Source organism: Polyodon spathula, chromosome 22 (assembly GCF_017654505.1).
Source record: "Polyodon spathula isolate WHYD16114869_AA chromosome 22, ASM1765450v1, whole genome shotgun sequence".
In the NCBI taxonomy this organism is placed as follows: Eukaryota; Metazoa; Chordata; class Actinopteri; order Acipenseriformes; family Polyodontidae; genus Polyodon; species Polyodon spathula.
In genome coordinates, this window is record NC_054555.1 from 3,260,946 (window position 1) to 3,328,334 (window position 67,389).

At 37.4% G+C, this 67,389-nt stretch overlaps 1 protein-coding gene across 1 annotated transcript; it reads left to right on the forward strand.

Annotated features, from left to right (window-relative positions):
- Positions 1-47,267: 47,267 nt before the first annotated feature.
- On the forward strand, positions 47,268-52,703 carry LOC121297493 (solute carrier family 25 member 48-like). The gene is made up of 7 exons (XM_041223842.1): positions 47,268-47,669; positions 48,042-48,085; positions 49,054-49,125; positions 50,163-50,431; positions 51,206-51,324; positions 51,866-51,999; positions 52,321-52,703. The coding sequence occupies exons 1-7, from the start codon at positions 47,624-47,626 to the stop codon at positions 52,423-52,425; spliced, it is 789 nt and encodes a 262-aa protein (XP_041079776.1). The 5' UTR covers positions 47,268-47,623; the 3' UTR covers positions 52,426-52,703.
- The last annotated feature ends 14,686 nt before the right edge of the window (positions 52,704-67,389 follow it).

A 67,389-nucleotide genomic window follows, 5' to 3' on the forward strand; every position in this document is an offset into this window, starting at 1 on the left:
TGAACAGCTGACCGACACACTTTTCCACTGCATAGGAACAATTCATTTTAAGTGGCTGTAATTCCACAATAACACTCAAAATAAAGAGTTTCATAAAGAGATATATTTGACATTAATTAAACAGTGGGGGATCATGCTGACATATATTTACTAATCCCTATAGTACAGGTGTGCCAACCAACTTTCTTCCATCTTATTAGCTTTATTAACATGGTTTCTGGTCCCCCATTTACCGTTGCAGTAGGTCAAGTGATCTAAATTACAGGTTGGCCATTGGTGTTAAACTGTACAACACATGAAGTGCTTACTGTAGGTACCAGCAAACGTTCTGCATATTTCAAATCCAAACATGCATGACAAGCATAAGACGAAAAACATATGAAACTGGGGATTAGAAATACTATTAAGTAGGGCAATTGATTTGAAAACCTTAGCTAGTACTGAGTGCAGTCTGAATAAGGTGGAAAAAGGTCTGTAATAGAATGAGTTTATAAGCGTGAGGATGAATGAAGATAGAAGCAGAAGCATTTTGAGCAAGCATATGCTTTAACCCAGCGCAGACTGGACCTGATATTCCAAAGCATTTTTTTTTCCCTCTAATTGTTAATAATAATAATAACAATTATTATTATTATTATTATTATTATTATTATTATTATTATTATTATTATTATTATTATTATTATTATTATTATTTTAATGTAGCAAAATGTTCATTTAATTGCTCTACATCCCTCTGATTGGTTTTCTTTAAATTAGCATTTGTTTTTATTATTAGAAGTGCAAATATCAAGAAAAAAGAAAAAAAAAGAAAAGAAAATTGGGCTAAATCTGTTTGTGAAGTCACTGAATAGCTAGCTGTGTGTACAGTATTAAGATCCCAGTTGTTCTTCTCTTATGTAATCTGCATGCCAGATACCCTAAACTTGTAATCTTATCATTCTACAGTATCAGCAATGGTGGCAGTGGACAAACACCAATACATCACTGTGTTCATATGCAGAACAGTACTTCCACTACCGTCGCTAAAATATTTGTTTCTGAAAGCAAAGCATTTCAGTTTAATTCTGCAGTCCGGGAGAAGGAGTCATTCTGTATCTCTAAGCACGGGAGTGTCCCTGAGCATGTTCCACCCCCCGAAGTCAGCAGTGATGTATTGCTGCTCCCAGAATGGAACACTGCATTGTTTTAGTGAGTGGCCAGGGATAGCTGAGGTGCTGTGGATAGACCTGGGGAAACTAAGTCAGACCTGCCTCACTTCAGCCAGTCTGTAACTGTCACTTTGCCAGGGTGAATTTCCACAGGTTTTATTTTTTCTGGTGCTTTGCTGTTTTTCCATGGTTTTCCTATCTGTAGCTATTGCTTCGTCATGCTTTGACTGTTATTTATTGCATTTCAGCAAAGCTGCATGAAAGGTGGGATATGGAAACACATTTTAATTGCCAGTGGGATATTAAATAAAGCTGACTGAGGCATTTGGCTTGGAAGATTGTTGCATTTGTTTAAAAAAAAAAAAAAAGAGAAAGAAAGAAAAAGGTTGCTAAGTCTTTTTAATTTTGTTCTTAAAGATAAAACAATGAGACCTGAGTGACACAGAGCCTCGTCTCCCACCCCTTCGATCACGGTTACTTATCTTTGGTGAACACTCACAGCCATGGCTGATGAGAAAATAGGGTACACAAACAGGAACAGAGAGGAAAACTGAACAGCCACCAGAATTTCTGAAATGTACTTTTAGCTACTTTCTCAACAAAGGAGACAATACATTTGAATCGACTGGTTTTGAATGAATGCTGAGGCCAATAATAATATGTGTGTGTGTGTGTGTGTGTGTGTGTGTGTGTGTGTAACAGGGAGTGTTGTGTGATATACTGCAGTTAAGGATTGTATCTTTTGCTGGTGAGATGAGAATAGGTTAAAAGAACTATAACCACAAATTCAGGATTCAATCACTTGCTGTACAGTAAATTATGCACAATGTTACTTGGTGATAGCACTGAGACATCTCGTAAACCAATAAAGTGTGGGGGTTTCGCAAAATGGATTTATTGAAAGGTTTCTTGCGAACACATTTTCTGTGACATTAAGCCCTGACTTCTGATTCAGTGGATTCGGTGGATTATCCACGGGATAAAAACTGTTGAATCTTAATATCATCGAGGTATCACAAGCCTGGGCCGTTCTGCCTTATTTGTTTCACTGAAGGAAATAGTTATTAAATTGGTTATCAATTGGTTACCATGTTCAATTAAAAAATATCCAAACAACACCACCATATTATATATATATATATATATATATATATATATATATATATATATATATATATATATATATATATATATATATAGACAAAAAACACATTGCAGAATGGGAATTATTTACCAGGAGCTGATTAGAGCAGCAAAATGCTTCCATTCACAGTCAGCACTTTCAGCAAACAATAAACTGATAAAACTAAAGCAGGTTTATTTGCTCGTGTTCGACTGCATTGTATTGCATTAAATCCCCTCTCAGTAGCATTTTTTTAAATTGTTTCTCATGACCATATATAGTAATAAGTACATGATGATAGGTGAATAATTTATTACATACTTAAATATTTTTGGTACCCGAACGGTAAGTCACCTAATTCAAAAATCACAGTTTAAATCCATATATATATATATATATATATATATATATATATATATATATATATATATATATATATATATATATATATATATATATATATATATATATATATTATGTCTCAATCCTAAAATTCTAGGTGATGCAAAACATTTGGCCATAGCTGTACAATGTATTAAATTACAAATAACAAGAAGACTTGTGTCATGTTATGCAGTAATTACAATGTTTTGTATCGCCATTTCTATAAAATCTGTACAGCCTTTCATTATTATTAATGATCGTATTGTTCATAACACCCTATTATAACATATTTATAAATGTATTATTGGTTGTTTATGGTTGTTTATAACAGGTATGTTACTGATGAGTTGCTTGTGTGAAGAAAAAAAGAATAACTGTCGGTAACACAGGTAACACTTCATGTTTTCTTTGAGTATTTGTGCTCTTCATCTGTCACAATTGAGGTTAACTCAGTTTGAGCTAGAAAATAATAATAATAATAATAATAATAATAATAATAATAATAATAATAATAATAATAATAATAATAATAATAACAAATGTGTGCAAAAAGTGTGTTTTTGAAAGTTCAAACCATGTGAAATCGATGTTGCTGTTTCAGTGTCAGTGGACTGTGTGGTTTGCAGTTCTTTTAAATCAGCTGAGTGAATCCTAATGATGTGTCTGGGGAAGACATGCCAATTGAACTGCTTTTCATCATCACTGCATGTTCCATACTTATCTTCTATGGCACTCAATATAGTATAACCCAACTGCAAACAGCCTGGGATCTGGTCGTTAGCATTAATTTGCATAGGTTAATGTGGAATTCCCATGAAAGAGATTGCAAAGAGTAAATATTATTCTAATTAAGATAGCGATGCTGTATAAAATATTTCTTAATTTTTTTTAATGTTTGTGTTTCATTTTGCTGGGCCCGACAGGAGCAACAGAAAAAGAAAAAGGTTAATACGAGGTCAGCCACGTCAATATTTCCAGTTAAAGTCAGTACACATGAAAAGTGTGCAGGACAAACGAGAGAGCAATCAAGTGTTACATTCTGAAGTGCATTACATGCCAGTTAGAAACATGTAAAACAGATTGACCTTGGAAAATAAGCAACATTAAACCATTCTGCAGTGGGCCATTATTAACTAACTTTAACTTAGTAATCAGAATAATGTAAAACTTGTTTGAATAATTTAAACAATATACACAAAGATGTGCCTTTTTGATACTTATTAATACAATAGTTTGAACATGCTAGATTATGTGTAATTACATAGTAATAACTAGACACCTACCAATGGTTCCTGTTCTTACATGTAGCTGCTGATTGAATAAGTGTGTAATAACATGTACATAGCCTGTACTATAATACTACTCTATAATTGCATCAGATAACAAGCTATTGTTCACAGAAGCCATTGCCATGTGATTAAACGATAGTTACAGTACTGTGTAAGAGCAGGAACCATCTGTGATTACACATGTATTGCAATGTATTTACGTGCTTATGCATGACCTGGGCTAAAATAACATATTTTTCCATAAACATTTCTAAACACTTGTTGGATTTAAAAAAAAAAAAAATCATAAACACAGTACTGGGCTTTATTGATTTTTAAACCAAACTTTTTTTTTTTCTTTTTCAAATGAAATATGTCAAGGATTGTGAAAAAATGTTTATTATACTAGATTAACCATTTTATCACTAAACAACAAAAAGGAGTCTGTTAAGCAACATCTAATGAAAAGCTGAAAGAAAGCAAAAGAAGCATCCTGTTTCTGTGAGTGTCTTTCTCTAAATGCCATTATCAGCCTGCGACTGCCATCATATTTAGTGAAGCTGCAAGTTTATGAGTTCTCGCGCTGAGGATATTATCTTAATCCCATCCCTGAATGGTTAGCTGTCTCTATATTATCGTTACCATTTTGCCAGTGTAACTCAATGTATTGCAAAAGAACTTTCAAAGTTTATAATACATTATCTGGGCTCAGAAGTGAACATTTTCAGCTGTCAAATCTATAAATGCAAGCTGAGAAACATGATATGCCAAACTTTGATTCACTGGTAATGCAACTAATACTTGAAGGGCAAATGAGTTTCTTATCGTGAAAAAAAAAAGAACACTGTTGTTACAGCCCAATGAATTTAATGAATGTATGCATCTTCTAATAGAATGTACTGTGTGCTTTGAATACTGAATGTTTGGGTAAATAAAGTCAAAGCTACCAATGCACAACATCCGAACTAGATAACAACTGAAACATATTCACACTTATCTGTAGTCCACCCCACTCAGCACTGCTCCAGAAAAGAGACAAGCACAGAACATTTGAGAAGTTTTGAAAGCACAGCATGAAGTATGAGTTGTTTAATCTTCATTCGGTGCTCCTCTGATTCAATTCTGGATGTGCACAGGGTTAACCATGTAGCTGTGAGGGTTGCAGAAACGTTTCAAGTTGTTAACCCCAGGCTTTGGGAAGAGTTTAACAACCTCTGGCTGGGGTTTATCAGTTTGACTAGAAGCTGATTTGCTGTATAAATAAGGAAGATTGCACCTGCCAACATGTTTAATTTCACACATCGATTCAGATCATTGGAGAAATGAATCAGAGCTGTGTTTATAATGTATCTGAAAGTGTGCAAGACAATTCAACAGTTCAGCTGAATGAAGAAGAATAGCAACAGGTTTGGGGGGGGGGGTTATCTGACAGAGGGGCTGCTCCTGTGGAAGCTGCAGTTCCCCAACATATCTCAGCTATCAGGTTAAATCAAGACAATACCACCATTTGTCATGAATGTTTAAATACTGCTATTAATCAATCTTGGAATCTCTCAGTCCTTGGAAATGCAGCAAAGAAATGATTTCCCATGTTTTCTAACTCCCTCAGATGCTGTCTTACACCATTCCTTTAAAATCAGACTAGACTAACCATGATCAAAATAAGACTTTTGCAAAATAGGACTTCTTGCTCATGGTATCTGTATGCCATTGAAAGTCAAAGGTGATATTGAAAGCCTCATTGTAATGTTTCCCTTTTAAGCTTTTTTTTTTTATGAAACTGAAGACGGTCACTTTAGGAAGCAGGTGTCATATCCCGGATGTAAATTAAAAGCTCCAGTTAGCTGCAAAACTGTAGTTTTCAGGGTGCACACTCAGGCCAATTGTTCCTGTTGTTAAACCATGTAGCACCTGTTTCACTTCATTTATTCAGCTGCCTGCCTGAGCACTTCATTACACTGTGTTTGAGTTATAAACACAGTCAGCTCAACCCTGGGTTCCACTTAGCATTGTTTTTAAACCAGTATTAAAAATGTACAGCAAACACGCCATACAGAACACTAAATATACTGTATATTTACTAAAACAATGTCTTTGTTTTGGTCAAACGGGTGCTTTTTTCAGCAGTAATGCTTAGTCAAGTAATTGTAAGCTGAGTTTGGTAGAGGTACTGGAAATGACTCCTAAGAATGTTCCATGAATGAATTGTTAAATGCAAAAGGGTCTTCCCAGGTGAAGATGTCATGCAGGCAAGCAGGTTTCATACAAAAACCAAGGAATGTCTTAAAGCTTAGTTTCAGAATTTGGAAGAGATAAAATTGGCAAAGTTCCTCAGCCTTCAGGTAGGATTTTCCCATCTGATCAGGCATGCTTCATATCTTTTTCATCTATTGACTGAGATTGAAGCATCCCAGAGTTGTAAATACAGATTCCCTAAGTGCCTCAGACATCAATCACAGGTATTCTTGAACATGACAGTGATGTACGTTTTCATTATCCAAAATTACAGTCTTAGTAGTTCTCTCAGATAAAAGTTAGACTTTAATAGTGTTTCCAATACTTGCAATCCTGGGCTTCAGAATTGATACATCATATAGAGTAGACACATTCCTAAATAAGCCTTTGCACCCCTACGCTAGATCATAGGAATTAGGACCCCTCTTAAACCCACATGTGCTAGAGTAGTAAGGTTTGGATATGGTCTTTACTCCCTGAATGTGTAGAATGTTTATTATAAATTACCTTCATCGAGCCAAAGTGAGAATAAAGTCTGATAAAGAGGCTGCTGTAATTGCTGTAAAAAAATACCCTTTGATACCTTGGTTTATATCAGGGTCCATATGAATTATACCAGAGGTGGGGAACTGTAAACATTTTGAGAAGAATAGATTAGATTTTCACTTTTATAGTAGACTGCAGGAAATGCTCACTGAATTAGGAAAAAAGAAAACAACCCTAACAACACTGTTCAGTGTAACGATTTGATCATTTAAAAAATGATCCATTTTCTAATTAGCTTGAACCAGAAGAATTCTCTTCACCGTCAGCATGATTATAGTAAGTCTAAGCATTTCTAAGGGTTAGCCGATAAACAATCACAGCAAGAAAGGCCTCAAAAGGGTTTAAGATGGAAAATACATTTGACACGGTGTGGTCTAAAGTAATTATGAGCCTTCCTGGTGTCAAAGGTAATGAAATCAACTGTTTTTTATTATATTTTATTTTATTTGTATCCTGGAAAAAAGTTGTTCCCTGAGCTGTCGATGTGGAAATACTTGAGAAAGTTGTTGTTTATTTGTTTTTTGGTCACACTCTGAATTGGATACGATACAGGACTTAGAACACCTTCATAAAGCAGTTCATAACATTGTATGTGCAAATCCATCATAACGACTATGAAAACAGGTATAATATAATTATCATAACGTCATAACATCTTGATAGAAACCAAAAGTGCAATAACTGTGATAATTTTACTGTAACTATTGGCATCTATTGCATAACATATTCATTGCTGCATTATTGTAGTCCGTATAATGTATCACATTTTACTCCAGTGCTATGAATATTTATATATTTATACACACACACACACACACACACACACACACACACACACACACACACACACACACACACACACACACACACATATATATATATATATATATATATATATATATATATATATATATATATATATATATATATATATATGTTGCAGTTCAAAGTGATCATGATGATTATGCTCATAGTCTCAGGTGTGAATGTTTTTTTATCTTCAATATCCCCCTCTTCGTGTTCTTGGGTGCTCAATCTTTTAGGCATCCTAGAGGCAGTGGTATAGTCAAGCTGGAACGTGCCAGAACACTGTTCCGGTACTATTTTATGTAGGTAGGAGTGGTGTAGTCCAGCCGGAACCAGAATAATAGGCAAGCTAAGTCACATGACTCACATCTCCCGCACAGCTGTCTGATTCAGTCAATAGTGCTCTTAATGCAAAAAAAAGAGCATTAGGAATTTCTTCTGTTATAAACTACTTTTTAAGAAGGCTAAAAATGCTGACAAAGACAACAGCAACAGTGCATTGACTACGATGACAGTGGACACAAGCACAAACGAAGCGAGAGAAAGACACTTTGTGGAAATACTTGTGCAAATTAGATAAATGCATTACCTCTTATTTCTGTTACTAGCAGTTCAGAATGCAAATAGAATTTTATAATAATTCTTGTTTAAGAGTATTAGTATTTTAGTGGCGTTCTGGTAACTTCAGATTTAGGACTACACCGCTGCCTAAAGATAATCATATTGTTATTCTTCACACTGTTTAAGGCTTGTATATAGTAAACCAGTGTTTTCAGGTCAGCCCAGTCTGAGCTCTAAACACCTGTCAGGACTATGAGAATGAAGAGATGCGCAGTGACATGACAGTAAAACTGCAAGCCCAGGAATATCTGGATTTCTTTAGGGCCATGATAGCTCCGGGTGGTTGGGTTCAATAACACTAAATCAGGCGCTCTGCGCGCTTAATTGACATTCAGCTCACAGCTTTTTCATTTGCATTCACTTTCACAGTTAAAAGGTCTTTTTTATTTTACATAGGAGACAAATTCCATTTGATATTAACTGCACTCAGCGAGTGTGGAAATGAAAGGAGCATGGGGCATTAAACTGGGCTCCACTCGACTGAATTTACAGTGCACCATGCATTGAGTGTAAAACATGGACAGGGTGACCATCATCTTCAAACCCGGACGGGGTGAATCTGTTTACTGCTGTATTAGGTGTCTCAAGCTATCTTAGCAATTATGCCTGCAATAAAATCTTGTGAATTTACCTCCAACCGCCCCCTGACCTCCAAAAGGCTGTTTAGTGTTATTAGAACGGATGCTGACACTTTTGATTGTGTAATTAAACATCTTCTTGCTTTGCAACTACACAACTACACTTGTGTGTAATTACAATGTTATTAGAGCGCTGTTGTGGTGCAGCTAAGGACAATGTAAAGTGTTACCAAATTACAGAGAAGGGAAAGTCAGTTGAATCTCATCTAGAAAATGTTACTGTCCTATAGTTGGTAGGAAAGGATGGTGTAATTACAGCTCATGCTTGAAATGCAACTACACTACCAGCCCATTTCAAGCACAGGTTACAGTAACAGCTCAATGCCACACAGGGCTAACATCTAAATGTATTTGTATTGGATGCTTCTCTTAGTGTCCAGGTGTAGGTTTTCATTTATGATGAATACTGCAGTATTTGGAATACACATTGTTTCTTGCTTTGAAACAAAAGTTTTCTTTATTCATGGTGAAGAGGATTTATAACAACTAATTAATGTTCATTGAGTATTCCTTCTTCACACAGTACCCTAATCCCCCCCCCCTTCCCCCCTTGTTAGTGTAACAAGCCTAATGGCACAAAGGAGATTTGGCAACCAGCCAACGCTGCTGGGATTGTTATACTGGAAGTTATAAAAGTCAACAGGGTCATTTCCTTTTGTCTGCAAGAGGAAGATTTTTGCAAAAAGGCAAATCTTAAATACTGTTTTACTTTTGTTGGAACGTCATAGCACTTTATTACAAAATTTGACTTAAAATATTAATATTATGACTTTCCAATATATTGTTGACAAGACAAATACACATTGCCTTAACACTTTAGTTATCTCTGACTACACTGTAATTACAAGCATGGGAGTGTAGTTACAATGCAATAAAAATAACAAAATGAAAAATGTGGACAGTTGCTAGCCTTTTATGATAACACTGAATTTATGGATGTGATTGTGTATTTAGAAAGTATTTACTATTTGACAGTGTGTGTAATCACAGTGTAGTAACAGACACAACGAAAAGTGTTATGTTCCAGCAATTAGACGGGCATGCCCATATTATGTGCAGAATTATTCCACCAACTACATAAATAACAGTATTACCTTTATTTTCATATTTAAATGTATTAACTTTATAAAATAAGGCTTTCCTCAAAGAAAGACAAACCAGCGTCTACAGTGTCATCTGTTCCTGTGGTTTGGAATTATTAGAGAACACAAGAGGGCCAAGCTGAAACAACATGTCCTTGAGTTCACTGTTCCACTGACATCTCAATGAAACTGAGAAATAGCCCAATCTGCCTTCATGTGACCCTTTTGCTCTGAAAATGCAGAAAGTCATATGGGGTATTAAATATGCAACAGACCCTTAATAACCATCTGCTATCTGGTAGTTGATTGTGTTGGAAAGGTCAACAGACATGGTCAACTACCAAGGTAATTCCCAGAAATTAGGATTTTTATTACAATCAGAAGGTGGTGAACGTGGTTTTTTTTCTCATTTTAAACGTGTAAAAGGGTTGCAGGCATATTTATGTTTTACTTTCCTTGCGTTTTTTTATTTTTTTTTAAAGCAAGACATTTTTCTGCATGTCCTGCAGCCATCCACTGCTTTGTAGTGTCTCGAATTAGCACTTCCTGATTGGTGGGTGAACGTTTTGAGGATTCAAACAGAAATTGGAATGCCTAATTCTCCACTAGTATGTTGGCAAAAGCAACGAAAAAACACGTACTTTCATATGATAGGCAGTCATGTGCAAATGTAATACAACACCATAAGATTTGTCATTTATATACTTTGTACATCTACCTGCATGAAAACCTCTGGGTGTGCAAATTTCAAATTTTAGTCAGCAGTTTTTTTTTCAGTTCAAGTAGATTTCATATGCATAACAAATAAAAAAAAAACAGAAGCAAGGTGGTGTTCTAATAAACTTCCTCACTGCGTACACATACAGTGGATCCTACAATAGGAATAAAGCTAAAGAAACCGTTTCAAAATTGTTTAAATCCGATTGGCAATGAAGGTTCATAATAATACAGTAGTGTAGAGTTTATTTGTATGACATTCAAATAAAAAATGAGGAAGTACATCTCGTAAAGGTTCACAGTCACCACAAGTTTTGTTGAGGTCAATGAACTTTAAAACGTTCAAGCTTAATTCACTGCTTGAGTCACCTTTTAATTTTCCGCTGACAAATTGAGCCATAATTTAGTATCACACTCTGAGGTTTAAAACATTAGCTGGGAATTTGTTTTTCAATATTCATATCTTCAGAAAATGAATCAAGCTTAAATTACTAAAGTCATAATTTAACTGCACTTTAATTAAATTCCCTATTAAACCATACATCGTAACAAAGATTACTGATTGAATACGGGTGAACTGCAACCAAATACCTCAACTTGATAACTTGGCGGTCTATTGCATTGGCCTCTATATTATTAGCTTTCTGTAGTCTCTACAATAGAGCTGTTTTTATTGGTTTATCCCTTTTTACTATTCAGTTGTGTTGTCCATAAGGTCCCTTATATGATTTATTTAGATAATTAAAATGTCCCATTTGCAAAACTGCATTCACTTTGATAGAAACGCAATCAATAAAGCCATTAAGTTCAGTGATGCAGGAATCCAAACATGTGAGCTCTTTCTAATGACCTAGGCAAGTAAATCATTCAAACATATATTTGTGGACATCCCATTCCTGGAGCAAAATGATTCTGATTTCCTGAGATCAGAGCCAAGACAATACTCTAAAGGGTGTTTTAAAATGCTCACCCATTCAGTGCAGATAAACCACATGGATTATTGTTTGTGTCATCTAGCGCCTTTGAAATCCCCTTAATCCCATTAATGTCAGTGTTTGTGTGTTTAAGGGGGTGGGGGGCACACCAGCTTCTAAAAAGGAATCATTGCTCTGAGTGGGAGAAGAGAAATGCATTCTCCAATTAGACTGATTTGTTATGTACACAATAAATCTCTCCCTTTTTACAGTATTTTAAAACATATACTGTGTGTGTGTGTGGGGGGGGGGGGGGGGGGGGGGGGTGCATGCGTGTATACTGTATATACAGTAGCGTGCATGTTTCTTAGAACTCCTGAAGATTTGTCATTTATAACCTTTATATACCTACCTGCATGAAAACCTCTGGGTAGGAGGATTTCATTTTTTGGTCAGTAATCAGTGATATAGAAACCATAGGCACTCCCTTGTGAAAATGTTAGACCACTTTGTACTTTAATTAGACATCTTAAACAACTTCTTTACCATTTGTGGTTATGTGGCTAGTTGTATGCACTGTTTACTAAAGTCATCAATTAAATTAGACAATCACTAATTTGCCTATATATGTAACAAATCAATGCACTTACCCGTCATACGTGCATTTTTTTTCCACGCATGCCAAATCAGTCTGTTTTTATTGTGCAGTTACACAGCGCATCCTCCAGTTTCACGTGATGAAAATGCAGCAAAAACAAAGCGAACGGGTCAAGCTACAGTTATGTAAAACAGTTAATTATTAAACAGCTTTAGATACTGTGATGCATTTTTTTTAAAAATCTGATCTCTAGTTGCTTTTGTGCATTTTCATTTGAAAGTGAACTGTGACATTAGGGTCTTATCAGCCACTGTATTCTGCAATTTTACATACTGATTTTGGATACTGTTTTAATTCTGGAAACTGGTGTTGTTTTAATCTTTTTGCTAAATTGCACTGCCTTTACGTTTTACACAGTTCTGTGCATGGGTAAAATTTTGATTTCATATTGCTGTTGGGTTGTTAACGGGGAATCTGACATACTGCTACAGTACGTATCGGATTTAAAAGTTATGTACTATATTATAGTCCACATGTCCAGAGTCTTCTCTTTTGGCAAGTTATATTTTCAGAATCACTTCTTCTGTTGAAAATACAGTACTGTACCAACAAAATCAACTACAGTACATCTAAATGAAAGCCTACTTATTTTAGGCTGTGTTCCCTGAAAAAATGGACAAGAGTTGGAATGGGCCAAAATAAAATAATCAGACATGCGTTACAGTCGTTTAACCATCACTGAAGTCAACATTTTATAGGGTTGGATATGTGAGTGCTGACTGTGTATATGTAGACGTGTCTTAAAGGAATTTTAAACTGGGTCTAATCTAATCTTTAAAAAGAGGAAGATGTTAATTTTTTGTCATCTAGTGTGCCTTTCCCATTAATCCCATTAATGTCAGTGTTTGTGTGTTTAAGAGTTGGGGGACGGTGTATATATTTGTAGGACCGAGTTTTACCGAGTATGGCAAGAGCAGTTTCATGCAGCTGTTTTTTTTTTTTTTTTTGTTGTTGTTTGTTTGTTTTTAACAATTTTACCTGACAGACCTTGACAGTTTATGTACTTAATCCATAAATATATTATTCTGAGATGATTCAACTGGAGTGTGAAAGAAATGATTATATTTCAAATGCAATCCATCCCTCCTCTGATCTGTTCTCAATGCACAACAGCATACCCAGTCTGATAAATCACCCTACTTGTATCACTCAGATTTAACAATAAATATACAGAACGTGAGTAAACCGCAAGTAAAAAAACAAAAAGGGGTTGAGAATTGTTTCGTAGCGTATCGTTGCTGCTGATCTCGTTACTTGTTAACTTGGGCACGATGTTTTAAACAACTCATTAGTATCATTCTAATTCCAGTGGAGAGATAGCACAGAGACAGAGTTAATTTGTTTAAAACAGAGGCATACCCAATGAGACCATTGAGATAATTCAAACTCATTTTTCAAGGCTATGAAAATGAAGCATTTAACAGTGTATGCAAGCTCTTGTATGTATTTCTTCCCGTTGTTATTAGTTATATGCTAGGGAAGGTGTCCAGTGTCACAGTTAAAGGACATGGGTGTCTGTTACTGTGGAGATCGATGTGCTAGATCCCACAATCTTTACCTAGCGACTGTATAGATATGACACTGAATCGATCACACTGACCTGGCTGAAATATACAGGTTCTCATCTTCCAAATTGATATCTTTTATCTTGTTGCCGTGCCACTGCCAGTGGCGTGTCAATTTATCATCTTACAGTGGAGAAAGAACTGCAGTGCCCACGCATTTTATTTTTTTAATATAAAACTTTTTCTCTATTTCATGTACTGTAAAAAAAGAAAAAAGAAAGAAACAATGCAAACATCTTCCAAGTGGTGTGGCTAATTGGTTTGCTAAACAAATAAGTGCGCAAGTTCAGCCTTTTAAAAAATTCATTCCTGCAAAATAAATATGTCTCATCACTAAACAGAGGCTAATCCACCAAACCTGACCTTGAACACTTCCCGGGTTTCGGGCTCTAATCAAGGGTTTGAGTAGATCTTAAAGGCTATAAACCAATGCATCTTGGACAGATGGTCTTATTGCATAGACCATTAGTGTCAGTCTGAACCATTCAAAGGAAACAACGACTTTAATAGAGATATCTTTTAAATATCTGCAATCTGCGTCTTCCAAACTGGTGTGTATCAAGACATCTAAAGATGTCAGATACACTTACCTGTCATACGTGCATTTTTCATCAGAACCATCAGCATTACACAGTGTTAACAGTATACTGCAGCAACAACATGCAGAGATACCTGGCACTGACATGGTGCCATGGTATTACATTTGAATATCAGTGTGCATTTGAATATCAGTGTACATTTCTTCCTACCATGTCGTCATCTCAATAAACACCTTCTTGTTAATATAGCAGCAACTTATAAGTCCCTTAATATGCATGCAGTATTAAAACCATCTACCAAGACTTCAGTTTGCAAATACAGTTGCTGTTTTGATTTTTAACACTTTCCTACACATATGCATTGATTTGCTTTTTTATGAGCTAGGAAAATGCACACTATGCATGAGAATTAAACATACAATTCAATGCATAATTTCTCATCAAATGTCTCACCTCACCTATGTTTAATTGCCCTTGACTTTTCACTGCAATGCAATTAGCAGAGTCCCATCCTGCAACGGCTCTGGAATCCTAATATGAAAGCCCATTGTCTTCAGTGTTTGACTTTCAGAGGTAGAGCAGGTCACATAAGGATTCACACCACAACAATGGAGCCTTGGATCCTTGTGCAATACCGATACAATAATTATACACCTTAATTTCCAGATGTATACAGAAAATATTCAGTTGTGGCAGGAAATATTTATAGCATTAGTTAAAGCAGGCAACTGTGTAAAAATCATTCCTGTGGTCTGGCAGTGACTCAGAATTTTTTAATCCTTAAATAAGGCAGTGCTTTCGAACAAATGAAATAAACACACACAGACAATGTTAGGATAAACAACAGATTTAAACGCAACAAAGCTGGAATAGAACCAACCGTATTTCCAAATAAGGACATTTGTAACGAAAGTCATTTTTGCTACAGTACACTCGCCCTACGGCTGCCTCAAATTACATTGAATAATTCATCTTCAGTAAATTGTTTACATGCTGCTAATCTCAATATTCTTTTGGCATGAATAGAATTATCAGGGACAGTAGCAGCCCTTTCCCATGAATCATTTAACTCTCCCAAGTTTGTCTGTTAACATTTGTGTGGCTCGTTGTTGGAATCAATGATGCATGAGTACATATGGGTAAAAGTTCACGTTTAGCGTAACAAGTGCTTCAAGGTTATGCTTCGATTAATAATGATACAGAATAAACAGAATGTTCCCAGTTTAATCTATTGCATGTTTTCTTACACAAGAACCTGGAGGCACAAGATCAGGGGTGGTGTTGGGTAACTGAGAGAGCCTGCAGAGTTGAGATGGACAGCAGCGATGGAGTCTACAGGAAAAGCTGAGAAAGCAATCCTAGTCCTGAGGTTACCCTTGGCATATGGCACACGGCAGTGGGTTTTGAGATGTTTACACACACAAGAGGAACACTCCTTAATGAAGCAATCCTAGGCAGGAAATGTGTCAGGATTCCTTTTGTTGAGGACTGTATCCAATCCCATCTCATCCCGTCCCCCGAGTACACAAATGTAATTAAAAGAAGCTACATCTGAAACAGTAAGGAAAGCTATCTCTAAATCTCCAATGAGCGCCTCCTGCAAACCTGACATACAGTTACACTGGTCATGAGAGGCAAACTAAAAGCTGCAGGTTTCTATTCCACATGCCAGGTGCTGTTATTTGATGTATCATAAATTGAACATCTTACACACAGTCTATTTTAATCTTGTTCTACTCTATGCAGATCATGGAGAGCACAAATTGAATGTATCATCCAGTGAAAATAAATACAGTTATCACTCCCTCCCCAAATTCTTGGATTTGAATTTGATTATAGTACTATGTAACTACACATACAATTACACTGCAGTTAGAGACCAAACAAAGTTGGAAACACTTCAGATTAAGTGTCTCTAAATACAGTGTATTTGTTTAGTAGTTACTTAGTAAAACATGTGTGTTTACACATAATTACAACGCTATTATGCATAGTTGCAATGTACTTAATGCTTACATCTTTGTGCATGAACCCGCAAGACCCACCTGTTCCCATGTTCCAAGCTCTTTAAGCCTGATATCTGCTATTAGCTGCTGTGTTGCTGCTACTATTTCATGTATTATGCTACTATCATGTATTATGCACTTCCCACTGTATTTAATGTACAATTTAATGTATTATGCATTGTTTTTTTACTGTACATCATGTATTATGCATTTCTCTTTATTTAAAGTATTATGGATTTATTATTATTATTATTATTATTATTATTATATTATTATTATATTATTATTATTATTATATTATTTTGTTACTGCATCTTGTAAAGCATTTTGTGATGGTGGTCCACTATGAATTGCGCTATATAAAATAAAGCTAGATTAATTGATTGATAAATACAAAGTTGGATCAGAAAAGGGTTAGGGTTTTGGTTAGAGTTACAGCGTGCAAAAAGGTTTACACATTAAGAACAATGTAACTCTGCATAATAACAGTGTCATTATGTGTGAGCACATATGTATTTACTATGTAAATACACAGTAATTAGAGACACAATGTAAAATGCTATTACAAAGTGTTGCCTCAACTAATAATGAATAATGTTCAAACCTCTTTTCTTGTTTTCTTGACTAAGTTTCTTACAGAGCAGGTACAATCCTGTTCAGCATCCCAATGGATGAGGTATAAACTTCCAGACTGTGTGGACACAAGACTCACTGGTCCCTCTTGGGACTAGACTTACAACCAGCAGTGCCAATGAGTTCTTCATCATTAGTTTGGTAAAGCTTTATTAATACAAGCTACTTGCATAACCTTGGGGATGAAAGATCTCAGGGGCTTTACAACTGAATAGATTTCAGGTGCTAATAATAAGCATTGCTTGCACTGGATTCTGTTTACGTACCTCTGTGTGTATAGCATTTGTTTTATGAAACCAAGTTGTTTTGGGGAAAGGTCACCCAAGTCAAATAATTTCTGCCCTCGAAATGTTCAGGTTAACAAATTCTGCTAAAAAAGGGCTTGCTAATGTATAATTGGTACTAATTTATAAAAAAATATACAACCTTGGAAATGTTTCAGAAATAACACATATAATAGTTAGACTTTTGTGTTTAACTTTTATTAATGACTTGACATAGATTTTTATTTGGGATCTGAACTCGGGGGTCACAAAATCAAAATTGGAGGGGGGGGGGGGGCTTGTACAGCCCCCTAAGCCCCCCCTTGGCGGAGGCCGCTATTGATACAGTTTAAACTGCTTTAATATCTACCTGATACTTCTGTACAGTTAGAGTTACAGTGTTACAAAAGATCAGGGCTATGGATATGAAACGACTTCTCATGCCTTAAAGATGTGCTTTCTATATGGGACTGTGAGGATCCAGCACATGTCATTATTGATTGTAGGATTTCCTTTTTAATCACTTCACTCTCAATGCTGTATTAAACATGTTCTAGAAGGGTTATTATTCTAGGATTCCCATTAGCTGTGTAAATTGTAAAAGGTTTTCTGCTCCAATCTTTACTTTACCCCAGGCGCAATCAATACTAAATACAATCTGCAGTGATGGATCAGCCTGCTCGGCTCCAAGCCCAGAAGGAAAGATATTGTAGATTTTAGTTATGTTTGATTTCCCCCCATTACACTGCTTCCTTTATAGAAACAACAGTGAATTGTAGCAGTCTAAAAATTACCTTACATCACAATGAAGAAAAGTTTAAGTCAATACAAATGCTTTCTAGTTCATTACATTAATATTTGTAACACTGTAGTGTGAGTGAATACAAATTTTGTGATTAATTATTATTATAAAATCTGCATATATATGCAACTGCTCTGCCATTAAGTTTCTTCTGATGATCATTGACGTTTGCCCAACTTTTCGTCCACCTGCCCCTGTGCCATGGGAACAGATTTCTGCTTTCTGTCCATCTTGTTGAACAGCAGCCTTTTCCCACTCCAGCTGCAAGCTCAGCTCATCAAGCCCCTGCTGGATATCATCCATCACTCTTACTACTAACTAACTCTGAAAGTGATACTAGGGAGAGCAGAAAGAAGCGTTAATTGCCTTTGTCTCTGCTACACCTCACAGAACATGCTAAAGTGGAAAGCACAAGCAGATTACAGCAGGCAGGCACAAACATCAATTAAAACAGATTCTTCTCACCCACTCTGCTCTCCTTCTCACTGCATTCGGTCATAGAAAGCACTGTTTACAAGACAACGATGCACCAGTCCCTGCGATCAGTCTTTTAGCGGGCTTTAATGCTCAGTTGTTCATGCCTTGTCATCAGAGTGCTAACACCAGTGGCACTGAAGCACACTGCTAGCCCTTTCTCCGTGAATAGCACTCACTTTGAAGCTAACATGCATATTCTGACTGACAATGAAGTAGTTTCTGAACAGGACCTGGGACTACACTTGGCCTGCTCTTTGAAGAAAGCACCATGTGGCTGTGTTCAATCGGGATTCGTATCACGCTAGTAAAAGCAGAACAATTCCACCATAAAATCATCATTTTTAGCAACATGATCATTTTGCTTTTTCAAGTTAGATTTTTAACATGAACTATTGTTATTAACTGTCTAGACTTTTCAGGAACTTTTTTTATTGGTTAATTAAAGATCTATTCATTGTGGCACATTCATACCGAGTTATTCTTGACATGAAGTAGAATCCCAAGAGCGAATGTATTTAGAGAAGAGGTTTACAGAATAGCACAGTTTTTTTTAATCTAGATGTGTCTCTGAGATGTTTTAATATGTAACTATTAAACTTAATTACCAGAAATAGGTAACAGGTACAGTAACATCAACATGTTAACATGGGTGTGGGATGCAGGTATTCCATTTTTTGTGTCTGAAAGGCATTTTGCATCATCTTAACCTGTAGAATCACTTGCCAAATATTTCATTTAGATCAGTTATCCTCCTCTTCGGAAAATAACATTGGCATATGTCACGTACAGGTGCTAATGTTTAGCACATTGCTAAAATCATAGCTAATTTTTATAGATCAGGCCATCATAATATATGATAAGCATATGGTAAATCTTTACATTAAGTTTCTCTAATTACTGTGCATTTACAAAGTAAACATCCTCAAAACCAGGGTTCTGTCTCCCACTTTGGTACCCCAGTCCATTTGCATCAACAATATTTTTTTTTCCCTATTTCAGTCCTATCAAGACTAAATATGCTCTCCCTGCTATTTATTGTTCACATGTAAAAAAAAAAAACGTTTAAAAAGAGAAAGGAATGAAAGCCAGCAGTTTGAACAGCATTCTTCCAAGCCAGGCCACACTGCCGTCTTTTAAAAAGCTACAAATCAGCCTGCCATCACAGTGCCTCTGCAATGCAGCCTTTAAGGAAAGCTTCCCATGCTTTGCAGTTGAGCAGCTTGTTGTGTGTCACTGTTTTCAAAGAAAGGGGCTCTTCTTATTGGGAAGGTTAGCAAGAATCACTTAAACCACATTGGTTTTGTGTTTTATTTATATTAATTAACATCTAAAATCCATGTTTTATTATTATTATTATTATTATTATTATTATTATTATTATTATTATTATTATTATTATTATAATAATAATAATAATAATAATAATAATAATAATAATAATAATAATAGGATATCAGGATCCCTACTCATTATATAGGATGATCATGGACAATTTGCTAAAACATTTTGAAAGCATTACTGGTTAAAAAAGAACTACCATGTAGAGGATTGCAAGGTCCACTCAACATCAGAAGCTCATACAATAAGTACAAGAGGGACTGTATATGTTTCGCTTGTGTGTTAAATGCTTGCAGTAACATGGCAGTAGATCTGTACCAGACTGTGTGTTCCCATGGCTGGAATTGCACTGTATGTGCAAATGTATTTTGTTGCCATTGCTGGCAATGCTGATAATTGTTCTGCTTTTAGGTTTCTTTCAGATAATTCACTGGCAGTGTAACAGCTTGGGAAAGGTATACTTTTTGTGGGGGAGTGAAGATGCCCTGGTGGTAAATGAAGGGTAAAGAACACACTGTTCCTTTAAAGATATAGGCCTGTGCCCTTTTCTTCTACTATCCTCATTTTTCTCCTCAGTACCACAGAATATAATTCGGGTTGCACTGTAATCAGAGAATCGAAGCTCCACTCATCATATTCCCCAGCCCAGTGACTTATTCATGCAGTTAATATGCATCAGAATAGAGCTGGCCGTTGCAGTTCTTTTCAGTGTTAAGAATCAATAAAGCATTTTCTAAAACACAGCCGTGCAATTTATAGCTTCTTCAGGACTGAATGTTGATAGGTCAGTATGTGTGCTGCTTTGGGAAATAGCTTAGAGCAGCACTTCAGATACTTGGCTATAAAATCTCTCTCTCTCTCTCTCTCTCTCTCAAAAAAAAAAAGAGATCCTCTCACTCTCTCTCTCTCTCCATCCTCTCGTCTCTCCCTATTTAAAAGAGAGGCGGCATTTGAACAACGTTATGAAACTTGATTTCAGGACTTCAGTAACTAAAGTCCCTCTATCAGCTAGCTGCTGAAATAGTCTATCCAGAGACAAGAAAGGTCTCTCCTTTTTACTAATTTTAAAATGCAGACGTCTTGGGAACTTCTGCAAGATTGATCATATATATATATATATATATATATATATATATATATATATTATAGATATAATATATATATATGATATACATATATAGTAATGTCATATATATAAAACTGCACGGTCAACATATACTTCACAGCAAAACATAAATCTGTCTTTGAAGCCAAAGCAACACTAACATGAGAAAAAGAAGGTGAATAAGTACACGTTGGAGATTGTATATTAAAAAAATCTTTGCCATCTTGGAGGACAGGAAAGGATTTCAGACCAATTTGGTAATGCTAAGCATAGTCAGCAGAAATTATCCCAGGCTGGGTTTCCAGAATGACAGCTTGATTTGACACAAGAATATTTCTGTGTTTTGTATTTTAAATCTATTTATTTATTTATTTCAGCAGGACTTGCTTGAAGGGATTGTTAGGTACCCTGTCTACATAGAACCACACTATATCCTTGCTGATTGGAGCCAAATGGGGGTGCTGGCATAACTGTCTATCAACCAGTTTTAATCTATACTTAGTAGAGTAATAAGCTCAGTTTTTTTTAAATGGATGAACATTATGTGCATATGGTATACAGTATGATAAAATGATAAAACAAAGGTGCGAATTGTAAAGACCAGGAAGGCATGGTAAAGCATATTAAATAACACAGCAAACCATGATAAAATATGGCAAAACATGGTAAGCTATGGTAAATGCAAAGTTTAACCATCGGAAAACTGCAAAATTTATAGTGGTATATTCTAGATGTCCTAAGATGCAAATCCTACTTTCTTTTTAATATATCACAAGTTATCTGAGAGAAACTGTTTTTCATCTTGAAACTGCAATTGTCCTTGAAAAACTAGTGTTTATGTAACAGAGCCAGTGCTGTTAAAATTGCACTGTTAGATTGCACTGTTAAAATTGGACTGCAGTAGATTGATGCTTTGCTTCCAACATTTTGAAATAAGACTATAATTTGAAAGTAGACTTACAAAAAATATGAATGTGTGAGCAGGCTCTTATATTACAAATAAGATTGTGTTGCCTGTTTCTTAAAAATGCATTAGCTTTGCACATAAACTGTAACACAAATGAGTGTATTGGATTTTTGGGTTTCCAAGTCATATAAATGCAATACTTATACTGTAGGTTATATCTGTATTCCCGTAAAAATAATAAAACGCTGCTCGATAATATTGACTTGGAGACATGTCAAATCTGCAGCCAGCATTTAATTTAAATGTGTATGTATGACTCTAGCCAGGATTCAACGTCAAATATATAGAACATGCATCATCAGTGTTACTGGGGTCACTTTACATCAGCTAAAGAAACCTATTGTAACTTTGCTAAGTAACTCTGTGGAAATGTAGACATGCAGGAAAAGGCAGGACGCCAAAACAAAACCACTTGAGCTTAATAATAAAAAATTAATTTCGGAGAGTATTTGAAATTGCATTTCCTGGTTGAAATGTCAACTCTTAAAGGAATACCTGGTGTCCTGTTGCTTGTTCTGAATGATTCTAAATGGTTGTTTCTGCTGAGAACAATAATAGAACATTATTTGCCATGTCTAATCTAGAAGAAAAAATGTGAGGATAGGAAGCATATTCGTTTTTCACAGTGTCATTGCAAGTGTTCCTGGTACCAATTAATTTGTATTTTGAAGTTTGAAAACATGAAATGATATGTATGAATGAACTAGAAAATGAGACATGTGCAAATGCACTGACATGAGCATCAATTATATGCTACAGTAGCATTTGTCAAGATGATGAGAACAGATTCAGGCACAGATTTAACATGAGGCTATTTCATCATGGATCTGGAAAGCAAAATGTTATCGCAAATTCAAAGGAGTTCTCTGTTCATCTGTTTATGCTTTGGGCAAGTGAGATCCTTGATATCTTAACAGAAAGGCTCAAGTTCAACAGCTGAGTCAACTCCTTCATTTTCTAAATCACTGAACAATATTTGCCTTACTCCCCCTGAAGACCAGTCAGTAGCAGAATGCTGAAAAGAAACGTGTGTTTCCGAGATTCAAATGAAAGGTTAAGCTCTAGGAAAATATTTTTGAAATTCAGGAACAGCTTTTGGGGAAAAAAATGGAGCAGGTTAACTTTAAAAGCATCGATTCAAATAAAAAAAAAAAGTGCGATAATTTAGTTTACATAACGAAAAGCTTCTATCATAAAACTTTTTGAAAAAACGAGACGGTTGTTGACAAACAATCTGAGGATTACTTAGGTTAGTAGTTTTCTTAGGTTTGATGCTGTTGCCTTTTAAAAACTGATCCAGACTGGAAAACAGAAGCACACACGCACACCAAGAAGAACGATTACAAGATTTAAAAACAGATTTAAAAACCTAGACACATTGTTAACCAATCCTTGTTTGATGTCGATATTAGTTTCACAATACACCCGTCGGGTCAGTTCTTTAGGCGATGTTGCAGTCAGTTTATACTATGCTTTTATAGTGTTTTAACAGTACGAAACTTCAACCTACTGTAAAGCTAAGTCTTCAGCATGACCGTAAATTCTTCTAAGAGATAAGACTTAAAAGAGCGGAGTGAAACTTCCTCGGAGAGCTGCAGAGACTGTATATCCAGAGACCAAACCGGGACCAAGTGCAAGCCTCCTATGGTACTCTCTTACAGACAGAATCCGATTAGGATGATAGACACAGCACCTGTGTTACAACTGTGAGAAAGAACCCACTTAAACCCATTCAACATGACCTAAGCCAGTTCTAAGGGGCTTGCAGCTTATAAATGATATTGTTATTTGATCAACAGTATCAAAAGCCCTGGGGAGGTCAACATAAATGACACCAGTCAGAGACCCCCGAGGCATTTGTAACTTTTGCAAGTGCAAGAAAAATGGTGCTTTATGGGATATATGTTGGACGACTAGCAAAATTATAAGAGAGCATTGCACTTGTTATTAGTAATCTTTCTTTCTTAATTTTGTTGCACTAGTGGACACTGCATTAATGGCATCTTTATAAAGAGTGTTAGTCATTATCTGTTAACAAACGAATGATGTTGGAGAATCTCACAGATAGCACTTACCCTTGACTTGGCTCATTAGGAGACTCTGACTTGGAAATACATTGTATTAAATGGATTCCTTCCACATGGCTCGTTGGCATTTGCATAGCCCGCCGTTTGCTTGTGATGTGACAGGTTTAATACACAACTGAAATGTGTGCAGTGGTGCTTCCTCATTCTAACAGCTCTAGCTAATAGGACAATACTTTGTGACAGACCAGACAGCTGTGATATATTTATATTCTGTATGACGCTTTTAAAATCTTAATTGAAAAGATGGCTCATGAGGCTTATTTTCTGTTATATATGTAGCAATTATGTAGATGTGGAAATGCAATTTTAACATATGCTTTGTTTTAATATAATTCTAATCATTATTATTTTATAAAATAGTTTATTAGTCACAATATTTGGCTCTATATCTGTCACTATTATTATTTTTATTAACTGTGTTATAACAGATATATTAAAAGGGGATTTGAAATCGCAAACTGTATTCTGAATGACAAGAAAGAGCATAGGAAAAAAAGTAACAATTTTCTGCAGTATTGTTAATATACCCCCCCCCCTTTTTTTTTTTGAAAGAGTAAATGAGAATGTGTGTCCTATATTTTGATTGCATGTTATGTTATATTATCTCAAACAGTTGGTTTAAAATGCACAGTGATTAAATAAAGAAATCACTTGCTAATTGCTTACTAATCTAACTAATCCTGATAAGTAGATTGAGTAAATAAAAGCTGTGGCTAACTTCCCTTTATATTACAGTACTTAAGCAGCTGGATAGAGCCACAGAGAATCCACTCACATTTCTAGGGACACTGCCATGTTTACAGGGATTTGGAAATGAAGCAAATGCATTGGCAGTAAGTGTCTATGTGACTATATTTACTATATTGTGACTATATTACAAAAGATTCATTCTAAAAAAATCTGCACAGTACTTGTAATGCAGCAGGTTTTGGGTTATAAAAAGGGTGCGTATTCTTAAAATTCTTGTAATTTAGAGAAAGCCTTTGTGAGAACATTTTATTTTTTCAGCACTTTTCATACCAAATAAGATGCAACAGCAGGTATTTAAATGAATGATTACGGTTCTCATCTCATTGAATTATAGCAAATGTTTGTTTCCCAGTCACAGTAAGTCCCAATATATAGATATATATATATAGATATATAATATATACTATCCTGATATATATATACATTTTATATATATATATATCTGTCTCAAACATGAAAAAATGAAACGAAATTAAATAAATTAAACAAATCAATTCTTTGTCATTGGAAAAGAGTTCAAAAGAAGACAGACGGAGGTTAGATAATGTCCATTGTCCTCTCCCCTCCTCAGGTCCTCTCTTGCTCAGTAAAATTTGTTTGCCGTTTATGCACATGCGATACTTTAGCTGATTCTGGGAAATGGCAATTAGAAATGCTGCTGGAATACGAGCAGCTTTGATGAAAATAACAGTTAAGCATCATGTCTAAATTGCACATCAACACACAGTTTGCAAAAGAAGCAAATATGCAATTATTAAATATCTGGGCAGGTATGAACAAGGTAATACTGGTGTTTATCAATGTGCACAACCATAGTAGTTGCATGAGAAAAACACAGTCAACCAAATGGTTTATATAAGTTTTGCAGGCAGGTGTTGCAGTACATCTGTGAATACAGCTACTGGACCCTGGTTTGTTTGGAGAGGCAATTTTAAATCAGGATTGCTTTTAACCCTGGAGACTGAGTGAAAGGTTTGATTTAGAGCTGGGTTAGCCAGCAGGATTAAAACATGTGCTGCCAGGCTTTTCCCCTGCGCAGAGGCCAGTTTGTGTTTTAGCTGAAGATTAGCAAGCTGTGGGAAGTTTATGGCTACCTGGAATGTAGCGAGCTTGGAAATTCTCAGTAAAATTTGTGCTTTTAACCCTGGAGACTGAGTGAAAGGTTTGATTTAGAGCTGGGTTAGCCAGCAGGATTAAAACATGTGCTGCCAGGCTTTTCCCCTGCGCAGAGGCCAGTTTGTGTTTTAGCTGAAGATTAGCAAGCTGTGGGAAGTTTATGGCTACCTGGAATGTAGCGAGCTTGGAAATTCTCAGTAAAATTTGTTTGCCGTTTATGCACGTGCGATACTTTAGCTGATTCTGGGAAATGGCAATTAGAAATGCTGCTGGAATACGAGCAGCTTTGATGAAAATGACAGTTAAGCATCATGTCTAAATTGCACATCAACACACAGTTTGCAAAAGAAGCAAATATGCAATTATTAAATATCTGGGCAGGTATGAACAAGGTAATACTGGTGTTTATCAATGTGCACAACCATAGTAGTTGCATGAGAAAAACACAGTCAACCAAATGGTTTATATAAGTTTTGCAGGCAGGTGTTGCAGTACATCTGTGAATACAGCTACTGGACCCTGGTTTGTTTGGAGAGGCAATTTTAAATCAGGATTGCTTTTAACCCTGGAGACTGAGTGAAAGGTTTGATTTAGAGCTGGGTTAGCCAGCAGGATTAAAACATGTGCTGCCAGGCTTTTCCCCTGCGCAGAGGCCAGTTTGTGTTTTAGCTGAAGATTAGCAAGCTGTGGGAAGTTTATGGCTACCTGGAATGTAGCGAGCTTGGAAATTCTGCCAAAAAAAATATGTGGTTTTATTTTTAAGAACATCTTTGAAATGAACACAACAATTCATAAAATCTCAAATGAATGCACTGTAACTTTAATGTAGCAGCTAACTAATCTGTGAAAATATTCAAGCTTACGTTTTCAAGGCAGGTCCTAAGAGGCTTGTTTAATATTGCTGACCTTTCTGTTGTATTAAACACTGTTAGACGTGGAACCTGGCCAGATCTTATTGAGATTGGGTGAACAACCAAGCTACTGCCAGAACTACTAACTGTGAACAGACTGCCCAATTTATCCAAGGGAATGGGTACCTTGTTGCCTTTTCAGAGAGCTCTATGATTAATGTAGTGACTGAAGGTAATTTATTTGTGTTTGTTTTAAAGAACCATGGTAGACTATGGGAAATGCATAGTATAACCATGGGAAAAGCATGGGAAAACTGAAGAAATACCATTGTAAACTTTTACAAGTTTAATAGCAGGTCTTTAAATAGCTTACAAGTGAAAACACTTTGTCCATGTAAAGACCCTTTTCCCAACAGCAACATTGTAAGTATAGCTCCATTGTAAGCTTTGTTCATTTCTGGCCCTCAAGGTTCTAATTTATTATACTGTTTCTTGAAAAATAAAAAAAAAGCTTAAATACAAATAAATATATCAATATATACAAATCTGTTGGCTTTACATAAAGCTGAGGATGAAATACTCTGCAACGGCGGCATTTTATAACTTAAAAGAATGACATGACTCTGGAGGAGGGCATCAGCCCTCTTATAATTCAAAACATGTTTCCTCTCCGCTCCGTGACCAAACTTGATCTGACGAGCTGAATTTCAGTTTCCTTCCATTATTGATTTTCTAATAGCCATTTGCCATTTTCTTTTCAGATTCCTTTACTGCTTTATTTATTTACTTATTTGCACCGAAGGAAAGGCCCAACACATCTCTCTCTGTTCTTTGGAGATGTAGATGTTAAAGATTTGGAAAGCAAGCCTGAGTGTGTCAAATATCCTATTTCTACAAGACATCCTTTACATTGTTCTGCAGGTTATTTCAGTGAAAATCCTCAAAAAAAAAAAATCCCAAACATAATTTGCAATCCACAAAGGTAAAGAACTATTGTATGAGCCCACTGAATGTAATGTTGTTTTTAAAAGGTTAGGATTAAACGATACATTCATTATCAGCAGTCATGAATTCTGCCGTTCTCCATGGGGTTCAAAGCACAGACACATTTGAAAAGCTGCCTCATCATACAGGCAAGTAAGCATCACAGGCACAGCAAAAACTTGTTTAAAAAAAAGTTATTTGGTAACATGTAGTATATATAGGGGCTGTGCCAGTTCAGATCCCAGATTGAGATTAAAATCTATGAGAAAGTATTCATGAAAGTAGCTAAACACAGCACTATTTCTATTGCCTCTCTCTGAGAAAAAGAAAACAAAAGAACTCAAAATATATGTTCTGCTTCATGACGCTCAGGGCTGTTCTTTTGGTTTTGTTTTGTTTTCCTCGGCATGCTGTGCTGCTCATTCCCTTGCAGCTCAGAGCCTCCATAGCATCTCTCAATTTCAGCAGGTGAATTTGTTTTTCTTGACAGTACCCACGGCCATACGCTTTAGCTGTGAGTACATTTCCACCCAACTCTGAGCCATTATTTCCTCATCAGTACTCTGGTTAAAGAAACAGGCTCGTAACCAGGAGGCGCTATATAAAAACAAAGATTATTATTATAATGTATTTGGACAAAAAGCGTTAATAATAATATTGTGGGTCCCAATACACACCTGCTCTATGCATATGCTGTGCATGTGACTGCAGAGTTTGTAGCAACCCTTAACACCATTCCATAGGGTACAGAACCAGCCACACTGACAAAATCATCAAGGGATCCCCACAGTCTTTCTTCAAGAAGTCCAGTGGGATCTGGAGCCATTGCTGGATTTTGATCTTGTCAAACCACATTTCGGTCAGTACATGCAAGGATCATCAGGTGCTGTAAGAAGTAATGCTTGTGGCAATATCTGTACTCTCCTAGGGCTAAAACTCAACCAATACCCCTGCGTCAGCACTGAGCTGCCGCATATAGGTGCTGAATATAATGTGTTGTTCCCATGCTTAAAAGCATCATTGTTTAAGCTTAAAAGCTAGGATTTCCTTGCCTTTAATCATCACATCAACCCCCTTGACTAAAACATGCCCCTTCTTGATTACACCCAGAATTAACCATAAGTACACAGTCTAGCTCCACCTGCTGGAATTCCATCTCGTTGAAAAGAATGAAAACTACAAAATCTTGATCACCACAGATGTGATTCATTAATTTAATCGTCATCATTGCCTGCAGTTATCATCTGCCAGTGCATAGCTAGATCCAGAGATGGGCATGGGTGCCAAAATAAGTGCCAAATGAGAATGACAGAACATACGTTCTGGATCTGTACCACCATATTATTCTGTATTATTTGGACTCCCCGGCACCACTGTAGTATTGGCAATGAAGAATTACTCAGCGGCTCATGATGCAGCCACTCTCTCTCTCTAATCCAGTCCTGTGGAGTTAATAGAGGGTTTTCAGTGACTCTACATTGTGGCGGCCTAATGAATCTGCTCTATCCTTTCCCAACCCCATTCTGTCATTCCTCCTGCACCCTTGTGAAATACTCATCAAGCTATGTTATAAAGACTGTGTGCAGCCAGCATGGCAATGCTATTGGCAGAGCTATAATGGAGACAGAGATTTATTGCCATAGCCAGGTCTATGTTTGAGGGATTGTACCTGATCTAATAGGTTTCTGCCATACTGTGAGAAAGGAGCTATGAAGGTTAGATGCGAAAAGGCATTGACTGTATACAGCACTATCCCCTACTATACCATCTCTATCAAAGAGCATTATTCTTATTTTTAATAAAATTAATGTGTCAGGTGCTTTTGTCAGGTCCATGCAACAGTATCAGAACAAGCCACAAACCAACAGTTACAAAACAATTTCAAACAGTTTAATTTACTTTCCCGTTAACTGTGATGATAATAGCATTCCTACAGTACAGTACAGTATCCTCCATCAACAGAAATACTGTACCAGTGTCTCTCAGCACAGTAACCTTTGGTGAAGATAAAAGTGCAGCTTTATTTACAATATATAACTGTATATGGGATGTGCTAGTAAAATATTTACATGATGTGAAAGTGATGTGAAACTCAAAGCACACTGACAAAGGATATGAAGGACAGCCATATTGAAGTTTTTTCTTGAAAGCCTTCGAAATGGAGATGGATGCGATTTGTAATCTGGTTTTTTATTCGTAAATTGGATTTAAGATGTTTTTTTTTTTTTTCATGTGGCAGTTTTTTCATTAATTATTACAGACATAACTAACAGAGTTTGGACTGCTAAAAAAAATTGAGCCATATTGTACAACCTCTCTCTCTCTCTCTCTCTCTCTCTCTCTCTCTCTCTCTCTCTCTCTCTCTCTCTCTCTCTCTCTCTCTCTCTCTCTTGGCCACTGTGTTCTGCTGTTGTGAAAAGCCATTTTGTACAATAGGCAAAAGGAGACACTGGCCGCTGGGCAACAAGATCCTATACATATTTACAAGGGTGGTGCTGTAGCTGATGCCTGATTTGTATTAATGAATCAATTAGGCTACCAATTGTATCAAAGAGAACTTCTATCCTTGGGTCATCTTTAAAGATGGTAGAGTGTAGCGATGTCTACCAATCTTGGTCTACCAATGGTGGCATTATATACCTGTAGATCATTTGAACAGCCACTGAGGATGTTAATGCGTCCTGCAACATAATAACTCACTGCAGGGATGTCAATAACCCGGCTTGTGTTACCACGTTTTCATAGGCATTGGCAAAATCTCCAAAATAATCAGGACTGTTTAAAAAAGACAAGTAATGGGATGTCACTGGTCAGGCCTACAGAATAGAGCTCTGTAACTCTCAAGTTCAGCTGCTTTCCGGCTGCCAATGTGTTTTAGTAGAACATGTTATATGTCATTTTACTATATATTGTTCTCCCCTAAGCCCCAGTCCCTTGACAGTGATTCTTATTTTTCTATGGCTGAGACAGTCAGGGTTAAGCTGTGTATCGTCTCACTAGCTGCCAAGGCTCAGTCCTGATTTTGCAGCCAGCAGTGTTTCTTTCCATTTCATTTTTCTTTTGCTCTAGTAGGTAACCTATTGAGAGAGAGAGAGAGAGAGAGAGAGAGAGAGAGAGAGAGAGAGAGAGAGAGAGAGAGACACAGAATTTACAAGTTTGAAAACTGTACTGGGGCTCAATTATAATCCCAGTATATTACCCTTAAGAAATCCTAGAAGAACCACAGCATTACTAACTCACAGTGATCAATGTTTATGATCAATAAGCTAGGTTGAGGACTACATTTATATTATTTAATACAGTTTTAGCTTCAATATCTTCCTCTTCTGTGAGTGTGCATTAACAACTGTAATGGATTATACAATCTCCTGTCATTTAAACGTCTTATGTGCCTAATAGTCACACCCAACTACGAATTGAAAAGAACAGACAATACAGTATGTCCCTGTTTCAGAAAGACAATGATTCTTGGTGGTAAATCTCCCTCCCAACCTGTGAGGGAGTTAAGTAATGGGAACAGAATACTCTATACTGCTTGACCTTACACTTCATTACAAGGGTTAAAAGGAAGTCGATCATGTACTAAAGAGATTGAGCTTTGTTACACTAACTTGTTGACCCGGAAGGCAAATGCTGTGGCAGCCGTGGATTGGAGGAGCGGCTGCAATCATTTACCAAAAGGTCATGAGTGACGGTACAAATAGGGGTCGAAGCGATGTTATCTGTTCCTTCATTTTGGTTATTAATAAGTGACCTGGAAGGACTTGTGTTGTTGTGAATTATCATGAGTGTTTGTTTTGTTCTGTCTGTTTATTTGCTTGTAATCACTAGACAGCTAACACATTCCAGAGCTGATGCCAGTGGCCAGCACAAACCTGGAACAGCACTGCACTGTATCACAAATAACTGTATTTGCACCACTAGCACTAATTCATGCGCTAACGGACTTGTGCATGTGTTTTGTGTTTTGTGTGGGTGTATAATAAAAACAGGACTATATTTTCAGGGAAAACCCAGGGATTATATATTAAGTAATGCACACCGCTGTCATCATTAATTACTGTTTGCTTTGCCATCAGGCACTGGACACAAAAATCATTAAACAAAATTTGCATCTGGATTATAATTGTCTGTCATTGATCACCTGCACCTGCACGCTATCAACCACTTTGCCAAGGTCCTAAATAAAACATGTTGGTTGTGCAAATTTATATTTAAGAATACAGATTCATTTTGTACAAACATGCAGTATTAAGGTCTTGATTCCCCAAAGTTCCGGTATACTACCATGTGATTCCCCTAAAGTGCTACAGACTGAGTGTGTGGAATGAGGTCCAGGTTGTGAAGGCATGGTTCTAATTCCTGCCACAGGTGCTCATTGAGTTGAGGATGCTGTATTGGGCAGCCATGCAAGCTGAGACAGTCACCATATGGAAACTCAAAGATACACATAATTTGAAGTGTGTTAGATACTTTTCTATTTGTGAATTTCTTGGCATGTCAAACTGTAGGAAGCTCTTCACTGTTCATGCATATGTAATACATCACAGCTCATGTTCTACCCTTCATACCTGGTATGAATGCATTCCCCAGATTATTTATGACATACTGGCCTTTCTTACTAGAAACATTTTGAATGGGTGGCAGATGCTGCATTGCACATTTCCCCTCCCCTTCCCCTTCCTCTGCACTAAGCAGTGATTGTTTATTGCCCTGTAGCCTCATTTATTGATTCAGCACTGGTAATGACTGAATATTTCAGAGAAAGTGTGACAGTTGCACTGGAATGCAAATGAGACCTTTCAGTGTAAAACAATGACAGGGAGATGTTTTGAGCTGCGTTGCAGAACTCTAAGGAGGAAAGTGTTATCCCAGGGATAGAACAGTAAGTTACTCAAGCTTAACTAAAACATCAGATTTAGTCACTCTATACGAGCATGGAGCTGGTTTCTAATGAATGATTTCAGTAGCAGTGACTCAAAGGTTTGACAGAAAGTGTTAAAACCAAAGCTCTTGAGAGGGGTGTCATTTCAGGTTGCTAATGAAATGATTGAGGAGCTGGAGAGCAAAGATATGCTTTATAAAGTATTACAAAGAAGGACACAAAGGTGAAAGAGTCTGTTCAGAATAAAACCACTCTTACCAGGAGTTTTTTTTTTTTTATTATTATTATTTACAAACTTTCAAACTGAAGAGGATAATTTATATATTGTACAGGTGACCATTGCTTGCTTTAATACCATACATATTTAGCTTCCACAGCAAACTAATGTTACCTTAGTAAAGATTATTCCAGATCAGGGCTAACCAGGGTCTGTAAAACCTAAATATGATGTCTTCTCAAATAATTTTTGGACAGTTTGCCATTATCCTTGCTATCACATTTAAAATCGTGTGAAAGAATTGATATGCTTAAACTTTCTAAAGGAACTAAAGGAAGCAGATCTTATATTTTGGAGCAAAGCATTCATGTAACCTGAAGCTAACAAGCAGGACACGTGCCTCATCAAGAACATTTTTGTTGCGACACATAACCTCTATCTGAAAAGTGTTGAGATTACATATTTAACACAACACTTTGTGAAAATATAACTGACAGGAACAATCATGAAAACAGGACACGATACTGTACCTTCATGGAGTGAGAGGAACAAAGTAGTTGAGGACATACAATGAAAACAAAAGAAAAAATACATCAGACATACAAAACTGAAGCCCTGAAGCTACACTGCAAGGTACTGTTTTAATCAGAGGTATTATTTTTACATATGTGTAAATCAGATTTGCATTATTGCAGTGATACTGTTAAGTGGAGTGTACTTCAATGGGTTCTTATTACTGATGCTGTCATACCAGAGGGATTGTTTGCCAGTCCTGTTCGTTTGCATTGGCAGCAGATTGGGGTCCGACCATTTTCTTTTTTAAACTGTGGTTATGTTTGATTTAGTTAGGATTGTGGCTGGCTGGAATATCACACTAAATGCAATCCAAAAATAATTTTGCACCATCTTTAAAACATTTAACGACGGATAGACATTTCGAGAAGCAAACAAGTTAGCAGAACTCTTGTAAATGTACTTTATACTTGTAATGAATCTCCTCCTAGTGGCTGATGAGTTAACAGTACTGACATCAGCAAAAGAACCCTACTTACCCTCCACTGCAGAGCTTGCTTGATGGTTGATGGTATATATTTGTCTCTGAACCGTAGGGCTTGTATTTCATGTCATGCCCTTGTCTTTCTGTTCAATTCAAAGGAATGAGATGCCAATTCATGACATACTCAATGCACAATGGAGCTGCTCTGAAGACAATATAATCTATTCAGCAGTTTGTGTTGTTGTTGTTCTTTTCATGTTTTTTGCTCTAAAACATTTCAGTTGAGATTTAAATACAAAAGGTCTAACATTTTACTAGTAAAACTAATAGAAAACAGACCCCAGAATACATCAGTCTTCAAAGATCTGCTGCAAGGTGATTTTAAAATGATGTCTTTAGATGTTGGCTACTGTGAAGGTGGTGGCTGTAGTACAGTACATAAAAAGCTGGTCAGATCTTTAATTCAAGAGTTTCAACAGCACTTCATAAAATTGTAAATGAACATGGAATTCTGCCAGATGTTGACGGCCAGACGGTAAGAACATTTTTTAATTAAAACGTACCGTCATTAATTGCAAACAACACACACCAATTTGTATTTAAGAAATGACCCTGAAATGTCAGTAATGCTGTAATATTTGTGCATGTTGTTTCCAGGAACTCAATAAAATTAATAAAATACAATTGTGCAGTGACACTTTGCCAGCTTTCACTGTGCTTTGTTCACCAAGTCCTCTCTATCTGAAAAATACAGGCCTCCATTTTCTTCCTCACACAGAGAGCCCAGCTGTTGTAGAAAGAGCTGTGGTGCTTTTTGAAGACGTTTCACAGCCTCATAGACCTCACAGTCCCAACAAGCTGTTGTTATTGCATTATTACTGTAAGCAGGTGTGCGAGCTTCACAGAGCCCTTTATGCATGAAACAACACACTTCATAGCCATGATACTGGCACATTCCACCAGAGTCAGGACACCGCTGTCTCAAAATGGATTAATTCTGGAGTGCTGGCATGCGCTGCCATGGTTTTTCATAGTCATGTAGGGGACAGGTCAGGTAAACCTGTTGAGTCATCTCTCAGAGGTACAGTGCATTAGTGACAGTGTTCAGGCACTTTTCAAAATTATCTCCGTGCAGTTTAATACATTATGACAGGCTTGCATTGCGAACATAAACATACATGAATCCTGAATCCCTAATTCTTCCCGAGCCAAGGCAGTCTCCTCAGGGAAGCATTTTAGTATTGTTTGTTGTTCCTGGATCCTGGCTCACTAAGACTAACTTTGTTGGCAGATAAAGATTCACAGCTGGATTCCATAATCCGAAGAGACAGGAAAAAATATGAATGCAGTTATCTGCAATGCAAGCCAGTTCTTAAACCTTGTGAACCATTCTGGTTCCGTTTCAATTCGAAGATGACCAACAACCCTACTTATTTTGGATTTGGCTGCCAAATGCCACTGAGCATTTTATATCAAAGCTATCAATAGGCCCCTCCATGGAGTGACAGCCTCGGTCCCGCCCACCAAGGGAATAAGTAGAGTGCAGAGGTCACTTTCTCTTTTGCATCAAACCCGTGAACGCGAGTGATGCGACCTCAAAAGGTTTGTTGGTCGTCTTCACTTTCAGGGAACCAGGGTTACATCTGTAATCTAACGTTCTCAAATCTTCAGTCCAGCACCAGGTAGAAAAAGTGCTCCCAAAACTCCACCAAAATGACCAAGACCCAAACACAATTGGATAAAAGAATTGGGCAATAAAGAGATTTAAGAGAGATTCATGGAAGACCTGTTGTTGCCAGTGCTGAATATTCTGGTGTACATGATCCATGCATACTATTTAACATAATTAAGTCCCTGATTACAAACTTGCTTCCTAGTGTCGGGAGCTATAAAGGATATTTTTTTGCAAATTATTTGTTTGCATAAATGTCTCAGGCAAGTTTAATAATGGGCATTTTTTGCAAACAGATTAGCAAATGTTGATCCTCTGTAAATTCTTCACTCAGCACTTTTCTATAATGGACGGCGTGGCATACTTGAATTACAATGGCAGCTTTGGTATTCATATTCCTTTCTGTTACTACTGGGATCCTAAAGGAAGCAATGTTTAAACCAAAGAAACAAATACTGGTGTATTTAACAGTATTGTAGAGTTTGGGGATTTGTTTAATTGTGTTTTTCACCTTGACCTACAGGGTTTTCTTTGCAATATCACCTATCCTGCCCTCTAACAATTTAAAAAGTAAAAATTATTCATAAGAGACTTACTTCAACCATTATCATATGATCTACTGTATAATGCAAAGTGATAACTATATATGCCTCTATGTTTAGTTAATATAAGTCCTTTAAATAATTCAAATAGCATTCTGCCTGGGATTATTAACACCAACAATACATTTGATACTGTCATGAGATGTAGTTTTCACTACCTTGGTAGACAAATGGTCCACCTCTATGCAGATCAGTTAAGCAGACTGCACAGGCCTTTTTAAATAGCTTAATAAATAAATGGTTTGGGGTGCATCCCTGAGCTCCTTGGAATGACCCACAAAATTTCAAATACTAGCAATACAACTGGGTCCTTGTGCAGAGTTTATATTTAGAGAATTAAGAAGAGACTCAAGCATCTTATTCCTTGCTATTTGGATCATGCAGCTGATGAGTTTTTGTTTGTTTTCAACCTGCCTCCAAAGCATTAGAAAGGTGCTGAGGACCTATGCACCTGCGTGGATAGAAAAAAAAGCCAGATTGTGTGATTACAGTTTAGAAAGATGTCTACCCATAGTCAGGGCTGATTTAACATCTTCTATAAAAATAGTGGGACATTTGTCAAACACAAGTTGCTAGACTCAAAACTAGATTTTTGCTCCTTGTCAATCTCTCCTTCATCAGAAAAGATAACTGCTAATACAGTCCCGTATATAAGCAAGCGAAGAAGCCAAATGTTCTGCAGCCTGTTGGAGCAATGATATCTTTTTTTAATCCCCTGTTCAGTCAGTGATGAGCTAGGATGTGATTCAGTGCCCTGGGGGAAGCATGAGGAAAACAAACTCTGGGTCTCTCTTCAGTAGCCTGGTATTGTGAGGCTGCAGAGAAAGCCAACGTGTATTCATAGTGCTTTTAGAAGAACTGCAGCAATGCACTTACTCTCAGCCACTGCTCCTATTTTTGTAAAGGACAATTTCCAATTGCTTACAGCATGATTCATTTTCTCACATGCATTGAAAGGGCTTTTTATTCTTTCCCTGTAAAATACATTAAGTGTAGGACCGTTCCTTACATCCTCTCCCGTCAGCCTTTACAACAGTCCAATTGGTCATAATGTGCACCCAGACGACTACTCCCGTTCCACCCTACACAGACCCACCCCCAAAACGCATGGAATATCACCAATCATACAATTAAACAGCAAAAAAATGTGCCTAATAAAACCATAAAAATTTGACTTGTTTGGTGTTTTCTGATTGAATAAGCCCTTCAGTGTGCAATGTAGCATAAACATTGCAAGACCCCCCCCCCCCCTTCTACTTCAGCAATGTAGATGCCCTTGGGTGAATATTGCAGACCTAGCTGCTATGCAACATGAGCAAAACAAGGCTTTCCAAGTCTAGTAATGTGCAGAATTATATATTGTCATTAAACATGGAAACATTGAGAGCTAGCAGCAGAGCTTTCCTTTGTGCTAAAGCTTGGATGCTGCTGATCTCGGTACAGCTGTGGCTTGGATCAGGTTTAAAGCACCTTTCCTGTGTGAAGAAGAGAGAGAGCATGCTGGTGATTAGGAGGTGAGCTCCTGAAGAAATCTTCAGTCAGATCTGCAGCTAGCCTGTCTGTAGCTACAGAATCAGAAAATACAATCTAACTTAATATAGCATGTTAAGGAAATCTCCTTTCCTGTCTACATTACAGGGTAAATTATATATTTGTAAGGTGCTGGTTCATTTAAGTGGTGTTTATTTCTACGAACTGTGGCACAAATGCATTGGCAGCCTCTCCGGTAAAGACCTGATCAATAACAAGACTTTCTTCAAAAGGGAAGGAAATATAGGACGCATATGTATTTTCTATACGGTAAGTAGGTAAAGAAACGACGGAAACTTAGCAATGCAGCGACATGTATTTCTGAAAAACTCTCTTTGAGTGTCACTCTGCATTAGACTGGCCAGCATATCCTCAATACACAGCCGCAGGGTGGAACACGACCTTATTTTATGTAACCACCAAAATCCTGTGTCGAATTCTGGGAGCACAAGCTCCCCTGTGTGAATCACAGCCAACTTAATACTCCCTGTGTGACTGCAGGACAGCTCTAACCTTTATTTGCCGCAAAAAGCATATACTCTGTGTAAAAAGTAATTGAAGGACAAGTGTCTGTAACTCAGAGGGAGCTCTAAGACCTTCTAGCCAACCAACTGCCTTCATTTAGACAGTAACCAAATCAGCTTTGAGATGAAAATGAGATGAATTTACAAATCTAGCAATTATTTTTGTAAAGTTTACTGCTGTATATATTAAAAGCATAACAAAGTGTGATAAAGAACTGCAAAATGAAATAATGGTAAAGACAAGGGAAGTATGGTGAGCACTATGGTAAAGGAATAGGAGAATCATGGGAAAATCTTGGAAGACTGTGGATTTAACTTCAAGATTAAGCAGGGGAAATTATGCAACTGAAGTCTCTTGGCCAAATTTTTTAAATGCTGTCAATATGAGCAGTACATCAAGATTGGATCCTTTCATTGAAATGTACCTTGAGTATTCTAAATGCAAAAAGGTGAAAATTGTGTGCATGTACAGAATGCTAAGGACAAACACACAGGGCCTCTGGAGGACTGATCTCTCAGTCATCATCCTGTTATACATCCAGGCACATTGTAAAAATGTAATGCATGTATTCAAGTTGAGGATGATCTCAGTATCTTTGTCGCACGGCAACCTCTTATAGTTTTCAGAACGCTGTGCGTTGTAAGTGGGTTTTGATGATGCTAAAAGACACAACTAAAAAAATTATAAAAGGTAGTCCATCTAAAGACTATCTTTAAAAAGCCAACAAAACCAGTTACAATCAGATTACAAACTTTTTTCTTGCTGCAAAATATACATGGCTTGCCGTTTGGTTTTGTCTATAAGATATTACTATAGCCGTTCTTGACTGAAGTGAGAGGAGTTGACTCAAGCTTTGTAACAAAGCACTGAGTAACACATTTGCCTTCAAGGGCGCTGCTCCATTGAAATATTAGTAAATATTAATAACAATAATTCAACACAATACAAGTCGCCGGCTGTGTGACACATGGCATTGGGCGCTCTCTGGAGAATGTGCAGGGGAATTATTCATTTGTTTTTCCTTGCCAGGCCACTAGGTCCCTTCTCTATCAAGCTGAAAAGCAGTAGCAATAGCAGCTAAGCCTTGCGTCAGAGCTGTGCTTCAGTAAAGACGACATTTTATTTGTTACAAAAACACTTGTTTAGTGGGTTGCGTTCTTTTTTTCCCTTGGGCATTCAGTTATGCCTTTGACAAACCTGTACAAAGAGGACGTCGAAGCTGAAGAGTTGTAGTGATTAGAGAGAGCAAAATATTTGTTCATCCGTGAAACTGCTGTTGATGCAAAGTGATGTACACAGATTAAGCATGATTTAATAGCTGGTAAATGTCCGTTTCTACATCCCTGAGCTTCTAGTTGTAAAACACAAAATATGCAATAATTATAGATTTTGCATACTTAAAACATATTACAAATATGTCTATTCCTTTTGAAATCGTGTCTTGAGAAGATCCTGCACGATGTGACAGAGCCCCATAAGGGGATACTGGAGAAGGAATTCCCAGAAATGTGGACATACTGTACTCCATTACCTGTGAGCAATAATGTCTCGATGAGGTCTTGATGAGTAAGGATGCTCCACTTACAGCACCTTGTTCACAAGGCAGAAGCAATGTCTGTGTTTATGTAAATTTTGATTTAGCCCAAGAGTCTTTCATGGGTGTCAATTCGTTCAGTGATAAAGTCTGTGGGAGCCCCCATGACTCCAGCAGCATCTACACATAATAAGGGGTCAGGGACCATATCTTTAGCTTTAGTTTTCTATTCCATTGTTGCATTAAGCCTTTGATTGTCACAGGGAGCATGGACCTAGGCATCCATTGGGTAGAACAAGGGTTGCATCTAGGATAGGAATATACTATACTTATCTATTAAAATCAGGACTGCAAAAAATGAAATAGCAGTGTTTCATTTGCCATATCTTTAGAGAAGGGGAAGCAGGTAGTTAGTTATATTAACAATGTATAAGGTTAGGTTAAATAAATATTTAAACGGAAGATAGTCAAGCAGCCTCCTGTTAATGTGATATTCTAGTTAAAGGGAAGACATTTCAAGAGTATCCAGAGAAAAGAGTTATTGCATTATTGGAGCTGACAGAAAGTGATGTGAGGAATTCTGTAATAGTTTTTATATTAGAATTGTTTATAATGTGATTTTCTAGGACAAACATACTGAGAAGTTGGGTGTGTTATTTGAGCTATGGAATGTAATAGAGAGGGGCCTCTACTTGCATGCAGCATGGGTGAATACCAGTGATAAGTGACTCAAAAGGACTGTGAGAGCTTTTGGCGAAGCTAAATGAATGTTTGTGCAGGTTTGACTGTGTTACCTGGAAGAACAGATGTCACTGCAAGGGTGTTCTGGAATCTACAAAACTAAAATGAATGTGTTGTTCAGGGCTCAGATTTCAATCTCACTGAAGCCCAGGAATCGTGACTCTGTCCATTTAAAATTATTATTTTTCTGAGCTATACCAATGAGCATATATTTGACATGAATAATATTATTTATCAGTTCTGTTTTTTTCTTTTATGCGTTTTTTTCTCTTTTTTTTTCTTTTATGCGAAGAATGCTATACATGTACTGTAGATACTCCCAGAGAAGGCAGATTTTATACTAATGTGTTTAATTTGTGTGTAGAAGTTCCTACAGCATTTCTCCCAAGTGGTTTCAGATTCTGAATTAACCTCTTAGCTGTGTGTAATGCCTTAGCTTTGTATTACACTATTTTATATCTATCTATATATATCTATATCTATATATATATATATATATATATATATATATATATATATATATATATATATATAACGGGATATATATATATATAATATAAAACCTTTCATAGTGAACGACAGTCACAAAGGGCTTTACAAAGGTAGGCTGCGAACTGTGTCCATCCGACGCTTGTCCTAGTGTTTGTTGTTTTTTTTTTCCTTAGCACAACTGTAACAAAAAAAAGGAATCCCAGACAACCCATCACAAAGTAAAATCCCTTTATAAGTGAGGAGTTGACCAATTTTGCTGGCTCGTGTCCTACTGCAGCACACAAGACGTAGGTCGGTTCCCCCCCCCGGGGGGGTTGAGGACTAGCTACAGCTACACTGCCCATCCAGGAAACAATAAACAGCAGACTCCCAATGCTGATGGCACATACTGCCCCTTTAAATTCTGGTGCAAACCCGGCGTGATGTCTTCTCCTGCATAGCACTGAATACCATTGTCGAAAAGCCTGCAGTGCTAATAAACTACATGGTTACTATGTTTGAATCCCACAATTGCTGTAGTATCAGGTGGACAATGAACGCACGTTGTTTTACCTGGACATTTTACAAGGTACTGGCTCCCTCTAGTGGACAACTAAGGAAAATATAACCTTGCATGCAATTAGTTACAAGTATCCCTCTTTCCAGAACTTTTCCTTTTTTATTAAAAAAAAAAAAAATCAGTATAATACTTTAATTTAAATTAAAATTTCTGATTAGTGCCGGATAAATATATATATATATAATATATATATATATATATATATATATATATATATATATATATATATATATATATAATTATTTTAAAGAGAATTGCTCTCTGAAGATTGATTTGAGAGTGTTGTTGGCTCCAAGCTGTACCAATGGTTATACTGACATCTGCTGGTTATACTGACACAGACACTTATCCTGTTGATAAGATTAAAGCAGGGTTTAGCAGTCTCAGTAATTCAAGACCAGGTCTCTGTTCCAACTGTTTTTAATGATTACATCGTACCAGTTAACCTCTAAACTCAGTAAGTGTGTGGTGGCAGATGAATGGATGTATAGTTTTAAAATACACTGCAGAAACAACAGTTCACAAATAGCGCACCAGACATGATTTAATATATTTTTTGGTGACTAATCCAGTCTACCTATGCAACTGTTTTTACCTCAAATATTTGACTCCAATTTTATAAAAGTTGTATGTCTGTGTCACTTGACCCTGGCAGGAGTACTAAACTTTGTTGGATTCCTAAAAACAGACTTTTTACAATGTCGTTTTATTGTCACAGTGAAAGGATTTGTATTTTGTGTTTCATGTTGTATGTGGTGTGTTTTATGTTGTCAGTTATATGTGGCTATAGTTGTGCACGAGATATACATGGGTCTGTGTAGCACGAGTGATTTAAAATATATATTTGTATTTAGGCAAGGGAATTGCACAAATTAGTTCACATGCTGGGATTCAAGTGAATAATTAATTAGTAATTAAATCCCAGCACACCTTTATAAATAGTTGCACCATTCACTCACACGGGGTTGTCAACGGGTGTGGGGAGGAGATTAAAATAATACGCAACAGTAACAATTGCAAATGCAAATGCTACTTGTGCGAGAGAACTTGCACGATTTAGTGTTCTTCCACCATTTGTTTGTCTGTTTGTTCGTTTTGATCACGCAAGCCACCCTGTGACAAGCTTGCTTTGCCAGTTTGTCTTGTAAACATTACAAAACAGTGTGACATGTGCTCAAGGTTAACTGGGTTTGGGTGCCAAACACCAGACTTCTCTTAAGTGACGCTGTCTTTTTCTTATTCACTGTGTGTCATTTTCTGCTTCAGCCATCATATAAAAACATAAGGACGTGAGAAAATGCAGCAACACTAGGAGGCTGTTCAGCCCATCTAAGACCACCTGGTTCCTGGTAGCTGATTGATCTTTGTCAAGTTTATCTTACAAGATCCCATGGATTCTACCTTAACCACATGACTAAGTAGCCCATTCCATACCGTCTCTATTCTGGGTGCAAAGAAGTGTCTCCTTCCTTCTGCCCTCCATTTAATTTCCAATGGTCTCCTGGTCCTGGTTTCTGTGCTGTGTTTAAAGTATTGCTTAGGGTTAACTGTTGTATGTCAACTGCTTTTTAAGATTTTAAAAACTTTTAAAAACATGTCCCTAATGTCTTCTTATAACTCAATGTGCTTTCAGAACCTCTCGATACAGGGGAAATGGACTGAGGTAAGATATAGATCCTGTCCTTATTTGTCATAGGACAAATAAGATATCAGCTATTCTGATGATTCGATCTGTTTTTTTGAAGCGTCTAAAATATGCTTGATGTTTATGTGATTTGAGGTTAAAGTGAGTTCCCTGCCTGAACTTAGTTTAAATACTCATGTATGCCGCTCAAGATAAATACATTACCTGTATAGTTAACATTTGCAAAAAAAAGCATACTTGTTAAACAAGTAATATCTAAATACAGCAGCAGTGAAACTGTAAAATATAGGCGCAGGTGGTTTAATTCATCTCACAGAGTCAAGTGCAATAGTACAGTAGCTTATGTTGTGTTATTTTATGTCATTTTGACAATGCAGCTCTGTTCAGTTACTGATCAAGGTCACTGACATTTCAGTGCAAGTTCACTTCAGGTGTTTTTAAAATCAGACAGCATTAAGTTTTAACCACAGCACCTGCTAGTCCTTGAAAAACAAACACAGAATTTCACCAACAAGCTACCAATTACAAGAAGAGGAGTGGATTATAAAGTTCAGTGTCTGCTTTGGTCTGGGAGCCAAGATCACATAATCAGAATGCATGTTTATACTATGTGTTGTTTTTACCTGTCATGCCAGGGGTCAATGAGCAAGGTCTTCTTAAGCATACAGGTTTGATTAAGCATACTGTACAGCCTTACACTCCAGAACATTATTTCAATTGAATTGAAATAATTATTCATCAGTGAAGACTATATGAAGAATTTTCAGCCTTACACTACTAATGCAGCCCAGTCTCCACGCAAACACAAACTGAGGTCCTCTGTTCGGGTTTGCAGAGGCTACATTTCAAGGAGTGATATGGGAAAAAATCTGGTGCATATTCAATTTTTAATTATTTACATATGGGTTACTTTCAAATATTTACGTTACCTCACATAAGGTATGATTTGAAATTGGATTTCACAAACCCAGAGAAACTTTTTTTCAAATGTTTATACTTTGATTTATACAAAAACAACACTTTGTTAATATTCCAGAGGCACATAAACTCTTCTGCAGTAAAGCCAGGCAGCTGAACTGTTGCCAAAGTCTGTTAGCCTGCCTCTCTCCTATTGATTGGACTCATGAGCTCCCTAGATACCAAGCCCACCAAATGAAATAAATAGACATTGTAAATTGAACTGCGTGCAGCAGATCGTTCAATTGAATTTTCTTTTCATTGTTCAGGTGTCAGACATGTATGGGCATATGAAATTCTCACTGCCTGTGTCACGCCTATTCCTTTTTGTCTGTTGTGAACCTGTGTACTGCTATAAAAAAAAAAAAAACATTCATTGTTTGTTCATTGTAAGATTTGTTTTCCAACGTTTGCCTAACATGCATGAATGTCAAAGGTCATGTGTAGAAACGATAAACTCTTGTGGATGTCATTGGACCCAGAGTGTTTCTAAAGCTGACCCCAGTAGGATTGCGTTGGACCCTGCCGATGCATAGAGTTTACTGCTCTTTGTGACCTATTGTTCCTGTTCTCTTGGATTATTTTTCTTTTGGAACGTGTAAATGAATATCCTGTAAAATTGAGAGAGTCCAAGACTGCACGGATATGGCATTACATCAGCACTTACTAAAGCATTTAATTGCAGTTATAAAATGGTTTACTTTCTGTACCTTTTGTTCACTGTACTGATTTAAGTCCAAATACAAACGAATTGCAGTCTTTGCTAAAAACAACGTGGTGTCTCTCTGCCGTAACCTTTCCAGGGATCATCCTAGAATCCCTGCATGCATATTCTGTAACTTTTCAACATGAACCCCTGGTATTCTATATGGGCAAGTGGGGCAATGCATTCAGTTACTGTGCAAGTCATGGAGATGTGCAAGTAATTGTAATTGCAAGTGGTTGCATTTACAGTGAAAGGAAAAGCTAGTGTTCAAGAAAATTTAACTACAGCAAGAATGTGATCCCAATCCACAGTTATACATATACAATGACAAGGCAGGTTTCATTTTGTTCAAGAGCTGTTCCTTTTTTTCCTGGTGAACATATAACAAAGGAACATTTAATACAAAACACTCTAGTCCCTGGTAGGAATTCCAGGAATTACAAACACATTTCCCCTTACACTGCTAACAAGCAGTGTTTCATTAAAGTTTTAGTTAAACTGATTTTCTTTGCCTCCCCCCTGTGGTTTGCCCTTGCCTGTACTATCCCAGATCTGGAGTATCAAACCCTGAAGTACTTCCTCTGAATTTCAAATTGAAAAAATATTAAAAACATCCGCCCAATATCAGTATCTCCATCTAACCCTTCTCACTGAGCGACTGCCTGGTTAGGTTGGTACCATGCATCAAACTCAGATGCCAGTGCAATGGACAGTGTTATATTGTCATTACAGATTCTGTCCTGCCCCCTGTCGAAAACCATGAATGCAGATGAGCCCGGCTCTTTTGCATTGTGGTTAAGATGCTCGCTTGCAGTGCGCGGTGTTGCCAGTTTACGCCTAGCCTCTGCCCTGTTACGCCAGATGCACAGACCAATGCTGTTCATCCGAACCTTGTGGTCTTCACTTGCAACATGATTGCAAGTTTGCAGCAAGCACTTTTAGCGCGTCATAATTATGCACCCAATCGCCCATACATGCATCTCTTTCCATTGTGTGCTATTGGGTATGTAGTGCATTGTGGTGTTTAAGCAGCATTTATGGGACATGGAAGAACATCTTGTCTTGTTTTTTCTGGCTTGGAGCAAGTTGTCATCAAGTTGAAATGAGGTTGGATCCCATGAGCAGACAATTATTAAGCCTGACAAATATTTATTGTGTATCATATAAATTTGATAACTCATCCTCATCTGAGCAGTTAAACTGCACAACAAGGTATTTGCAAGTATGCTACACTAATACAATTGCTTTCTTTTCCTATCGATAAGTGTTGATTTTGTATTGTTTCTGCTTTCTTTTTCTTTCTTTTTTTTGTTTACCAATAATGATTATGTGTACTGGTGATACATAAGGATTCAGAGAAAGCTTACTGACAGAGGTTAACAATTTCAGTCCCTGTGTTTTAATATGATTTCACATCTCCCATTAAAAGAGAAGCAATAGAGCTAGTTTCATTAATCTTTACAGCTAATCTTGGACTATCTAATGTTACTTTAGGTAAGGTAATCCAGGATTAGTGCTGACGAGGGTCTGTGAAACCAGCCGTATAAACACTTGATATATGAATGCTACTGGAGCCGCTGGTAGAGATCTGTACTCAGCTGATATTACAAACCTACTGAAGGAAATGGAGAGACTTGAGAGTATGCTCCAAGTATAATTTATGTGTACTAACGCAGTGATCCAAATTCAGTGGCTTCTGCACCAGTGTGGGGCTAGTAAAAAACCTTCACTACTTTCTGACCGGTTTCTGCTTTTGTATCATCCTGTGTCCTCTACACATATATTTCCTCTGTAGTTTGTTAACATCTTCAGCAATTTTCAGCTTGACCGTGTATCAGCTGCCAGTGAAACATGTTCTGGATCTTGTAGTCTGGCTCACACCCATGCAAAGCCAGCTATATGATCTGCTGTAAATATTTGACACTGACACAAAACACTGTAATTGAGTCCCTACATTTGCTATCATGGATTTTACTATGCTTTACTACACTTTGTTTTTGCCATGCTGTACCACAGTAATCTTATGTATGATCTACGATATTACGATTTGCACCGTCAAACACAATAAAAATGTACTGTACATAAAAAATGACACTGGGGTAAACAACTGCAAACCAAGCTTAAAGGATGCGTTGAAGTTTACTTTTGGCCCTATATTAAAAATTGTTTTCTCTAACTATTTTCAATGTGCTTTTTAGAGTAAGGTATTGAAATACCAGCTGCCCCTTCCTGGAGCTGAGAATTAGAAACAGCTAGAAAGAAATCAAAACTGACTGCAGCTGTTTTTCTCTACTGTAGATTCATTCAGTGGGCTAAGTTGCTAATCAGATCATGAATAAGTTTGTCTTATGTGCCCGGGCTGGGTGTTCAGTCCATGCAGTGTAGAATAGGATCTGTATATTGCACGCTCATGGAAGACACAAGCAAGGGGTTTCGTTTTCTCCAGACAGCATACACACCAGCACACACAAACAACTCTCTGTTCACCTGCTTATTATATTATCTACCGCCGATTCTGAGAAGAGTTCTCTCTCTCTCTCTCTCTCTCTCTCTCTCTCTCTCTCTCTCTCTCTCTCTCTCTCTCTCTCTCTCTCTCTCTCTCTAATTGGACAAGCCTATCTTTACTTCTGTTCGGCAACAGCCATCTGTGGGGACAAGCCCACCGCAACGCCTCTGGAGTAGCGATAATGCTATTTTAAAAGCACTTCAGCACCCACTCTAAAAAAAGTCTGTGCTTTTTACTCCAGGGAAACTATTTGAATCTTTTTTGTTTGTTTGTTTGTTTTTCATTTAGTGACAAAGTTATGGACGAATAATCAAAACCAGAATAGAAAGGTCTGACCGGAAAAAAAAATAACGTTTGTCTAGTGCTAATGCATTAAAACAAAAAACAAAAAAAAAGTTTCTATACTTTTAATCTGCTTGGATGTGGCAATGAATGGCTTTAAAGTCGATGATTTTGTAGCTGGTTGGATAGGGGGTAAGTTGATATGTTTACTGAACGTTAAAGTAAATGACCATACTTTCTTAATGTTTGATACCTGCTATAATAATAATAATAATAATAATAATAATAAATAATAAATAATAATAATAATAATAATAATAATAATAATAATAGGATCAGGACTATAACTAATTTAACATTATGTGATAAAGCCTTTAATACTGAAGGAACTGACTAATACACAACGATTTGTGTTGCTGCAGTTGAGCAGATTGAATGGAAAATAATCTGAGCTTTCAACGTAGTCGCTTCTCTGCCCTATTGGGGTTAAAGAAGTACGATTAGGGGGGTTTGTTTTGATGACGTTCTTCCTTGTTTTTGTTTTTTGTTTGTTTGTTTTTCCAGGAGCCGCCAGTACTGTTGTGGGACACCCCCTCGACACAGTGAAGGTGACCCGCTTACTGTTTAAGATTTACATGTCTTTTGTGAAAAAAGACAACAGTACATCGTATATTTGCAATCGTTTTCTGAAACCACAACTAATACAAGCTCTAGACAACGTAACTACTTTGAGAACTCTCCCATACCGAAACACTTCAGGTTCCCCGGGGCAATCCCGAGAATTATGTTACCTGTATCCCTTCATATTTTAGAAAGGAGTGAGTGATTCATTTGCATGTATTTAAATGCGGGGGGGTTGGGGGGGGGGGGGGGGGGGGGGGGGGGGGGGGGGGGTGTCCTGGGTAGTAAGTGTTATTTCCTAATTGCTTATGCCTTAAAAGTATAGAAAATGGCTATTATTCCCCACAAACTTTGCTTTGATTTATAAGTGAGTAGTTTTTCGAGATTTACGATTATACTGTATTTACAGTATAATCGTAAATCTCGAAAAACTACTCACTTCTAAATCTTTTGTAGTCATTTTTGTATTACTTTAGTATAAATACATGCTAATTTGGATTCATATGTTGTTTTTTTCTGACTTTATGTGAACGAAAAGACACCCATTCGCCCGTTTTCCCATTGGAAATAGTGATATTTTGAAATATCACTGTCCTGGTCACAAAAGCAAAGTTGGTGGGGAATAATAGCCATTTTCTATACTTTTGAGGCATAAGCGATTAGGAAATAACACTTACTACCCAGGAACAAAAATTGTGTTACATAGTGTAATTTTCAGATGTTGACAGGTACATGTGACCCTTTACAATATCACAATGCAGACATCAAGCACATGGGAAATGTACTGAATTGACAGCAGGTACAGAATATGGATGGAAGCTCATATCTGTTTTAAAATTGCAGGGTGCTGCCCTTGTGGGATTGTTTGTCCCACTCCTCCTGTCTCCCCTGTCTGAGTTTTGTGGTATGTTAGCCTGTGGACCAACACTGATGCCAAACCCCTTTTCTTTTTCAGACTCGTTTACAAGCTGGGAAAGGTTACAAAAACACCTTTCACTGCATTCTCACAGTCTACAAAAATGAAAATGTAAGTGTGTGACTCTGCGATCTTGGGGCCCATTCGGTGGTTTAGATTAGTTTACAGAATCTGTCTTTCTCCTCCTCCCTGTCTCCTTCTTTGCAGTTCTGTACCCCTCCTGGGAGGTGCATTGTTCTCCAGCACCCTGCCAGAGGTGAACCGGTTTTACTGGAACCTGGAAGCCGATTCATCAATTATACAATCTCTTGCAAATCTTTTAGCACATTTTTGTAGTGACATTCTAGCCAAAGGTATAGCTTTTACATAAAAATATTCTATTATCTAAATTGTGTAAAAAAAAAAAAAAAAAAAAAGCCTTGTGCACTGAGTTCAGTACCTCATTGCAAATTAAATTGTGAGAAGACAAAAATGTTGCAAAGTAATAAAAAAAAAAAACGTTTACATGGGGATCACAAATAGATTCAGAGACATCGCAATACAATGCAGACATTCAGCAGTGAGCTGGAAGCAATGGGAGTGGGCTACAGTGAAACGATATATAAAGCTGACATGAAGGGGAGGATGTGGCAAATTAACATAATGTGGCAATGCATACAGATAGATACAACTCAGTAACTTAGCTTAAATTCCAGATATTTCTTTCTCAAATGGGAATTGCGTCAGTGGATTTTTGGTAGCATTGGAATGGGGCTTTCTTGGTAGCTTTCCATTGTTTTGCACGCTCCGTGTCTCTCTTGTATCAGTGTCGCAGCATTCTTTAAGGTTTTTGTTTTTGTGTTTCCAAACACAGCCAGCCATTGTTCCATCTGCCAGCAAATTCAATTCAGAGAACACAGTGCTAGGACATAAATGTCACAAATATAGTCCATAGTGTGTGCTCCGCAGTTTTAAAGTGCAGATGGGCTACTTGCTTCTTTGATGTAAAATACCTGCACGCTCATCCCTGGTGAGGGATGTGTGTAAAGTTTTTTAAACTTGCCAGAGTGTCCCAAGCCTCCTGAGATTGTATTGCCAGCTGCGGTTGACAGCACTTGCTTGCTTCTAGTTTTCACTTCCCTGCGTTTTGCTTTTTGTTCGGTGTCTAGGTCTCTGGGTTCTTTAAAGGCCTGTCTTTCCCCCTGGCAAGCATTACTCTCTACAACTCGGTGGTGTTCGGGGTGTACAGCAACACGCAGCGGCTTATTAGAGAGTCCCGCACCGGCACAGAGAGGCGCGGTCCTGACCTTGTGGAGCTGGTGCTGTCCAGCATCACTGCTGGATTCATCTCGGTGGGAATCGGGGCCCCTGTGGATTTGGTCAAAATACGTCTGCAGATGCAGGCCCAGCCAGTTCTCTCAGGTAGCTCTGGGTGTTTGTAAAACATATTTGTGTCTGTCGTTAATACCCTTAAGTAGTGGAGAACAAAAAACAAAAAGCCTTTTAGGAAGGAATAAATGTGGAGTGCATTTATTTATGTATTTGATTTCTCCCCATGAAAGAAAAAGAATCAAAATATAATATTCTCATTTCGTATCTGGGAAACCAAATGATAGGTGCTGTGCATATGTAAACACATCGGTATATATAATTTATGCAATAGGTATATATACCGAGGCACAGGGTGAGCTGTGATATTGAGAATATGAAACTCCAATTTTAAGAGGGATTTGCTGATACAAGATTGCATGCCTGGTTAAGCTTGGAAGGTTAACCTTTAGCGATGTCACACTATACCGGTATCACTTTATACCGTGGTATGCATTACCACAGTTTGGATACCATGATCGTTTCTCCATGCCATGGCTATGGACTTCATGGATTACATGGTATGCTAAAGTAGTTTACTGTACATATCTATTTTTTCCTTTTAGAAAAAAAAGCATTGCAAACTTAGCACTGTAATGGAAGCTTATTAAAAATAGGTCCTTTTGTATATGATGTTCATTGTATTGTGCAGATGTAGATAGAATTGTAAAATGTGCTCCAGCCAAAACACAGAAGAGAGATACAACACATACAGCTATGTAAATATGTTTAAAGTAACATTAAGTTTTGTTATTTAACATGACCTCAGTGTATATCTTAAAATAGCTATTTAAAAAAAAAAAAGGTTTATTATAATGGTTGTAATTGCTTTATAATGCAACAGCAATATATGGTATGACATCCTCAACTTCATTCCTTACACGCTGCTCTGTGACTGGCTGTCCCCAGGGGAGGGTGCTGCCCTCAACCCATTTTACATCTGCCTGGCAGGAGGAGTTGCAGGTGAGAGGCTTATCTCTTCTGCTGTGCTGTCGTCTGAACCGGCTCTGCCAGGACGCTGGAAACAGACAGGGTTCACCTTTTTCATTTGCTTCTTTTTTATTTTTAAATATTTTTTCTTATTGCTGGACAGTTCTTCCAATGTACTTGCAGGCAGCATTGTATGGATTGTGCAGGTTGTGTAGGTTTTAATAATTAAAAACCTACTGGCATTCACTTTCAGGGGCCTCTATTGCAGCGTCAATTCCACAAGCACAGTCCCTTGCCAAATTCCTAATCCGACATGCAAACTTCTCATATATTTCTGGATATGTTCCAAAGAGGTATTCTGGGGAAGTTGGATTTTAAGAAAGCTGAAACTGCTTTCAACATGTATGCATTTTAAATTACAATTTCTCCTTTTCTCTTTATTGTTACCAGGTACCCCATAAACTTAATAATGTTTGAGGGACTCAGGTTATCCCATAATAATAATAATAATAATAATAATAATAATAATAATAATAATAATAATAATACCCGAGTACTGTGTTCTGATTCATAGGTTCAATTTCTTGGGTCACGGCCACACCAGCAGATGTTGTAAAAAGTCGTCTTCAGGCAGATTCAGTTTATCAAAGAAAATATAAAGGGATTGTCCATTGCATCCTGCAGAGTTACAAGACCGACGGGCTACAGGTAACTCCCCCCTCAATGATAAAAGCATTCCAAGCCTGCAGCTCTCAGAAGCTGAGCAGTTGCACCTCAGCAGTCCAGGCATGGGTAAAGTAACACTTTGAATGCATAATGTACCATAACACTTGTGTAATTCACTCAAGGCCTTATTTCCAAAACCTTTACTCTTTAATTAAAATCATCTGCAACCAAAGAGCAATATCATTTAATAGGATGTCTTTTTTTAACATTAACACAGGACTTTTCTCCTAATTGATTTAAAAACTAAAAGAGATAAGTTTATGGCTCATAGTTTATTACAATTAAATTGATTTGTTTCGCCAGGTATTTTTCCGCGGGGTCACTGTAAATGCCGTCCGGGGGTTCCCCATGAGTGCCACCATGTTCCTGGCCTACGAGCTGTCCCTCAAGTTCTTCAGGGGTCTGTAGTGGACTGGGGGCATGGCTGGCCTCTCTGAGTCTGCCTCAGTCTCTCACATCACTGAGGACTGGGTGGAGCTGCTTCTCCCCAGACTTGCAGAATGGAAGACACTGGAGAGAGAGAGAGAGAGAGAGAGAGAGAGAGAGAGAGAGAGAGAGAGAGAGAGAGAGAGAGACTATGTGCTGGATGACTTAAGATTTTATAAATGCAGGGTTATAGGCTGCGTTGGAGAATGTGGATATATCTGAACAACATAGACCCTGCATGGTCAAATTGCTGTGCATGTGAGGAGTAGTAACCGGGGTATTACATGTTCTGAAAATTCGTAAGCATACAAGAAGTCATGGGAAAGGTTTTCGTTCGTTTAGGTTTCGAGCTCACTATAATATTATATATATATATAATATATATCCAATATAATATAATATATATATATATATATATATAGCTAGCTTTATCTGGCTTCTTGATGTTTCCATTATAAAAACTCTATAGGAACTTAATAAAGACACTTTGAGAAGATAATAGTCTTTGAAAAATAAAGTGACATCTAAAACAGGAATTATTTCACTTTGTAGGGTGGATGGAGAGACTAAGAAGCTCTGATGAGCCACCATAGGAACGGGCTGGAGTAATTAGTATAAATTGAGACGTTTATAAAACGTGGATCTCCAAAAGTAATTTGGTTTTATGTTTTGTAACAGACACATATATTTATAGTATAAAAAACACTGACAGATAGATTGAAAAGGTTCAAATAAAATCATGCATATCTTCAAAACAACGGCCGAAGTTGAAAGTATAGAATGGTAATGTTAAAGTGTACCAGCAGGGGGACCCTGTGTTCCACAATGCAGAATCGGGGTCCTGTGCTGTGGGGGCCATAGAGGTTTGGGTTAAGCAAACCAGTTCTATTACTTTGACACTAGAGGGCGATATTTCTTTACAATATTCGAGAATAAAAAAAACAGGTACACAGATTTCTTAGCAAACTGCAAAATGTACACCGATCACAAACCTTTAACCATTAACATCAACATCAATTTTGAAATATTTTCTATGTACTTGTATAGACGAGTATATATTTTACAGAAAGGAAACAGACATTTAGCCAAAACAAGTCTGCTGGCAAAGTAATTAAAATAAATAAGAGCAATTAAAACTATTGTCTATATTGCACGATACTGAAAATAAAACTTGAGTTCACCAACTAAAAAATAACCATGGCTACAGATGATCAGAGAAGCTTCGACCCAGCATTGAAAGGGCTTTTCAGGCTGTGTTAATTGAAGGTGAGTCGAAAGCATTATTGAGAAGCACAGTCAGTAGCAATGTGTTATTTGCCTCAGTGTAGATATGAACTGTGGCAATGCATCTGGAGTCCTTACTCTCAATGACCCCGAAGTTTCCACTGTGGAGGGCTGATAGAGTCGGATACAGTTCTCTTGCACTTCATTTAATGTGTCTGATCCGTTTCTGTAAAATATAATGGGACTGTGGAAGGAAGAACCTTCAGACTGCATTATCCAGAAAGTCGTCTTCAGCTCTTTGTTTCCAGGGATTTTTTTTGGTGGTGTGCTGGAATCTCATCATGGAAGAGGACTGCAGATATATTATTGTAAGCCCTTTGGTCTTGATTTTTTTTTATTTAATTGGTTTCAGGATAAAACTGTTATGTGGTTTGATAAGTTGCCCTGCCAAGACTTTGAAAAGGCATACATGCATTATAGCACACATAGGAAACTTATAATGTTACAGTGACTAAAGTGGATGAAATAGACAATGAAGTTGCCCTACATGTTTTACTGCTGTACATAAAACATTTAGTAAATTTTACCAATAGAACCATTTAATTATATGTAATGCATATATATATATATAATTATATATATATATATATATATATAATATATTATATATATAATATCGAGGGGCATCCCCGTAGTACATCATACAGGACATTAATATAACCCATATATATATATATATATATATATATATATATATATATATATATATATATATGTGTGTGTGTGTGTGTGTGTGTGTGTGTGTGTGTGTGTGTGTGTATATATATGGTGACCGTTTAAGGCAATGTCTGTCCCTTGGGATCCTCTTAAAATGAAATGTTTTGTAGCTCAATTGATATATCCTGGGTAATGATACATACATAAATTCAATTATGACATGTAAATGGAAAAAAATCAGTATACATGTGGACTTTAGCATTAGTGAAATGCCCTGTTTCACTACATATAAGCAAGGCTTACACAGCAGGGTATGGCTCCTGGCCTCTGATTCTACAGAGTCAAGAACCCCTGTTAGCAGCTGCCCTGCAACATTACGCTGGAAGGAGCTCTGAGGAGAAATAATCAAGGGTCTGAATATTACAGGGCTTCAGCAGTGAACCTATCCACTGAAAATAAACTTCCAGCTGCATTCCATTCCATGCTACAAGAAATGTTCCCTGCTAAGACTGATGGGGTGAAATGGGGCTCACAGGGAATGCAGGTAGACACACGTCCACATTGTATAGGTGAGAGCCTATCTTGAAGACAAACAGGATTGATTTAAGCACTGGGCTTCGAGTCCTGAGTGAATCTTTTTTTTTTTTTTTTTTTTTTACTTATCAGTTCTACAGGGTGGAGTGGCTTGGAAACAACAACCACTCTTTTTGCATGGAAGACTTTGCTAATTAGAATCCTGGCAACTGGAACGGTTACCGCACACATTCGCACACACCCCTGCCCTATCTGATCTGCTGCTGTCTGCTGGAGCAGAAAACAAGGATGAGCATCGCACACCTGAGTCTGCGAACTGCTCCAAATAGCAAAGGCTCCACGCTGAGCCCTTATCCCATTCGCCGTGCTCCACAGCTCCCATTGTTTCTGAACAGCTGCTGTTAACTATTACAGCAATCCCATTCTGTGATGAAAACTGCCTGTCTTCTTAGCCACCCTCTTGATAATAACAATGCCCCTTTGCACTGTCTGTGCTGTCCCTATGCATTTTATGTATGGGAACTAATATGAATGAATGTGCAATGTATTGTTCAATTGATTTTATTTAGAAACGTGCATATTCCAAGGCTTCTTTATTTTATTTTTAAATATAATGTTAAAATATTGCATTTCATATATTGGTATTTGATCCTCTCCCACCCACCCTACACTAGGAATTATATAGACTGAAAAGCATGTACCAGTATGCTACAGTATGATCGCCCTTCAATGTGAGTTTGTGACCCAGCACTGCAAATATTTTCAGGGACCCCCGTTCGCAACATGCCTGATTAGAGCTACATGCAGTGAAAGCCGTTTGTGCTTTAAGGTGAAAGGAAGTGCAGCACGACACCTGTCAGATGTTTCGACGATCAGGGAAGCTGATTTTCAGCCTGTCAGAAAAACCTCCTGGGTGCCACTGAATCCAAAACACCACTGGGTATTTTTGTGTTTAAAAATAGAAGAGGCTGTATTCAAACAAGCTATGTGTTTCTGCAACATTTTAAATGAAGAAATGCTGCAAAAAAAAGTTTTCAAATGTGACTGAGTGATTCTTCTCCCTATAGGTGAGTTTAAATGGACTAAAATCTCTAAAGCAGGCAAGCCCTGATCTTTTGCATTGTGGTGAAGCAGATCGCTTGCTGTGGACGGGGTCGCCAGATTGGGCCCAGCCTCCACCATATTACACATGCTAACCGGTCTGAGAACACACCTTGGACATTAAAGGGTTACTTTAGACTTCATATGCAAAACAGATTTAAAACATAAATCATCCGCTTTAAACTGCATAACATTAAACATCCACACTTGTGTTTAAACCAGCTCATTAAACATGTTCAAGACTAGAATGGGAAAAAATGAGGCCCCTTTAGATGAATCTGCCTGGCTACACTAGTGGTAAATAACATAACAAGCCAATAAGCTGCAGTTTTTCCATTTCCCCTATAGATGTCACTGTGGCTATTAAATAGGCCCTTTCTGAATTGTAAATAAAGCAACCAATGTGCAAAGCTTTGTGTCCAAACTCTTTTTACAGTTGACTCTGCCATCTTTGCCAGTATTTAACAATCAAAACAAAACGAGACCAGGACATGGTATTGTGATTGCTTTGATAGTAGCCTGACCAAATAAACTGCTGCCTGTGTTTTCTATAGGATTTGAGATACAGTCAGTGATTCCAGTTTCATCAGGGGCAAAACATTCACAGTTGAATGTGTTTATCTTTGTCTGTCTATCAGTCCATGTGTGTGTGTGTGTGTGTGTGCCTGTTTGTCTGTGTATGTGTGTGTGTGAGCATGTGTGAGTGTATGAGTCTCTCTGTTTTTGTGTCTGCTTTCTGAGTGTTTGTGTGTGTGTGTGCGCGCACGTGTGTGTGTGTGTGTGTGTGTGTGTGTGTGTGTGTGTGTGTGTGTGTGTGTCTGTGTGTGTGTGTCTGTGTGTGTGTGTGTGTGTGTGTGTGTGTGTGTGTGTGTGTGTGTGTGCATGCATGTGTGTGCGCATGTACCTGCATTTTAAAACAAATCTCCACAGTAATCCATTTCACCTCAGGCTTGTGCTCAGTCAAGTAAATTATGTAATATTTAAATTGCAATTAGCAAGTCTTTTTCATTCTGCTGGGGTGAGGGATACATAAACTGTTGTGACATTTTTTTTTTTTATCCCAAATGTAGCATGAAATTGTGTTAGAAATGCAGACACTGTCTGCTCTAAAGGCTTTTATAGCAATCACTTCCCTGTTTAAGGGCATTATAGTTATCAGTACTGAAGAGTCAGGAGGATACAGATAATGGGATGATACAAGCTACAACAGCTGAAAACAGTGATGTCATGATTTGCAACGTCATTTTTTTCCCCTGTCGTGATCATTTTAAATGAATCCTAGTGAATGCATACACACTCACCAAATCCTAACTTCACTGTTGTGATTGTATATAACATGTATTGTTTTTACAATCGATCACTCATGTGGACCTGTCTCCTTGCTTGTCCAAAAATGACAAATGGACCTTCTTTCCGTGGCAGTGATGGCTAGCCAAGATTTATTACATCACTGCTCAAATTCAAGCGTGTTTCCCTGCTTACACATTTATGAGATGAATATATTGTTGAAGGATTAAAAGAAACAGCATATTTTTTTTGATTTCCAGGCCTTTCCATAACTTTAGTTTTTATAGTTTACTTTCTGAACAGTTATACTGCCGCAATGACGTAATATGAAGAATCTCTGAAGCTTTGCTGTTAGAAAACATAACATTACAAACATTTGTTTCGCAACCTGCTTTTAATGAAGTGTTGGATGATGTGAAATTTACATTTGCATGGTGTTTGAGGATTGGAGGGAAACTTGTATTAAAACGAAAATAAGGATATCATTAAACCAACTTTCTGATAGGTCAAAGATTCAGGCCTGGAGTTAAAAGCCTGGGGTCAGACCTGGCAGCAGGACGCAACCAAACACCTTCATCTGTAGGCAGCCTCAGACCAGGGGCAAACGAAAGCAGAATACTTTGAGAAATAACAGGTACATCCAGTGCAATCTACCATTGTGTGTTTACTATGCACATTGCAAAGCATGCTTCACTTGAATGATTTTTCACACAATTACCAACACTGTATCCCCATACTCTGCTTTCCTTCTATGTATGTATGTGTGTATGTATTTAGAATTTATGCAACTTTTACTTAACAAGGGTCCAGTTGGTCCAGTTCCCACCATGTGGTAGTCCCTCATCAATCCATCTCCTCGTATAGTTTTCAAACTCCAGTCTTATTGAAATCAGAAGCAAATATCACTTTAAACTACCTGGGTAGCTGTGTACTGGGACTGTAACAACTAAGGGTTAAGGGTAAACATTATGTCATGCACATTTGATCCAACGTGCTTGATCCAAAGGTATCTGCTAACATGCAAGGGACCTCCGTCCCTCATTAAAGTAGGTTGTCGCTTTGGTGTTGCTGTGTCTGGTTTGGCACATTCCAGACATATTTCTTTTTTTCTTTTTTTTTTTAATGAATTCAATAATTGGACATAGTGAAGAAAAAAATACCCTCCGGTTGCCTACATTTCCCTGGATATTTATTTCAGGAAATGAACTGGCCTGAAGTCGGCCATACATCATGCCCCTCGTGTGCTGGAGAGCTAGCTGCCAGATCATGCTCAATAGATGTCACTGAGAGAAGAGGCTGATGACTAACAGCCCCATTGTAATTAAAGCCTGAACCCTTTCCATTTGCAAGCCAATACTGGCCTGACTGAGAGAGGGAGTGAGGGTGGGTCACTCCTATTACCTTTGATGAGTAGTTACGTACAAGTGTCTCTGCTTCACTTGTCAGTATTGAGGAGGGATCACAAAGCCATGAGAAGAAGTTGCTGTAGCACCTGTCTGCTTCCCTTACCCATCATATGCACTACATTTACAAGATCTATCAATGAAAAAACAAATGAAAATGAAAAACGTTCTGTTCTTACTGCCGTCTTGGATGATATATACAGACAATGAAACGAAGCTAGCGCATGGCACTGCTTGATTAACACTAGCTCTAGATGAATAGGGGCTCTATCTGTCATTGAGATTACTGCTTCATTAAAATCAGAAAAAACAGCTCCCCTCGGCAGAGAATCATGAAATATTAAAACTTCTTCATTTGGCGATCAGCTCTGTCTCATGCTCCAGTATGATGAATGCGTCTCCCTGGCTGTTCCATTGCAGAAACAGAATATAGAATTCTACTTTTTCTAATTTGTTTTCATTGACACCATCTCTGCAGCTCAAGAGTTTCCATGGGGCTTGTACTTCTGGCCTGCAGTGCTTGCATTGGTAAATGCACAGAACAGTCAGGTGTCCTGTAATCTCCCCATGATGACAGCTAAGGGACAGAGCAACACCAATGCAGGTTTATCTGCTATGGAGGTTGTCTGTCTTTTATTTCTTTCCTGTTAGCTGTGATTCTCACTACCTCTGGGCCTCACCAAGAATATAGCTGTGGAAGCAGGCTTTTAAATTGGCTGTTAGCTTTGGTATCTGTTATCCTTATCAATGCTTATTGTTATACGCTCATCCCTGGTCTCTGCTGCAACTCAGGAAACATGATGGCTCCCTAGCATGAAGGGTGGCTCATTTAGTTTCAAGGTAATCTCTGAAACAATTCATTCATTGTTTCATGTATTTATTAATTCATGTTACTGACAAAACCTACATTATGAGGACACAGGCCATGTCCCTGTAATATTTAAACAGATATTTCAAACATAAGAAGGCAGCGGTATTGCCTTTAGCCCCTTCAACTTTCACAATTGTATTAGTATGTTGACCAGAAATCTGTAAACTTTTCCAGTCCCTTCTCCACATCCCCTGTAAAACAAGAAGATCAATCAGATCTCCTGTGACAAAGTCCTGTGGAGTTGAGCCCTCATTATTAAGAGTGGCCCCCGGTGACTGTGCTTGGTAGGGATGTCGTAGCTATCCAGACTGGGGCACAGGAATAAACTCATCCAGATTCATGCCCATCCCACTGGTCAGAGTGCTGTCGTTCTCCACACCAACACAGCCATCTCTCCTTTTCTTTTTCTTTCCTTTCAATGCTGCACACGTCAAAGGAATGCTTTGACCCTGTGCTGTCCTTTGCTGTAAGTTTCTAGTTTATTTAATTTGAGACGGATTTTGTGAAAATGCACAAAAAACATAAAAAACTTTTTACCATGGTCTTCCTTTTAGATGACTACTTTCCATTTTTAAAACCCCCACACTCCCGTTCTCCTGTTTCTTTTTTTATTCACAAAGACTCTCTGCTCTTATTCTCAGACTGTAACGAAGTCTCCCCGGGGTTCAGTAAATTAAAGTCTGTCTGTCTGTCTTTTGCTCAAATGACTCCTGTCATGGCAGATGGTCTCTGAACTGGTCACCAGGATTCACTGCACCTATACATTATTGATGACACTGGCATAATTCCTCAGATTCTTTCATTCGACTTCTTTCAACAAAGCAAACATCTCACAGCAAGGCCTGCTGAAGAAATCCTAATATGAGTTTACCACTGTATATTTCCACAGTAGTTTTGTATTTTGCCTTTTTTTCCCATGCATGCTGCATTTTTTTGCTTTTTCATGGTTAACCATGTTTATTTTTCCATGCTTTAGTTTCCAATTATTTAATTGCTTGCCTGTGTTTCACCATTTTATCACAAAGCCTTTACTATGCTTTATAACATTTTGCTATGCTTTTACCACTGTTTACCACACTAAAACTTTCCAAGGGAATCGAATCCCATTTCCAGTTGCCAGTGGGTACTGTATTAATTAAAACAGCAATTCTCTTCACTGATTGATGATTTTTAATTAGACTCCAGCACGACCTTTCCACCTCAGTTCCAAAATCACTGCTGCTTTAAGACCTGACTGCTGGAACAGAACCAGAAAGTGACCTAATAGGGGTCAGATCTTCATTGTCATAACATATGGCCTCATAACTGCCATTAGCTAATCAGGCTTGCTGTGAGAGTAGCAGCGAATGAGGGAGTAGGGCTGTTTCAGTAAATGCATGACAAGTGAAGAAATCAGAGAGGAAGAGAGAGTTAGAGACCAGAATGCAGGTCTAGTTAATTGAACTACTGTATAATTAAAAAAAATAATCCCTTTATGAGTAATATATTTGAATACAGCACTTGATTTTATACTTAACTTGGGTCTAGAATCTCTGAAAAAAAAGACTTAGCAGTTCTTTATTATTTCTAAGAATACCTGTGATATGTATTTGACCATCCTTTTTGGTTACTGGTTCCACAGGTAAATCTTGGTCAATACATCATCTCTATGGTTTACAGACACAGCTTGGCCATTGCTGCGTGACCATGAAGCACAGTGTTATGCACAGAAATACTCAGATCTGTGCAACACGAATGCAATCTTCTCAGGAGAGAAGAAGATCCTTTTGGAGTCTGGGGTTAAGGACTGATTTTTGTTGTTATCATATTTCTTAAATTAACAGTCCTATTATGCATGCTTAATTTTTGCAATTATGTATCTTTTTTTGTTATCATGCCATTTTATAAGTTGGTATGATGAGCAAAAACATAAATGCAAACAGAAAATTATAATTCTGCCACATTTGGTAATATTTCTTTGGCCTGACTATCCAACATATGTGGTCCAATTCTAAACATAATAGGAGTTGATATGTAATATTTAGCTTTTACATTGCATATTAAAGGCCAATTTGCAGGATAGTAAAAAAAAAAAAAACTTTATTTTTTCTATTTTAAAGCTGTTAACCTTGGCGTCCTCCAATCTACTTTTCTTAGCTTCTGTCTGCTAGTCATAAATCTTTTGCAACTGGCTGTGTGGAAATTGAAACATTTCTCTTGGATTGGGCTGCTATTTCCCTTGAAAATAAGTTGCAATGCATTCTGCTAATTGAATGGCTCACGACGCTGTTTTCCTCCCTGCTTGAATCATATTATTCTAAATGGATCAGAACCAGTACCTGCATGGCTGGGAGTAGGTAGCTTCAGCACCATTGTTCTGGAAGGATCTGGGTTTGAAAAAGGTGCTTGGGAACCTCAACAAAATCAGCTGCTATTGAAAGCGCTGAGAAATGCTGCAATAGCATTTCAGCTAATATAACACTGCAGCAGAGTTTAAATGTTATCATAGGGTCACAATAATCCACACATCAATTAAGGCCAACTGAAGTGTAGGTCGATGCATTCAACATCACTTCCCCTGCAAGCTCTGATCACTAATTCCCTCTCAAGTTTTCTACTTGTTGTTTACATAATAAATGAGTACACGCTTCCTGTAGTCCTTCAAGGTCTGGGGGATTTGAACAAATCTCCCATCAGTATTACAAGCTCTGGTAGAACACAAAAAAGCAATTATGTAGAGTTTCATGAAGAAAGGCCAGCACAAGACAACAGGCAGAGGGCTTTGTCTGGGTTGATTTCCTTTCTTTGTTAAACAAGCCTGCCCCTGCAATACTGTATGTTACCAAAGAGCCCAGGACTGTGCAGCCTCTTAAATATTTCAGGATCCAGCCATCAGCTCTGTATAATTACAGTCTCCTTCACTGGCAGGCTAGCTGACTGATTTAAAGCTCTCCATCTCTGATCTCTTGCTGGGGCTTCGAGCACTATATTATCAGCCTGCAGGGACCAAGGCTCCCATTCCCCCATGTATGTGCCCCCCACTGCTTTAATAAAGTCATGCTAATGGAAGTGGCAACACAATCAAAATACAAAATGAAAGCAATTAATTGCCAGCAGTGATGCATGATTGCACTGAACGCCATGCTTCTATGTTAGCGGGTTTAGTAAACAGCAGTAATACAGTGCCCGGGCTCGTAAGCCCTGCTAGGCTCTGGCTGAAGAAGTAACTTCAGGGACCCAGGTACCAGTTATAGACTATATAGACTGTATAGTTATAGGATTTGATAAGAAACTTAATACTGTAAGAAACCTATTACACCAGCATGAAACAACAATTCAGAAGTAAATGTGGGTGACACTATAAGTACGACTGATTCCATTTCCACTGGGAGGTTAGTCACTTCATTGGAAAGTATATCGAGTGGCCCTTTTATTCACCCCGTTCTTTAGTGATTGAGTTACAGTTTGATCAGCCAGCACTTCTTGCCCAAACTGCATGAGCCGACATCTCTTCTACCATAAGAGACACCCTACACATGAGCTAGTAACTTAGAACCTCATGCTACCAAGTAGCCTGCAAGCACGAAGGCTGATTCCCTGTCAGAGCTCTCCACTGTTACCATGAACTGTGTGGGCCTTATTTTCCACTTTTATACACAGGTTGTTTGCTGCATTAACATCAGTTAGCTGTTGTTGTTCAGTACTATTCCCTAGGGCTCTTAATAACACAGAGGATGAATGCATGAGCTACAAAGACTGAAGAGGTTCCAGCAATTACTGTGTTCTTTGTGTTCTATATTAAGGCTATTAAGGCTCCACAGAAACATGCTTTTCTGTATGGAGTGGCATCTAACTAGAGTGCACCTCCCACCTCTCTTAAAGCACAAATAACAATGGCAATTTAAAATATATATGTGGTGTTTGAATGCAGACTCTTCTGTATTTATTGATTTTATTATTTTTGGTTTTTATTTGTATATAAGCAGATTTATTGTATAAGTCTTCTGTTATATAAATTAAATAGAAAATCCAACTGAGCATAACGTGAAAAAATCTCTAATGGCATCTCGGAATCAACCCAGGATACAACCATTAGAAATGTCCTAGAGCCCGAATGCTTCTATAACACAGAGATGATGTCACCGTATTGAGCACAGCTGTAGAAGGAAGCAAAAAGACCCAATTAAGCCAGGGAACCTAGTTCTGATATTTGGATCCGCACAGGTTTGGATCAATTCAATGGACCCTGCAATTCCCTTATATCAAAAGTAAACCTGTGGAGGAGGTGTCGCGGGGTTGAATTTCATACAACAAAAAACAACATTAAAAATGCATTGTTTGTTAATTAATGAGGTGCAAATTAATGATTAAAAGTCTGGAATACCTTTATCCAAGGTGAGATATAGTGATTAAACAGCTCTCTTTCCTATATACGTGTGACAATACAAAGCTGTTTAATTTCCTGAGCTGCAATCACACTTATCAGCATGTGAAATACTCTACTGTTTTCTAAAGTGGCTATGACTTGGTTCCATTCTACCTTCCTCCCTTGCGTCTTTACTTTGCTATGTGTTTAATGTAACATAGTATTATTGCACAGTACAGTACTTGTATATTGTTAGGAAAGCATGGTGAATGCAGCTATAGATTGAATGCTGTTACAATCTCACAGTTTATTTTTAAGAGTTGAAATTCTCTTGTCCCAATATTCATTGCCCAGTTGGCCAGTGCTGGCAGCGTGTTGTCTCTGTAATTGGATGGTGACTTGTCAAGTTTGTCAATGGATGTGTTTGTTGTAACCCTGCTTGCATTACAGCTACAACACAGTGCATACTAATGGGGGAGACTTGCCAACTTAGATAGACCTGCAGAAGACTGTCAGCATGCTGATAATCTAATGCACATACACACACTGCTTGGGTGTTTGTAGATAAATCACGTGTCTTTTATTCTTAAACAGCACACATCACACCCACAGGTAATCCACAACCATTATGAACAAAAAAAAAACAGCTTCATTTTCAGAACGTAGGTTATTTGTTTTATCCATCAGGAAGATATTATTAACTATGCACACACTTCCCCTAATTGAAGCCACAGGTAGCCTCTTCAGGTTTATTTCTCTCATTGAATATTCACTGTGCGATTGTTCCTCATTTGTTTGCGACTAGTATCTAGTAATTGCAGATCTAAGATGAATTGGGAACGTTTTTGTTCTGTTTTTAAAGATATTACGCACAATAGCGTTTCATAGGAAACATAGCAACTAGGGGTTTTAATCTTTACATTTACTATTGATTGATTAATTAGCAGCTCTACGATCAAGTAATCACACCCGTTTGCTAGTGATATGATATGAAATTGTATTGAAAGACAATTACAAGTAATAAAAAGAAATATCAGCTTACTTTCAACCAAGATGATATGATAAACTTATAGAATAACATGGGGGAAGATCCCCTGATGAGATAAGCTGCCTTCCCCTATTAATATGTATTCTGAACACTTAAAGGCACTTAAATCCCTTGTAAACACAATCCTCTCATCCTACTCTTCCTTTTCAATATATATCTAGACCAGAAGCAACACACATGTGGAACCTTGAGTGTCAAAACCATTTTTGTATAACTTCCAAGTTTGTATAACTTCCCGGCTTTGAAAATCAGTTGTAGAAGTACATGAATAGTTTTAGTCTGTTCTGGACAAAGTTCAGTGGTGATAGTAAAACCTTATGACTGCAAATCTAAGAGTTAAAGTACAGGTTGATAACAAGAGTGGTTTTAGTAGCCCCAAACATTTGATTGGTATTTATGAGGCAAGTTGCCCACAGCCATATTGGGGAAGAAGGCCCTCAGGGCATATTTCCCCAAATTGTGTATTGTACCCTAGCTGGGTGCTTATGTAAGGCTAATGATCAGAAGAAATTATTTACATTTATGTTTGAAAACAGGTAATGTCAATACATTGTAAGAGACAGATTTGAATATTTGTTGATGCCATCGAATTATTGGCTAAGGATATATGGGTGGATGAATGCATGGATACCTGGCTATATGCATGCATGTATCTGATATTTTTTCTTCACATATGTGGATGTCCACTCAAAAAAAGAAAGTTGTACACTCAAAATAAACACAACCCAGAAGAAGAAACAACAAAACAACAATCAAAGAAAGGAAAACAAAAACAGACCAAGGTCAGAACAACAGAGAACAGCTGACAGAGTAGATGATGTTGAACGCTTATACTGCACAGAAGTATATTCTGTCTGTGGTGGAGAATGGATCCTGTGTGAAACATGTCATAGATGGGCTCCCATGGACTCTGCTGCTGTGTCTGGTGATGGGTTCATATGTGGAAATGTCATGCATCTATAAACACAATGCCGATTGCTGGGGACTTGCCGTTGCTGGGCAATTAAACCTGTAGCTTATTATTTCCATTATGCTATTTGTCACAATTGAATCAATACAGGTGTCTGATGCACTGTACATTTTAATGTCTTGGGTAGAGGCAAAAGCGATTTGTTTAATTTTGTAAATAAATAAATACATAAATACATTTGTAAATCTATTAATTGACGGTATAATTAAAGGTCTCGCACAGCACTCAGTGAGTTGAATGTGTGAAGTGTTTTTTAAAAACTCAATTCAATTAGCAGGGTCCAGAGAGGTACCATGGCATTTAGAATCCCTGCTTGTTAAGCCCACAGGAGTTAGTTGAAGAGTGACAAACCTGACACCTGTTTATACATTTCAAAATAGTGCCAGCACAGGTGCTGCGCTTACAATAGCAGAATCAGCACCCCTTATCCATCACACTGCTATTGTTTATTCACAAGCTCCTTGGAGCACAGCCAGCATCGTCTTAGCATGACATCTTTATCATTTTATTTTGGATGGGAAATTATAACCCATCTCAATCGAGTACAGAATTGTACCTTGTATTCTGGGCTGTATAGTTACACTTACTCACTGAGGCAAAGCAGTCTCTATTTAGGTTAGTAAATAAGAGAATTGTGTGAGATGGTTTATCGTGGAAGTAGTAGTGTTTAGGTGGAGTAGGGGTTCAGCCTGACTCGTTTTTCATTCAGGGACCAAGGTTCTATTTCAGCACGGGGTACAGGTGTGGAAAAAGCTGCTTCATACTCCCAAGTGTACTTCTTTGTCTGCTGTGTTATTCACCGTAGGGTAGCACTTGAGTGGCTTTGCTATGATTCAGCTTTACTTCACTGTGAAGTATATATATATATATATATATATATATATATATATATATATATATATATATATATATATATATATATATACCGTCCTGTTTAGGACGGCGTACCCTTCTTTACATATATATATATATTACCAAATTCCTGCCTGGAAAGGACGGACCTTGGTTTGCAGGGATGGGGTTAAAACGTCCCTGCCCCCAATTAAAGGTGGGACGGTCTATGTACATCCACACACAGGTGTAATTGACACAAACGTGTTGATGGTCCACATTAACAAAATCAAATAAATTAACTACCAGTGGACGGACAGTTTTGATTCGGCCACGTTTTGAAGTTAAAGACACAGACCCAGACGAGTTTTACCCGTTTCTTGTACTCTTGTTCACTTTCACAAAGCACTATATATATATATATATATATATATATATATATATATATATATATATATATAATATATATATATATATATATATATATATAAAATAAAAGCCCTTCAGCTGTGTAGAAAGAAAGGTAAACACGGCGCAGTAAAACTAAAAATGTGTTGTTAGTCTCTGAGCTCCAATAGCAGCTAATCCTTACCCAACCCGAATCCTTACCCAAAT

Excerpts from the sequence above, each read along its gene's own strand:
- LOC121297493 (XM_041223842.1), top strand. The coding sequence starts at position 47,624 with ATGAATGGCTTTAAAGTCGATGATTTTGTAGCTGGTTGGATAGGGG. Across the intron at positions 48,086-49,053 it reads ACCCCCTCGACACAGTGAAG|ACTCGTTTACAAGCTGGGAA; the intron begins GTGACCCGCTTA and ends TTTCTTTTTCAG. Across the intron at positions 49,126-50,162 it reads CAGTCTACAAAAATGAAAAT|GTCTCTGGGTTCTTTAAAGG; the intron begins GTAAGTGTGTGA and ends TTCGGTGTCTAG.